This window comes from Lampetra planeri, chromosome 14 (genome assembly GCF_965212315.1).
Source record: "Lampetra planeri chromosome 14, kcLamPlan1.2.h2, whole genome shotgun sequence".
NCBI classification, from domain to species: Eukaryota; Metazoa; Chordata; class Hyperoartia; order Petromyzontiformes; family Petromyzontidae; genus Lampetra; species Lampetra planeri.
In genome coordinates this window covers 1,400,431-1,472,519 of record NC_136120.1, presented here as the reverse complement: position 1 = coordinate 1,472,519, position 72,089 = coordinate 1,400,431, and the positions used below count along the sequence as shown (strand labels likewise).

General features: G+C 43.7%; 1 long non-coding RNA gene across 1 annotated transcript; it reads left to right on the top strand.

The window, feature by feature from the left end:
* The first annotated feature begins 19,453 nt into the window (after nt 1-19,453).
* Nucleotides 19,454-54,347, top strand: LOC144722280 (uncharacterized). Its single transcript, XR_013586024.1, has 6 exons — nt 19,454-19,505; nt 20,708-20,816; nt 23,697-23,744; nt 49,476-49,573; nt 50,319-50,443; nt 51,709-54,347. It is a non-coding gene; the product is annotated as an uncharacterized LOC144722280 (long non-coding RNA).
* Nucleotides 54,348-72,089: the final 17,742 nt, after the last annotated feature.

Here is a 72,089-nt window from a genome sequence, read left to right as displayed (position 1 = left end):
GATCTTAACTGATTGTGTTCACGTTTACTGTGACTTTCAGACCACAGTCCACTCACTGGCATTGACTATATATCTTTTATTTTCCGCAGGGAATGGATTCTTTGCTCCGCTGCAAGTCTCCTACCATCACTCTCCCATTGACATATTCCGTTGCTTCCTCTTAGAACCTTTCACGCGACGGTCAATGGTATAGTGTATAGCAGATTGTATAATAATAAATAGTATAAAAGTGTAATGTTTAATATAATGTATAAGGTAATATATAGTATCGTAATTGTATAGTGAATATACAGCAATGTGGTATACAGTAGGGTGGGTAGAATAATACATAGTGTAATATTACAATGTATAGTCTAAGGTATAGGGTGGTGTATAGTAATGCAGTATATAATTTAATGTTGGGTTTGTCTATGGCAGTATATAGTACGGGGTAGACCCATGTGATGTAAGAGAAAAAAGTTTAGCTGGAAGCATATAACTCCCTTGCCTAGTATACACAAGCTCGAGGGTTCGATCCCGACCCAGCTAAACTGTCTAAGGTATAGGGTGGTGTATAGTAATACAGTATATAATTTAATGTTGGGTTTGTCTATGGCAGTATATAGTACGGGGTAGACCTGTGTGATGTAAGAGAAAAAAGTTTAGCTGGAGGCATATTATATTTTTTGCGACATATAATTGTAATGTATGACTTACTGTTAGTAGCTCAGCTTATTGGAGAGTATAATTAGTATATTGATGATACTGATGTAGTTTATATTTTAGTTTTTTACGAGGTGGTTTAGCTGCTGCAGCTCCTTACTATTAAAATTCCTTCCCTCTATTACTGCTAACCCTACTCCCTCCCTTTGATGCTGCTAATCCTGCATACTGCATAATGCACGGGCATAATATGACTTTGAAACTCCCCCCACCTCCTACGCATTCCACAAGTAGTGACTAATCCCATATCTGCATTTTCCATAAATATGCTAAATTCCTTTTGATATGAAAATTCCTTTGTCAAGGCGCCCCTTCCCCCCTCCAACCCAGCTTAAATATACGCTGCCAAGCATGGCGGTGCCCATTCAGACGCTGTCTTCCCGACAGACCTGTTCTTCACCTGAGGACGGCTGCTTGCGTTGTGGCCGAAACGTCGTGAGAATTCTTTTATTATGTTTCATTTTTATTATTTTATTATTTCCCTTCTACGTGACTTTACCGAAAGAACCAAGAAGACGTTCTACTTAATTAAATAGACTTCTTAATACATGTTTCACCTACAACAACAGAGTGCAGTGCCACATTAAAAACACACTACAATGACAATAGTTTAAAGCGATTTGAAGCATGTTTTTTTTGGGGGGATGGGGGCAGAGCTTTGTGACGTCATATTTGAGGGGAGGTCTGACTCTTTGTGACGCCGTGTGACGAAGGGGGGGGGGGGGACAAAAATTGTAAAAAATCGCGTGACGTCATTTATGGACGGCCCCTAACGCCATTTGCTACGACGGTCTAGCCATAATCAGCCTCGTGTGGTGGACTTGTACGTTGGTTGCAACAGGAATGCGCTTCGCTGGCAACGTGTGCGATAATATAGCGAACGATAAAACCGCGAGCTATTCTCGCCGGAAGGGAAAACACGGCAGTGTCAATGTGTGTGGTTTTTTTTTAGCCGACAGGCCTCATTAAGGCGTAGACCATTTCTTGAGACCGAGCCATCAGGTTCGTTGACGTAAAAAAAACTGCAGACCCCAATGAGTTCCGCAGCATCTCTGGCTGGCAGCGTACATACCACGGGCGTTTCACCACAGGTTTGTGCAATATTTCCAAACTTCGTTTTTTGCACAACGGCTTCTAAACTAACTCATCACATTCAGGGAGGTTTTGTGCGGATAGTGCCTTCGTTCGAGAATCATTTTTACCCAACCCGACAGGATTCGGTCATGTATAGCACTTGTAAATACCGTCAGTGAAGTCCATTGCATCGTTGTGTGTGGTTCGCCTTGTTTATAATGAGAGGGAATTAATTAAAATGCAGTGAGTACATTCCTCAGGCCAGGATCCTGCTGCGTATACAATTGGAAGCAAACTGACGCCGAACTTGAGTCCACCTAACACAAGACATGATAAATAACACCTCTTTGCTATATTAGTCCCTCCTCATAAAACAAAGTTTTTTTTAACACAACCAATCGGCCACATGGCCTTCTGGGACTTTTAGGAAAGCATCTTGTGAGCGGCATTGGTTCATTACAAAGCAAAACTCTGGACAAATTTAGACGTTCAAAGTCTCATGAGCAGAGTCAGACTTGCATGGACCAACGCTGGTGAACGGCCCAATGTCTATCGGGAAGGACCCTTTCAGGGGACGTGATGGGTATCCGTTTGACATAAACCGGTTGGTAACCTGTTGAGTAAAATATGTTTTTTTTCTAAATTGCCCTGAGGTGTCCACCTAAGGACATTGCAACAATGACGACATCTGCCACATTGAGGCCTCGGTAATGAACAATTTCTTTCGAGGACATCTAAGGCACCTTCTCTAGAAATTCTCGACCTCTCCAGATGGTGGAGAAATTGTGTATGGATGTTGAACTGCTTTCACACTGCATGTAGCCAACCATCCTAAGCGGAGGTGCGGGGAAAGGACAACACACTAAACACAAGAAGCAGTTCTAAAGAAATGAGTTTTCAATGTATATTTAAAAATGCATACACCTTGGTAACATAATTGAGCCTGCCACAGCAAGGGGGTGGGAAAACACTCAACATCTTGTGCAAATTTTCCCTGCAGCCAAACTTCAAGCAAATGCATTTAAACATGATCTAATATTTAAATTCGAACAACGTTAACGCACTTTCATACAAACATTGAACCCGGGAAGTTGGTACCTGTTCATTTGTATCTTCACTAATTTAGGAATGTATTCATATATTTTGCAATAAACATGTTCACTTGATTCAAGTGAAGGGATAGTGTTATACCATGAAGTTAAATAAGGGCAAGGCTGCGTTTACTTTATTTGTATTGATTGCAAGTGACAAGACTCAATCATTGTAATAACCTGTAAGTGGAATGCAATTTGTCATAATGGTGATTTTTTTCAGATCATTACGTTAAAGACAAATGTACGTGATTTGGGGCCAACAAAAATGGACCTCATATTAACCAAGAACAATGTAAACAACAATGATCAATACTTCCTTTCATTATGTGTCAGATTAAATAATGGCAAATTGTGTTGATACGCATTCAAGTTACTTAGATGTCAATTGCGACGTAATTAAGCATGATTTGTGTTGATTAAACACTAACAACACATCGAATGGCTTTTCTGAACGTTCTTTTTCATGAGTACACGACCCGACATCGCTTTGCAACACGCACTATCCGTCTAGTGTCGTCCTCGCCGCTGAGGATCGACGCTCACGATGGACGCCTCCCACGTTTTGCGACCTTCGGCCTCTCGCTCGTGGAGAGTTCCATCCAACTGCTGACGTCGGCGCACCGACTGATCCGTTTCCTCCTCTTCCCTTACATTTCCCCCCGTACATCATCATCCTTCTCTCCAGCAGAGACCTCTTTAGCATGTCCCACATATGCCACCCTCCTTCATGATTATACTTCTCAGTAATGTCTGCTTATAGCATTTAATCTCAGCCTCTTACAATATATACCTCACGTCTCATCAGACCAAGATCAATTTGGACATATACCAACGTAGTGGCCTGTAAACAACCCGCATGTCTACAAATGAAAAGTTTCGTGAGATTCCCTTTTCATAATTATTTATGGGACCTCACAATGTAATGGACTAGGAGTTCAGGTTATTAAAAAGCTTGCTCTTTATAGAAGTGACAGTGGGAATTAACTTTGACACAATGACTTTTAAGATAACACTTGCTGAGACTATTAAAATTGGAATGAATCATTTTGGACCATTCTTTTGAAAGATGAAGAATTACTGAAGTCCGTGTCATTCACCTGTGAAAGTTTTAGCATTGTAATATGCCCAGTAAAATAGAAAACGCAAAGTTCAAACAATGTTACCTGCGTTTACCTTCAGCTAAAATCAGAACATATACATTCTAGGCAACGTTGTAACGTTATGCACTACTGGATAGCTTTATAATGTAAAATTAATATAATAGGCCTAAATGGTTATTTCGGTAAAGTCACATAAAAGGGAAACAATAAAATAATACAAATATAAAACAATACAATTCTCACGACGTTTCGACTGCAACACAAGCAACCATCATCACAAAGCACATTTTCTTGCTGTGTTTTTCACACCTGATGATGGTTGCTTGTGTTGCAGTCGAAACGTCGTGAGAATTTTTTTGTTTTATATTTTTTTAATTTTATTGTTTCCCTTCTACGTGACTTTACCGAAAGAACCAAGACTATGAATCCCTGCAGTCACGAAAGCTTTAAATTAATATAATAGGCCTAAATGGCTTTGACAATAGCTTAAAAAATAGTTTTCCCTCTGAAATATTGTAATATTTAGTTCTGACAGCTGAGGCAAGAAATCGCAAATTCATAAATAAGTTGATTAAAAAAACCTTTTAGTTTGACAATTGAAAATAAATAAATGTATGTAAATTAACTGCATTTACATGTTCTTGACATCACCAGAATCATCAGCATCTAACAAAATATTGTCGATACACTCTCACCGTCACGAATCCATCAAGCCTCGTGGTTTTCTGATGTCCGTGTTTTATCGAACTTTCCACAATTTCCCCCAAAATATTTCTGACTGAACTAATAAATAAAGCTGCAGACTCACAATGATTTGCTCACACCACTGCTTGTGGAAGGGACCTCCAAGAGACGGAACTCTGGGGAGCCCCCCTCTAGATGTTATTTGGCCTACTCTTCCAAGGTGTTCAGACATCGAGGAAGGGGAAGGAGTATCCAACACTTTGCCCCACCGCACGCGGCCTGCCAATCGACTGACTGTCGTTGACCACACGTTCACAGCAGTGCATCTGCCACATGATCAATTTCTAATTTGTCATTTTTATTTGTCACTTAATTCCTGAGCAATTCTGCTGTTTTTCAGTCTTACGATAAGTATGATATAAAACTTAAGATTTAAACGAGAAGCGCGTATCTTAACCAGACGAGACAGTGAATGTGTCTCACTCCGAGGCTGGTTTAAATCAAATACTGAAACGACAATAAAGAGCATTACTGGGATGTTCTATCAAACACGATTTAAAAAGTTTAGCTACATATGCTCTTCCCTGTTTAGATAGAGAATGTTCTTCAGCTAATGAAAAAAATGTTTCATGTGGCTCATGGCCGTTGGACGGAAATGTTATTTTATTGCTACGTCTTTATCTTTTTTCTATTAATTACTATTTGCGTACACTTGCACTGTACTGCATACACACAGTATAACGAGTGTATGTGTGAGCACACTCCAGTGGGGAGCGGTGGTGTAGCGGTTAGCGCACTGCGCTACGAACCTGGCGACCCGAGTTCGTTTCCTGCTCATGGCCGACATCAGTGACGATTATCTGAACCGGTTCTGGGCCTCTCCTATATCGACTTAGCCTCAAATAAGTACCTGGCGCCACTGGGGAGACAAAGGCGGCCGGGTGTGGTACTGGCCACCCACCCCTTCGTGTGCCGTTCTGGCCTTCATAGGTGCTCGCTAACAGCACTTGCCCCAACAGCCTGTTAAGGCTATATGGAGGATCTTTGTTTTTGAGTACACAAATGAATTGGTCCTCTGGTCGCAGGGTCACTGAATATACTCCTGCAACTTATCCAAGCAGCCATCCAGACATACTTACTGAGATGTTTCTTCCTGTCGCCACTGTAGTAATGTTTAAATCAATACAATTGGGAAATGGCCAGAAGTGATGGCAGTAGCTGTGCAAGTCCCCTGCCTTGCAGGAAATCCAGACGCTGATGCAAACTGACTTTATGTCAGGACAGACAGTAATCCTTCAGACATAGAAATACTGAGAGGAGCTTAACTATTTTAAAAAACTAATGTTAAGATAACCTCAACGATTTGTGATCTTTGTAAATGTATCTTTTTTCTAATCCCCTTCACATAACCTTTAAACACAAAGATATTCACTCTAATGACAGGAATGTAATTTTGCAGAATGGTGTGAACGTGTTAATTGACACTTTCTAGAGGTATGTGGCATCAACTGAATATGCATTGCACTTGCCATAAAACTAACAAATTTGTGGCCAGTGGCTGAGAAATGTTATTCCAGCATTACTAACATCTGCATTATGAAAGTGTCCAATAGCAGACACGTACACAATGATCAATTGCCAAATTAACATATTTCATCATCATTGTATCGGTCATACAATTCACATCTGCTGTGCAGTCAATCTATTTATGGACCGACTTATGGGTCGTTTTGCATCCTCAATTTGTGTTGGGCACTCATAGATTGTTCACGTCTTGCAGTGTAACGCCGCTATGTGCAGAGAACATTGGGAGGGTATGCGCCGGAGGGAATTGCTCAAGTGTCACGCTTATAAATATGCTAAGGAGATCCCATCGATAACGCATTGCTCTGCTCCAAAGGTCTATGAAATGACCTTTGCTTTCTACTTGGCCGTAAGAAAGTATTTTTTTTTTAATAATTGCAATAGTAAGACAGAATGGCACCACGATGTTAAACTTCACTGTGCCATTTTCACATTTCAAGGTCATAACTTACGTCACGGATGGCCCCGTGTGGGAAACTGGGATTAGGGGATAGCGACACATTTGGGTTATACTCGTCGCTTGTGCAAGTGTGCTTCCCCAACACAGGCTTGGGTTTGAATGTTGTCATCGTGTCTAGGTAACACCTTGCAAACTTTGACCCAGCATAAACTGAATACTAATTGTCAAGAGGTTGAACACCGTTATCACCAATGTTCCCTGAGATTCTTGTGACATTTTATATGAGAAATGCCCTTAAAAGTAACACAATTTTCTCAATAACGTATTATTGATTATATATGTTATAGATATTCATGAATGAAAATGTAATGCCGAGAACATTGGTTAGCTACGTACAGTGCGAAAGAAGTTCAACATACATACATGCCATGTAAAATATGTTAATTTAGAAAAAGCTCTCCTTCAGCATGACAATGGCATCTCACACATGATCCTGAGAACATCAGATGCAAATGCATATTTTAAGTGGATTATGCTACCCCATCCCCTGTACAGCCCAGATCTGGGACCTCAGATTTTTATCTGCTCGGCCCTGTGAAGGATGGTTTACATTGGCAGGTTTTTTTTCATGTTCCTGCTTGTGAAAAAAAATTTTCTGGATGGAATGCTGACCCTGGTTCCATGTTGGCACAAGTGCTTAGATTAATGATGGAGATTACATTGAAAAATATACAACATTCTCTAAATTGTTATGTATTAATATCCAAAGTGTTGCATTGGTTAAATTCTTCAGGAACTGAATGCAATTCAGCACGTGATGTGAAATGTTGTAATCGAGCCAATAAACATTCAGTACAACTAGATAATAGATTGGACAACTATACACCACGACCGCGAAAACTTAAGTGGTGGTATGTCCTTAATAAAATAAATATACTCTTTGGTTATTTCGGTAAAGTCACGTAGGTAGAAAAATAAAATAAAACAAAAAATAATAAATCACGACGTTTCGATCGCAACACAAGCGGCCGTCCTCAGGCGGAAAAATATAATCCAGCAGTGGAACTGCTGAACCAGCGGTAAATAAATATGGCTCACGTAATACACCGCTGATATGCATGGCGGTATTATGCACATGGCCTCATGTAAGTTGTGACAGTTAATTACGTACAGTATAAACCGCGAAGTTCATTAGGTTTACAAGAAGAATAAGTGGATAATTTCAACGACAGACAGGTAAAACACAGAAATGCACTGAGCATCACAGTGGCCCATCTTTAAAAAATTGCATATTTATTTTAGACGGCTGCTTTGGTTCACCTGTCTGGCCTTGTGGTAAGCGATGCATCACTTTTCGTGCAGAAAAAAATCTACAATTTAAAGGTATAACCTGAAACCCAGTGACAGCTTCCTGCTCTGATATGACAACGGGTGCTCTAAGATTGCCACGCTCACCAACGACTTGTCGGTAGTGATGACTTCTGAATCGCTGCAGATAGGCATCACTGTCTGTTGATTTACCTCTGCAAGACATTTGGCATTTTTCCTATACAAAACAATACCACGATCTCAGTGGCTAAAGAGAATATAGTTCTACATTTATTACCCAACTTTGTTGAACAGGGTTAAGTACAAATGAGACTTTAAATGTTAATAAGGCACTTGAACATGATGTCCAGTTTCACAATGAATAGAATTGCTCTGCCAATTTGCTCACACTCTAGCGTGAGTGATAAGCCAGGGCATGGCCATGAAGCAAATGTAACAATACTCCTTAGCTTATTGTGACCCCGTAGAGCTTAAAGAGCCTCTCTTCATACGAATATGTCACGTTCTACTTCCTTTATGCGTACACAGTAAAAAAATAGACAACGCATTTCGATGGTATGGTTCAGTTGAGATGTACCCCGCACTGTTTACAAAAATAGACAACAAGTTTGCCTTCATCATTGTTGACAATTCGTTCATTGGCTCCATCTTACCGATTCAAATAATGACGGGGTTTAAATTAAGATCGTAATGTTATTTATTTTACATGTATGGCCAGCATCAGTCTATTCAAGATATTCATTGTCCTACTTAATTAAAATTGAAATTAAATTATACAGAAACAAACCACGAAAGAATCCGCATGAATACCCTACATTTAAGGGAACACGTAAACAAGTTTTCTGCAGCAAAATAAACTAATTTGTAAATTCGGTGAAACATATGTATATTTGATTAAATACATTAGTGCATATTTAGTATTTAAATGTAATAATGACATTATTTAAGAGACGATATCAGGTGTGGAGGCAGATGGCATGTGTTTATAATTGGATTGCCAAATGCTTCTGTAGCCTTCAGCCCAGCGGTAATGGGGGCCCAAACTGGCAACCCACTTAAAAATATATTCAACACGCTGCCACCACGACCCTCACCAGGACAAGCGGATTGAGAAACGAACAACGAACATTTACACGACAACCCTTTTGGTTTAACATACGAGTGACATCCGCAAAGTAAATACGTGTGCCTCTACTGAAATTACACGCGCGTGCACGTGCCTGAGTACAGCATAGGCCAGCGCACGACTCATGTGCTGCCCCGTCAACCGTGTACAGCTCAGATCCGGCACTCAAAAAAAAACTTTCATCCGCTCGGACCTTTGAAGGATGGCACATCGATGGGCAACAATTTGAAAATGTCGCCGCTGCAAGGGATGCTCTATGCAAACTCTTCCTGAATGCTAACCCTGGTTTCACGTTGGCGCAAATTGCATAGAAAAACAACGGAGATTATGTTGACAAAAATAAGATAAATGATTGCGGCGATTCCATGAGTACATTTTTAAATTTAGATTAACAAAAAGGTTATTGAGAAAACGCAATAAGCGTTATTTTTGCGGTATCACTCGTATTTGTTATGTTGCTGCTTTTAAACATAATATGAACGATGATTCAGCCCTCTGTCAAAACACTGCTGGATGAAGGCTTCCCCATGCTGTGCCAGGTACGGTCAAACAGCTATAAACATTTCTGGCATAAATTCTTAATAGACATCTGAACTTGAGCTCGTTATAACACTTTCTTTCTCTCAAAGTGATCGATAATTTAGTAAATTTGCAAAACATTCATACAATTGGAAGAAGCTGAAATGCATCCAGGGCTATTTTGGTAAAAAAAAAAAACCCAACTATAATGCATTGTGTATAATTCATGTGGAGATAGGCAGGTCAAACTCCTTCAGTCAAAAAAAATGCGTCATCTGCCTTTTCAAAAGCCAGCACAGAAGGCTTAACATATGCACACAGGTTTCTACAACACATTTTAGCCGTCCATGGGCTTTGTTCAGAGCATTTTGTCTTCGACAGCAGACGTGGAACACGTGGAGCTTTTTGGTGAAGAAAGAACCTCTGTGTTTTTTTGGACAACTCCACTCCGAGTTAGCGGCAGCCGGTGTCTTGGTGGGGCTTTGAAGCCAATGAAGGGGGGGGGGGGGAGGGGGGCGTTGGGGGAAGGGGGGGGTATACAGCACTGTAATGAGCAAGCAAGTGATTAAGGTTGTATATGTTGTCACAAGTGGGGCCTGGCACCAGCAGCAGCTGCCACTGCGTAGGGTGTTGACTTGTCAGGAGAAAGGCCCTCATCTGGCCACAGCAACTCTCTGTGCAGGCACATGCAGCACATGTACCCCTCTCAGCTGCCGTTGCCGAATGCAGGTTTTTATTTCAGTGGCTTCTCCCTTACGCTTTGTAAGATGTTGTTCCGCATTGTGGCAATTCCCCTTATCTCTCAAATAGCTCAACAATGGCTGTTGGCTTTATCTGTGTAAGCTCTTTTGTAGATTACATTGGTGTTCCTTGTTTGTAGTTATAGAGGGTTACTCCAAGGCCAGCACTTTGAAGGCGCAAAATGTCTGGATTCCTTTGGTCAGTGGGCTAGTCTACAAATGTCACATAAATGTATTTTTAAAACAAAATCCAACAGGTTTTCGAAGCTCCTTAAATGTGCTCAATTTCACCATATCTCTCAGGTGAAGCAGGGGTCAGTCTATTTAATTGGGCGCCATGGTGGCGATATGTTATCTGCCTCGCCTGGTATGCAGGAGATTGTGGGTTCGATCCCGACTGACGCCTGCTCTATATTTGGAGCTTGCATGTTCCGCCTGTAGATTTTTCTCCGAGTCCTCCGGTTTTTATTATTACAAGCTTTTATTTAACTCTGTCTGTTGTTGTATCCTCAAATCTTGTAACTCGATTTTAACCCACTTCCCAATGTGGTATCGATTGCAAACTTGGTATACTTATATCATACTGATGACAACACTATATTCTATCATAGAAAAAAAACAATTGAAACCATCTTTTTATATGTTATGTTTCGCCTTGGGTCTAATTGTCCACGTTCAACTGACGTTGGCTGTAAATCACAACGTTCCCTTACGTTATGGCAAGCATCGGGGCCACTTCCTGGAGTCGTGGAGTTCTGCCATTACTCGTACGCTACATTTCATTAAAGCGTGTTTTTTAAAAAGTATTTTTAAATATTACTTATTCTCTCCACATTTAAAAACACGAGTTTAGAGCATTTGCCTGCGTTACACTTTCACACGATGAGCCACTCTGTTGAGCTATAATTTTCTGCCAGGTCGCTTCTGAAAAAAAACATCTTAATAGCTCAGTGGGCCTTACCTGGTAAATAAAAATAAATTAGTCAAAAAAATAATTGTATGGTTGACCCCCACCAGGGCGTTATTTTTTCTCTGTTCCGTCCACGCTTCCATTGATGTTAACTACCTCGCCCGGTATACAGGAGGCGGTGAGTTCGATCCCGACCCTGGTGCCTGCTGTATATTTGGAAATTGCGTGTCTCTCTCCTCGTGGTCGTGCAGATTTTTCTCCGGGTCCTCTGATTTTCCCTCCACATTTAGAAACATGCGTTTGGAGTATCTCGCTGCTATAAAACGTGATAAGTCACTTCATTGGACTTTAATTTGCGACCAGGTCGCTTCTGAAAACGAAGCTATATAACTCAGTAGGCCCTACCTGGTAAAATAACATTAGTAAAAAATGTGATGTCAGATTTTTTTCTAAATATGGTGCACGTAAAAAAATCTTGGATTGCCCCCCCTTTCCTTCCCCCCTCCTTCTCCCGGTCCCCTTTACCCCCTCACTTAATTTCGTCCTCCCTTGCCTTCCCCTCCTCATATGAACGTCCATTTACCCAACTCGCAAGCCCCACCTGGTAGGGACCAGCGAGCCCAACGTCTCCCCTCCTCTAAACCCAGGAGCGCAGTTGGTGACTTCTGTCCGTGGAGTTTCCGTGCCCCCTTCCCCACGTCGCGGCTTGTGCTCTGTAACGGGCTCATGTTGAAATACATTAAAACATTTGATTCATTGATTGAGAGCCATTGTATGCGTGGGGCATCAGAATTACCGTGAGATGCCCGTGTTGAGTGTTACCCAATCTTCATATGTTTAAATTATCTCTGGATGTCTCCAGTTTCCTGCCACATAAAGCCATACGCTCATTTATGGTGTTGAACGGAACATCCCAATGCAATACGATTCTGGAAAATAACCTGGAGGCTTACCTGACGTGAGGCTTTTCCCGAATAAATAATTGTAATTGGTATTATCGTTTCAAGTTTAGATATGTTCTGTCTCAGATTAAAGTTTTTTGTTCATCAAGACATGAAATAATGGACTTTATTCGTACATTATTTCCAACGTATGCTGTCCATATATATAAGATAGCATTGGGCTGTGAGTGATCTCAGAGAATGTATTGCCCAGAAGATTTGTACGGATAAGACCTAAATAAAAAACGAATAAGACGAAGAAGGTTACAAAAATCAATACGAATTCTAAATATGAATGTTGCAGGAGTGTCGTCACTTTGTTGCACTTTAGATGACCCTCCAAACTCATCTGTCAGCAGGATATCTACTGCCAAGGCTCTGCTCTGGGATATATTTCAGTGTCTGAATGGACCACATGGTGACAGGTATTCTTGACATTTCTGAGAATTGGAAGCGTCTCTTTCCCGGTGATAAAAAATCGCGTAGTTTTTCACGAAACGAAATACAATCGAAACCTGAAAATTATGACAGTTGTTAGCAGTTGGCTTTTTCAAATAATTTCCAATGAGATGTGATTTTTCACGAGAAATTCACTTCTTTAACATTGCCTCGTTGGTTTCCCCTCCCCCCTCATACATATTACCCCACTTGCGCTATAATCATTGCGCAAGTTAGACACGGAAAATTGCATTCAGATGGCTTGCAGCGAGCATTGCACTACCCTATGTCAGAAAATTACCCGAGAATAAGATTCCACGTAAGGACAGTGCTTCTTTTGTGGTTCTTTCAGTACAGTGCACGTGACAAGGTCAAACGAAGATGTAATGTTGACAATCAATGTACCGTATGCTGTAGTACACGACGGTTATGTTTTTGCTCACGGTCGAATCGTGCATTTGAGAAATAAACTCGCATGCAAATGCTCCATTTAGGTTAAAGGAGCAAACAAGACATAATATTAACGGTACAATACGACGCAAAAAATAATTGATTCTTTACTGAAATTGGGACCCCGAAATTGTGACCATTCAATTCAAATTGTGGCTAGGAGAGATAATCCATTAATGCCAATTACAATGATAATTGTGGCCAGATAAAAGGGGAAAAACCTATTCTCATATTTTGGTACTGGCAAAGGAGGTCCCATGATGTAGCTGCTCACCCCGAGCTCTCATTACTCTGATAGTGCGTTGTCTTTGGGCTGTACGCCTTTTGGCGTCCTCTGGTCTAACACTGTTTGAGACGAGGCTCGAAAGAAAGCTGTCTCTGGTGTGGACCAATCAGTTTCAAAGACAATGCATATATTATCAGAATATGTTTTTTGTTTGCATTTTGACCACAAGTATTGTGGTTAATGCAGACATGATTCCTTGTAAAAGGTTTCAGTTTGGTGTTTTAACAACTTTACACCTGTTTTGTTGCAAGATAAAAGGGGAAAACCTATTCTCATACAGTGATAATTGTAAACACAGTGATTTTGTCAATCCACTGCTGATCGTGGGGTTGTGTGACCATGTATTTTTTTGCCGCACTAATCATTGCGGTTTGGTGGATGGGGGCAGAGGGAGGGGACTCATCACTGACATTAGCTCAGGCTGGGAAACCGAACTCAAGGCCCTGTCCTCAACACAGCGCCGACGGTCCTTACTAAATGTCACGTACAAAAACAGGGGGGAATCCTCTTATTTGTTGCCCTATTATCTGTGAGTCCCGGTCAAACAGCAACAACATCTCTATACTATCAGCAGTTGTATTCTTTGCCGTGTCTGCATCTTTAAGGGGATTAATGGGAGTCACCCAGAAGTGATGACAATGCAGTCCTAATTATCCACACGTATCCGTGAATAGGAGGAGCCAGCCACAAGTCGTGAACACCTCAGCTCATTAGCAGCAAATACCTGCAGATTGTCACCCAAAAGTGGTCTCATGGGAAGACTACATTCATCATATTATGTGTGTAGGTTTGTACCATAAAGGATAATTGCGTTCACATTTATGCGTGAATACTAATACAGTAGTTATTCTCATAGCTGCAGATAGTTGCATTTACCAATAGCAGTCCCCAAATTGATGCAGATTGTGTTTCACTGCACACAGAGTTCATATGAAACAAATTCATATAAAGGCAACTAATATAATCACGATAGTGTAATTTCTTTACATATCGATAAACACAGTTTGTATTTGAATGCACACACTGCCAACAATCAGATGGTCAGCTCATGTCATGTTACATCGTGATACCGTATCATTGCGCGTCATTCAATGTCCATTCTGCTGCGCACACGTGATGGATATTGAATGGCACGCGATGGCTCTCGATTACATGCCTCCACAGATGCCTAAAGATAGGCCACAAGCGATGACTAAGGCACACCCAGATTACTGCTATTTCGGTATGTAACATTTTAAAGTTAACGGCGTTCCGAAAAGGCACAGTGCTCTCTGCACTAACACATTTCTCGTCAGAGACAATCATTGCAATTTCATTCATAATTGTGCAATTACAGGTTTAAACATGTCATATTTAGAGACTTTAATATCTCCTTTGTGTATATATCATATTTACTGTGCATGTAACGATGTAATACCTATTAAGGCCGGCACGGCACACATGGGGGTGAGTTGCCAACACCACGCCTGGCTGCCTTTGTCTCCCCCAATGCTGATGTACACATTGAACGAACTACTCATGTGAGGGTGAGTTGACCCAAGGGGAGGCCCTATTATTGGTCGTGAGCGGTAATTGAACTCAGGTGGCCGGGTTTGTAGCGCAGTGGACTAATCACTACACTACCGCCATGCATGCATAGCATAGTATGCATGTACACACAAACATCCATGAAATGGTAGACATTACATTTGTAATGCGAGCAAGGACAGGGTCACGTGAGTGTGGGCGGAGTCAGGGTCACGTGCGGAGGAGGAGGAGTCAGGGTCACGTGAGAGGGAGGATATAAGGGGAGAACCGGAAGGGGATCGGGAGTAGAGACAGAATAGAGAAGGGAGAGGCCACGCGGAGTGCTGGCGAGGAGTGGCGCGATTGCCACGAGGCAGGAGTCATGGCACCGTCGGCCAGCGGTGTTCGTGGAGCAGCGGGGGTGTCTGCAGAGTGTGCGGGAGCACACGGAGCAGCAAGGTGGCTGCTGGGTGTGCGGAGTCACACGGAGCAGCAAGGGGGCTGCGGAGTGTGTGGAGCACACCAGCAGCGGGGTGGCTGCAGAGAGAGCGGGAGCGGAGGACTCAGACGACGTGCGGAGGCACGAGGCGGAGAAGGTGCGGGTCGGAGCGGAGATATCGCGGGGTGCGAGCAAGAACCCAATAAAGGACACAAAGAACAACATCGGCTGAGAGTCCTTTATTACACTGGGGTCAGAAGTGAGACATGTCGAAACAGCTCAGAAGAAAGGCCATACCTGCACCATCTTCTGCGCCATCTTCTGAAGAAGACGACGACCTTTCTCCGGTGGTGGCGCTACCAACAATGGAAGGCAGAGGCGAGACAGGGACGGGCGACGCGCCGAGAGTGCAGGATGTCGCCGGCGCAGCGGGACCGTCTCCGGGGGTGGGCGCCGAGGAAGGGTGGCGACACGTGGCGGCCCAACTCGAGTCGCTGAAGGCTGTTTTAACTCAGCTTTGCACCCTGGTGACGTCCACGACAAGTCCGGGGAGCCCGAGCAGAGGGCAGCCGAGTGGGGCCTTGTCGTCGCTTCCAGCCCTCTCCGCCACGCTGCACGGGGCCGCCATCTTGGGCGTGGTCGGAGACGAACGACGGGGAGCCGCCATTTTGAACACGTTGCAACGTGACGCCATCTTGTCGCTACCGAATGGGACATCTTCGGCGAATGAAGGCGGCTTGGGGACCCGCAGCCAGTGTCTGACGACTGTGAAAGAGTTCTCCATTGGTGGGGATTGGAGTGCATTCGTCTGCCGTTTTCAAGCGGCGGTACGATCCGCTAAATGGACTGATGCGGAGGCTTTGGAGGTCTTGCCAACGGTTCTTGACGACGAGTCCGTCCGGTTCTTTCGCTCCATCAAAGCCGCTAAGAAGACGACGCTACAGGGGGTCTTTGAGGAAATGGCGGAGGCGTACGAGCCCCCGGACGATGCACACCGCAGGTTCGTGCAGCGGCAACGGGCACCTGAAGAATCGCCGGTGGCATTCCGGGGCGCGGTGATAGAGTTAGCAATGGCCGCATATCCAGAGACTGAGCCCGATTTGTTGGAACCCTTGATACTGGGCAAAATGTTGGAGTTATCCCGGGATTTGGGCATCCCCATGCCCGTGTGCGGCCACGATAAGTTGACGTCCCGGACGGCGGCCAAGTGCCTGGATGCCCAATTCAATCTTCGCCGGTAGAAACAGGTGACGGCGTGGACAAGGAGCCCCACAGTCGACGGCGGTGCAACAGGAGGGGTCCCGAAGGAATCCGTCTACGTTCGGGACGAGAGGGGTCCTGAGGAGCTGACGGCGGCATCGACCCAGTGGCCGACTTGGGGGGGAGCGGGGTTGCGACCAGGGCCGCCGGCGCGGGAGCGACAAGACAGAGGGGGTGCTGCACGGCGAGCCAATCTGGCATGTTTCCGCTGCGGCCGTAAAGGCCACTTTGCCAGGGAATGCTGGGCTCGCGTTCGACAGCCGCCCCAGCAGGAGGCCTCGGTCACGGACGCGACAGGGAAGGACCACCCACGACAGACGGACCAGCCGTAATATGGACGGAGACGGTGAGTTCTGCTCCGGGTGGGCCTACCACGGCGATGGGGACACTTGGCCCCGCCGCCCCTCCAACCCCGCCGCGGACGCATTTGCTGGAGACCCCGGCGACGGGTCTCCCGGGGGTACGGGACTCTGACATTGGCGGGACTCCAACAGCGGCGGGCGGTTCCGATCCCGCCACTCCTAAAATCCTGTCGCGGTTACGGTCTATGTGGGGGCCGCCCCCTGTTCAGGACGGGCCGGCGACCCGCACGCGTTCCAAGTCCCTTTCTTTTCGTTAATTGTGCTATTTATTGTTGTTGTTGTTGTGTTGTTGTTGTTGTTATAATCTCCGTTGTCTTGTTATGTCTGTTGCTGGACTTTTGCTCGCATTATTTTTCTCTGTTGCAGCCGGGGACGGCTGGGGTTTTCTACACAGGGGAGGGTCATGTCATGCGAGCAAGGACAGGGTCACGTGAGTGTGGGCGGAGTCAAGGTCACGTGCGGAGGAGGAGGAGTCAGGGTCACGTGAGAGGGAGGATATAAGGGGAGAACCGGAAGGGGATCGGGAGTAGAGACAGAATAGAGAAGGGAGAGGCCACGCGGAGTGCTGGCGAGGAGTGGCGCGATTGTCACGAGGCAGGAGTCATGGCACCGTCGGCCAGCGGTGTTCGTGGAGCAGCGGGGGTGTCTGCAGAGTGTGCGGGAGCACACGGAGCAGCAGAGTGGCTGCTGAGTGTGCGGAGCACACGAGCAGCGAGGTGGCTGCAGAGAGAGAGAGCGGGAGCGGAGGACTCAGGCGACGTGCGGAGGCACGAGGCGGAGAAGGTGCGGGTCGGAGCGGAGACATCGCGGGGTGCGAGCAAGAACCCAATAAAGGACACGGAAAACAACATCGGCTCAGAGTCCTTTATTACACATTTATGCCAAAAGAATACATATCTATTTATCATGTTCTTCTTTTTTGTTTCATTAATGACAAATTACATGATCAAAGTGCAGTGTACATTATGTAATGGAAATAAACGAGTGGAAAAAAACATCGGCTCATGTTTTGTAATTTAAGAAATACATTGTTAAATAAATCACAACCTAATCAGCACTTTACCCTCTAGAAGCTGACATATAGATGACATCTGCACATGTTTCATTCAGATGCAACATGCGGTCATAACAGCAAGTATCTTATTACATGCGCACAGGATTTCCGATAACTGTAATACTTCATCAAATGCTTACAACTGTTTTTCAGAACATTAGTCAAATAGATTTGCTGCTTAAATTTGCTCTTCCGCTGTTTTCTACCCTGAGCTAGTGGTTGAAATCCACATTGCTGAGGTGGGGTCTATCGGAGGACAACCACTGTGGACTAATGGTTACTCATTGTATCGACCCCGGAGGAATGATGGGCTGGGTGAACCTCCCAGCAGGATTTGAACTCGCAACCTTCTGAATGCGAGCCTGCCCGCTCTACCGCTGAGCCAGTTCTAACGTTAACTCTCTGCTGAAAATGTTGATTTGAGACGGAAGGTCGTCTGCAGCTTGGCTTCACTCGAGAATTAACTTCACAAAAAAGTTGCAAACGTCAATTTTTACCCAAAGCCGCAATAATCTCTTGCTGTCACGAGGGGCGATTCGCCCGACTCGCGCGGTAGGCGTTCCTCTCTGAGGTCGCTTCGCACGTCGCTGCCACTCATGTTCCAGGAGCCGACTCCAGTCCCGGGTCGCCCCTTGAGGTGGCGAAGGGCAAGAAGGGGACCGTGGCCGATGAGCTGCCTGCCGTCAGCGGGACACTAATGGCCTGAAGGCTGCGGGATTGCGTGCGTGTTGGGCAAACGTCGCTTTTAAGTGACTTTGGCACAATTCTGACAACCATTTAATAGAGTAATTATTGTAAAATGTTACGATGTGGACTTGGGTCCATGTGGCTCTGTACCAAATGACTTACATTTATTGTATATACAAATATATAAAAAAAATACAAGACCCCCCCCCTAGGAATGCGAAATTCATATAAGATTTTATACAATACTTATGAGAGTCTCATAAAAAAGAATATTGGTTTCTTATTACACGCAAGCATATTGCTCCTTTTAATTGGAGGCTTTGTACATTAATTCAGGATGGCCTCAAAACAGCAATAACAAACGTAGGTTTATTTTTAATTCGGTTAGTTTTGTTGTCGTTCTTTCTCAATACATAAACAAAGTGGTATTTTAGAAATGTGATGCAAATTATACATGTAAAGAAATAAGATATCTTTTTTCATTTCTATGACATCAGTATAAATGCATAGCGCATTAAACATCTTAAACTGCTGTCACGAGCAATGTACAGTAAGTACGTATTCGTTGCCATGTAAATAATTTAGTTTTTTGGGTTTGTGTTTCTTTTTGCTGTTGTTTTGTATGCTGTTATTTATTTATTTCAGCCTCCTTTGAAAAATATACTTTTGGTCTCAATGGGCTCTCACCCGGGTCATAAGTGATGGGACTGCCTGTCTCTGTGTCTGTGCTTCATCACCGGCAATCTCTTTCCTCCCCGTTGTATTTCGCAGTGGCTATGTCAATCACCAACTCTCTGCAGCTCACAACACGTGGCATCAGGTCAGAATAGAGCACCGCCAACAACCCATATCCCCTTTGAAAAGTGATGCATAGTATACTGTAGTAGAGTGAGAAGCGGTGGTATGGCGGTTAATGCACCGCCATATCAGGCGCCACGGTGGCGAGATGTGAACTACCTCGTCTGTTATGCGGAAGGTCGTGGCTTCGTTCCCGACCCTGACGTCTGCTGTATACTGTATTTTGATTGAGCATTTTCTCACTCTCCATGGTCGCCGTTTTTCCCTTCACATTTAGAAACATGCATTTAGAGAATTTTCGCTGCTATAAATTGCCACTTCAATAGCAACTTCGTTGAGCTATTATTTGTGGCCAGGTCACTTCTAAAAAGGAGCTATATAGTTCAGTGGCCACAACCTGGTAAAAAAAGATAGATTGTTTCGTATAATATAAACCCGGTGACCCGAGTTTGATTCCTCGTCACGGCTGATGTCAGTGGCGAGTAACATCAGAACCTATCCTGCCCTCTCCCACTTCACCGACCAGCGTGATGAAGTATGGTCAAAACTAAAAAATATAAATCCATTATATGACATGCCTTGTGGAAGGCCTTCATCTCTTGGTGGATTTAAAATGGCTGGAAACATACAATAGCGATGTTACGAGAACAAATTAAAGCACGGGAGGAAAAACAATAATGTGTGTGACAATGTAAAATAAAACCTCGTCGTTAATACATTACACAACCTTGAGGTGTTCACCATTGATTACTATGCTACGGAGGCTGCCCCTTTTCCATCCGTCACTGAAAGTCCACCGAGGCCCAAGTGAGCGCCGTTACCCTCGGTGCTGTAAATAAAGCGCTCAAAATAATTGGATGACAGCCGTGCCTCTGATTTGACGCTTGGTACCAAGTTCCCCGAGATGGGATGAAGCTCTGTCTTTGTATGCGACTTAATAATGAAAATGAACGAATTGTTTCTCTCTCATGCAGTGCAAAGGTAACACTACATTGCCGAAGCTGCATTTACATAGCGCTAGTTATGTTAAATTACAATTGGATTGTTTTAAAGGGCCCCCTCTTGATTGAGCTATGAATAGAAGGGGGTCCAATTACATTTTCAATGAAACGGTGTATGTCTTACAATGTGTTATCCTGTAATGCAGTAAGAAGAATGTAATTTCTTCCCTCAAGTAACGTTTTTAAGAGGATCTTGCAGTGGGATGCTTCGTGTGAGGATCAGGTGTGACGGTCGCAGATTCCAGGACTCAGTTCTCTACTCATCTGAAGGGCCCAAGCACCATACTCGACCAGAACATGCCGTTTGATCACCATCTGCCAAATATAGCCAGGTCCTGCAATTTTCATATCGGGGCTCTGCGACACATTCGGTCACTATTTAGGAGTGACATTGCCAATACGGTGGCATGTAGCATAGTATTGACGAGGCTCGATTACTGCTGATCTCGTCAATGAGCATAAACCATTACACAAACTCCGGTCACCCTTGCAGCAGCTTTTGCCTAGTTATCGAACAAAGACCGTCACTGTATTGCACGCTATGCAATTTAACATCTAGATTTAAAACTCATATCCTTAGAACTGCTTTTTGTGTTTAGTTTGTTCAGATGCCCCACACCTACAGCCCTGGTATTCACTCATCCAAGCACTGGCTAGGATGAACCCTGCTCAACTTCTGAGACTGACGAGATCAGATGAATTCAGGGTGACGTGGTTACAGGTCAGATTCTGGGCGCCCCAACCTTAATTTCACAGAAGACAACACTGCTCATAAAAAAACCCGCAGAGGTGTACATACAACACGCGTCTCATATCATTACATACTGAAAACTCTTGCTCATGTAACTACAGTACTGACTGAAAGGCATCTGCTATAGGGAGCGCTAGAGAGCCCCATCCAGAGGGAACTTTAGCCTGCTCTTCCAAAACATTTCAATTCGTTACTAGTGAAGAGTCGGAGACTAGTTTACGCACTGGTTTATTCTTCAACCCACAGCCACACTCGTTCCTAAAACCAACCCCGAACATGCGTCTCGCAGCCCCTTTTAAACCCTCGATCTCCGCCCTCGTTCCCAATACACATCCTCGCCTCGCACGTTGGGTCCGTGTGACGTCAGTGCCCTTTGACCCTTGACCCCCGTCGAGTGTATTCCTGTGCGTTTGATTGGTGCGTGCTATGTTGAGTGCGGAGATTTCATGTCTGCGTGGTGCGAGTGCGTGAAGATGGCTTGCAGATCCCTGACACTAGTAACGAATTGTAATGTTTCGTTTACATGACAAACCTTATTAATTGGCTGTGTCGGGTGGTGGCGGATTTATCCAAACATTTATATTTACGCTATCTAACCGAAAAATACCTATATTATGGATGATATTGGTCGCCAAAGCCTACCACATGTTAAACTAATCTGGCAGTGTTTTCGAAACCTAAGCTCAGTCTCAGCAGAAATACCAGTATGATCAAATACCACCTGGACAAACGCACGTTAATTATTTATGAAAGTTAAAGGGTACATCATGTTTCTAATGATCACTGGGCTCAATTTTCTGGCAGAAGACTGAGAAATCAATATCCTTACATGAACAGGTTTCTTTATTTTATCTGCTATAGAGTTTCCAAACGTTAAAAGGTATCGTACCGTACGGTTTGAAATTACTCAAAGTTAAAGCAGCAAAGATAAAAAAAGTAGGCCTTGCAATTAGAAAGATTACAGCAGACTGCTGAAGGTTCATTAATACGTTTGACCTACCATTATACAAACAGCATTTACATGTATACTGGGCACTAAACATGCACTAAATATCAAATATTACATAGTAGCCACACTAAGATTAGTGAGAGGGGTATATTTATGAAGTATTATCACTTTTACAATTTGCTAAAACACACTGAGACAACGTTTGCAACGGTTACAGCTCGAGAACATTCTAATTGAACCAGCAATGAGCAGCATTTACTTATAAATAGTAATACTAATGTACTTATTTATCTATGAAAGCCAATTAATCGGAGCCTTTCTGCCAATCAATGACGAGTGGTTTATACGTGTGGTAGGAAACTAGAGCACTAGGAAAAAACGCACGAGCACGCAACCGGGCGACACCATATCGCCATACAGATGGAAACGGATGGAGACGTATCCACTCGCTGCACTGCCATCTCCTGGCGAGCCAGGGTATTGTGAACCACCAGCGCTGGATTCCAGGCGCGCTGCACCACCTTAGATGTCAACTTATCTACCGCCGGAGTTCACAACGCATTGCGTGAACCACTACGGCCACACATCGCCCCACCGCTTCTGTTACATGTGTACTGCATTATAAATACAATGCTGATTGTCAAGATGAATGATGTAGACACATGCAGCCATTCATACCACCAGCAACAATAATGGTTGCGTTAAAGAAATGACGCCATTGCAGGGAAACCGCGCTTCTCATAATTAAACGTAGAGCTTCCCCGATAGCGAGTTTCTTCTCGATCAATTTGCAATTTTACGGATCATTTAGCAGATGGTGGTGCAATGGCTGCAGAGAAAAAGTAGCAGCATCGTAAGCCCAAATAACCTCACTTCGACAACAAAAAGCGTTTACCAGGTCGGACGCTCACTCTATTTTTACTAACACTGTACGCGTAAAATAGTTATGCCTCACTGCTCTTGAAATATTGCTCTTGAAATACCGCTTATATTTCAACACTCATCGGGGGTGGCTGTTGTTGCCGCAATGCGTTTAGCCAGATGACTATGATCCTCAACACAAATGCGTCGTTGAAGCCGTTGAAAATGAGCAGTGGTAAGATTTTACAATGAGAGCTAGAGGACACTTCCCAATCCCCAACCTCATTGCCACCCATTGGCCTCAATTGCATTTCCACAGCTTTAGCGCTAGCCCTTAGCACACAAGCATAGAACCAATCTATACTATCCCGTAGGGATATCCTCAGACCACTCCACAACGCCAGTCATCCCGAAGGCGCTGCCACAATTAAACCGGTTACAAAAAGACCATAGATTTAGCAGATGGAAAATATCATACGCATGTCTATCTTTAGCGATGGATTGCTGGTTAATTATAAGACTTCTGAGTAATTTAAACTGTGGCAGTTATTTCAAGGGCACATCTGTGACTGAAGGGTGAAATATTTCGTAAGATGTAACACATGTAACATGAATAAACCACATGCAACTCCATTTCTAATGTCTTTGCAGGAGAATCTGGATATAAGCACACATACCCATCCCCCGCACAAGTGGAAGGTAAGCATGTGTTGCTTAAAACATAACTTTTTATATAAGGTGTGCTTATATCAAGCTTCCACTGATTTTCTTCTTCTGTAAAGCATGTGGGGAGTGATATCATGCAAACATATTCCAGACGATTAAAACATTGTGATAATGAGATGTTCAGCAAAAATGTTAAGATTGTGGAATTGCCACAATAACAAACAATTTTTTGTTAATATTTTTCACGTTTAATGCAGGGACATATTACAGAGCTTTACGTCTTCAGCAGAGGTTGAATGTGAAATAACGAGTACATGAGGCCCGGTCTTCGGTATTTTTTTTTGTTAAGCTTCAGGGTAGCTCCCACAGTAAATGTAACAAAAGAATGATGATAAAAATTCGATTGGAGTAGAAATACGGAGTGACCTGGCTCACCAACATGACAGAAGGGCCTCCACTGGAGAGACTTTCAGAGAGCCTTTCTAGGGGGTACTTGGCCTACTCTTCCACTCTGGCCAGACATCTTTGGAAGAGGTGAGAGTACCCACACCTTAACCCTCCACACGTGACCTACAAAATTACTGTGGTGTTAGTGATGCGTTACAATTGCAGTGCATTGAAATTTCACGTGGATTATATTTGCATTGCAATTGCACAAATAAATATATTGCAAATGATGCTTAATAATTTACAGTCTCAGGAAATCATTGTTTCAAGTCCTATAAAGCACAAGGAAATGATGTACCTTTGATCGCTAATGTCTTGGTCAGAACGATGTATGTAATGTATACAACCATGTGACCGAAACAGGAGGATTTCTCCACAAATCTGGATGTAGCCTTGATGATGCTGGTTGTAATTACCGGCAAAACGTCGTACTCGAATTGTAAATGTTGTGGGTTTACTGTCTAACACACTGGTGGGCTGAACTCGTAACGAATTGGCATGTTTTGTTTACGTGACGAACCTTACTAATTAGCAGTGTCGGGTGGTGGCGGGTTTAACGACACATTTATATTTACGCAATCTAACCCAAAAAAACTTCTATTATGGATAATATTGGTCACGAAAACGTACGTGTTCAACTAGCCATGTGTAGTTTTATCATTATAAACAAGGTACAGTAGTTTAAACAACCCATACTACTGATACAAATGCTGTTTCTGTGTTAATAGTCAAAACCCAGCAATGTGAAATTGCACATTTCAATATTAAGTGGCAATTTGAAATGTTAATTACCCCAGATTATCAAGTACCATGCCTGCATTAATATTTTAGCTTTGAACTACTCACAGTGACCTAGGCGGATGTCATCTGTTAAAAATGCAGCTTACAAATGATGAAATTAATTTCCTCTATGCAAGTGTAGTGGAATAACGCTCGCGTGCATTTACGAGCTGTGTGCACGCACGTGCGAGTTGCAGACAGTGAGGTCGCATCGGGACGAAACAGGTGCGGCGAGAGGGAGCAACGGAAAGGAGACGGTCAAGTAAGATGCATGGCGGTGATTGGCTGGCTGCAAATGCAGGCGGCCAATTAGGATGCATAGCGGTGATTGGCTGGCTGCAAATGCAGGCGGCACGGAACAGGCGCCAGGTTGGCGGGAGTTTGAGGTGATAGCGGCGGAAGTCATGGGGACGTCGCCAGCTTCATTAACGAGGAGAGAATGAGGAGGGGGATAAATACGGGAGCGTGAGAGAGAGGGAGTTGAGTTGGTCGGAGTAAGGAGGAAAGACGAGAGAAGTCCAAGGCCCCTCTCGCCCTGTCCAGCGGTGATGGCTTAACCCCCACTGGAGTCAAGAGCGAGGTTGGAGATAGCCCTCGGCAAGGTAAGGTAGAAATTAAACGGTAAAAAAAACAAGACTACCTTTACCTTACCTTTTACCTTACCACAATACAATCGCTCTACCCTACCTTTTACCCTTTAGCAGGTAAGGTAAAAGGTAAAAGGTAAAAAGCAACGAGCCTACATTTACCCTAACTTTTACCCTTACCCCATACAAATTACCCGATTACAGGGAAATTACTGGGGTACAACACATGAAAAAGGTTTATAACGATAACTGCTAGGTAGAGCGCTTTATTCATATAGAATACTCTCTAATTGGGTGTTGAGGCTGTCGACGACACCGTCCTCCATAACCTCCTAGTTCCAGTCGTCTTGGTCGATGGCGATCTCATCAACAACCTGATCAAGTTCGTCATTGCCATCGTCCTCAGACGAACAACAGGCAATAAGATCCTGCGCCGCTCCGGCCCAGTTAGACGGAACCTTCAGGCAGCCGACGCCGACGTCCCGACCTCGCTGCCTGGGGCGAGCACGTTGTGCTTCTTGAGGTGGGCTTTCCACCCCGACGCGTTCGTGTGGGTGTATAAACTACTTGCGGCAGTGCACGCTGTACATTGGGATCACCCTCCATCCAATCGTGCGTGTGCTCCCACGGGAACGCATGCCGCTGCCTCTTTCGATTGCTGTTCGCAGCAACCCCAAAAATGTCGTTGCTGGCATCCTCGACCTCGTCCTCTAGTACCTCTACCTCAAGAACGTGGACCGTCTCCATCTGGTCCGACATCAATTATCGCAATTTAAAATTGAGGCCACGGACTGCGCCACTGAGCTTTTAGCGGTAAACAAGGCACAGTATTTACCGGGTAATTATTCGTGCTACCTTTACCCTACCGGGCAATTCTTCTGAGCTACCTTTACCCTGCCCTTTACCTTACCCCTTGGCATGTCGAAACCTTTACCCTTTTACCCGGTAAGAAAGGTAATTTACCTTACCTTGCCGAGGCCTAGTTGGAGAGACGAGGGTAGAACAGGCTTGCAGTAGACAAGCTAGCGGAATCCTGAGTGTAAGAAGCTAGCAGAGAGTATAGCTAGCAGTGGAGCAGTTAGCAGAGCGTATAGTGGAAGGCTAGCAGTAGAGAAGCTAGCAGAGCATATAGCGGAAGGCTAGCAGTGTAGAGGCTAGCCGTGGAGAGGCTAGCAGTGTGTACAGTGGGAAGCTACCAGAGTGTGTAGTGGTAGGCCAGCAGTGGAGAGAGCGAAGCGAGCGAAGCGTGGCAGGCAGGCAGGCTAGCAGTAGAGAGGCTAGGAAAGAGAGCAGGCAAGCAGTGGCGAGGCTAGGAGAGTGAGATAACAGGCTAGCATTGGAGAGGCCAGCAGAGTGTACGGTAACAGGCTAGCAGTGAAGAGGCTGAGAGAGAGCGAAATGAGCGAAGTGGGCGAGCAGAGCAAGCGGGAGAGTTGCGACGGAGTCACGGGGTGTTGAACGCGAGGAGTTCTGTTCAATAAAAAGTGACACAGGAGAAAAATAAGTTGTCTGCGTGAAATAAAAACACTCCACATGCATAATTTAAATCTTGACTTAAAGCTTTTTTATAATTTTGTATTTGATCTATCTACGTGGCTTTACCGAAAGACCCAAAGAAAATGCATAATTGAATGATAATACGTCAATCATCATGTTAAGCTAGTACATTTTACAGAGACCAAAGCCTTATCTCTGCAACTACGCTCGTGTCTCAAGACAAAGAGCTGTTATAAATGCAGCACTCGTCTCTGGACACAGATGTATCGTGTTACGGCATGACTTTAATTTACCAATTACTGTAGCTCTACGCTTGCAATACAACACTCAAAATGAAAACGGAAATTAATTTGTTTTAAAACCACGTAACAATGATACTGAAACTAAACTTTTTTCATTTTACAATTTAAGGCCCACGAAGCTAATATAGCGCGTTTGCAGTAGTGACCTGGTACACAAATGAGAGCCCAAACGAAGTGGCTTATGTGGAAATGAATAACAGCCAAATATTCCAGATGCATGTTTCTAAATATGGAGGGAAAAACCGAAAGACCTGGAGACAAATCCATGCAACCATGGGAAAAACATGTAAACTCCAAATGTACAAGCGTCTGGGTTGGGATCGAACCCACAAATTCCTGGAATACCGTGGCACCTGATATGTTTGAATTTAAAGCCCACTAGCGGTAAGTACCCGGCGTTGCCCGGGCGAAAAAGACAGACACACACATCGACCGACACACACAGACATTGACCCACACACACAAAGACATCGACTTACACACACATACGTAGACTATCACACACACATCGACCTAAGCACATATTTACGAAGACACACACATAGGCTTACACACACATATGGACTCACATACACATACACATCGATGTACACACACACAGATCGACTGACACACAACAACAACAACCGCCATTCGCCACTAAGTGGCGGTGACGTCACCACGACGCTTGTGCCAGGCCATGTGCACCTTGAGGCCACGTGTCGAACGCCCGCTGGCAGGAGGTCACGGGGCAGACCCATGTGCCACGGGTCGACTGACCGAGATGACCGAGATGACTGGCTGATGCACCACCTGTGCCCCCTACTGTACCAACTTGCTGTGCTTTAGCCACCCGGCGCTCCGCTCGTTGTTGTGAGCGTCGCTCCTCCGCCCTCCGTTGTTGTTGGAGGGCGACTGCCTCCAACTGCCCAGTAGCGTCCTTCACGAGCCTCCTCCATTGAGGCCGATCTTGACACCGCTGGTACCAGTCATCGGCAAGTCCACTCAGCTCCACGTCCTCCTGTACCACATCACTCCATCTCTTCTCTAGCCCATGCTGCGCCCGTTTAGCCCCCTCAATCCGGCCGAACAAAAGCTGTTTAGGCATGCGGTGGCTGGGCATGCGGGCTACATGACCCAGCCAATGCAGCCTTGCCTGCCGGAGGAGCTCACTGATGGGACTTTGCCCAGATCTTTTAAGGACTTGTGAGCTCCTCACACAATCCAGCCTGGTTAAACCCAGGATGGATTGTAGGCAGGCCAGCCTAAATGTTTCCAACGGCGAAGATGCTCCACTAGGGGGGTCCACGTTTCGCAAGCGTAGAGAAGGGAGGGAATGACCGTGGCCGAGAAGGCCTGAAGCTTCGTGTGGAGCGACAGACTGACACACAGACACACACACACACACAGTGACTTACACACTGACATGGAGCCATCCACACACATCGACTAACACACACACACATCGACTAATACACACAAAGCGACTGAGACACACACAGATATCGACCGACACACACACATACGTAGACTCTCACACACACATCGACCTAAGCACACATATGGACTTACACACACACATATCAACTAAGAGACACACACATGGACTTACACACACACGGACCCACGGACACACATCGACTTATACACACACACATGGACTCACGCACATACATAAACTCACACACACATTGGCCTACATACACATATGGACACACAGACATGGACTTTAGATACACACACATGAAGTTTCACACGCAAATATCGACTCACACACACACACACATTGACTTACACACACACACATGGACTAACACACACACATATGGAGTCACACACACATCGACTGGCACACATAGACACACACACAGTGACTTACACTCACATGGAGCCATGCACACACATCGACTAACACACACACAGCGACTGACACACACATGGACTGACACGCACACATCTGGCATTGCCCAGGCAAAAAAATACACAGACACACATGGACTTACACACACACATGGACTTAAACGCACACACATATGGACTCAAACACACACACATCGACTGACACACACACATCAACTGACACAGCAATCCCCGATGATGCCACAGCAAGAGCAATTTTCTCTCTCTGGCGAGCGTTAGCGAGTAGCAGTTCGAAAAGAAAGGTCTTCCCAGTACTGCCAGGTGAATCAAGGGAAAAAAGACTCCATTTGTAGTCTCAATGTGTTTCAATATTTTCGTGTAGGCTTCAATTTGTGCATGCATGAGCTTTGGTTAATTTGCCTAAATAAGTATACGAAGCTGTCAAGCATAATAGCATATTTAACGTAGGATCTCTTGAGCAAGGGCATGCAGGTTGTCCGTGTAGGGCGTTGGTAGTCCCATAGACATGAGGTATTTAGCACCAATGGAGTGCAGTTTGTCCTGAAGGAGGATGAGGGCCTGTTTGAAAATGACATCAGACAATTTGACGTCGAGGTTTGTATTTTGTCATTGAGCTCCGTGGAGGATGTCCTCACTCATGCCCTCTTTGTATTTTTGGCAGAGTCGCATGGGGTTATATGGGCTGCGAACTTGAAGATGTATGCAGATTGTTTGCTTTAGAAATGATGAATGCATTCTCACTGGTTCGTGTTCATTTTCATTCAGCTAAGGGAAAATGGGTCTATACATGTCTTTTGGTGAACGTTGACTAAGCAGTGGTGAGCGTTTGAGTGTGCAGTGAGTAGCAGCTAATGCCTCAATAGTGTGAAGATTGTTTGTGAGCATCATCAGCCATCCTCTTTGGGTCTTTCGGTAAAGCCACGTAGATAGAAAAATAATCAAAATGAAGGACCCCTGACAAGGCGATCCAGTGCTCCTGCCACCCATCTCATTGCATGCACACGAACTGATCCGATCGCTCCATCTCCAGGGCGCTTATATTCTTGGACACTTTATCTGATTTGGCTGCAGTACTGCCACCGGTCTGCTTCCATCGGCTATCATTCCGTTTAGCAATGTCGCTTGCCCAATCTGCACTTACTTTTCCAACTGAAAAAACATATATCAATTGGTAGTAATTACAATTATAGCTAAATATTTTAATACTCGTACACATATTCGTGTGTCCTTCGCTAATTTGAAGTGGATTACAAAACAGTCAATTATTACACGCAATAAGAATTACAGCAGCATTTCTGATAGCCTGCACGCTGGTGATGGGTGATGTTAGACCCAACCGAATGTCACGAGATGGAGAAATGCCGCTGGCAATGACCACCCCTTCTCTGCGATTGTAAACCTTGTAATTTGCTTAGAAAAGCATAGCGTGTTTAAAGAACGGGATAAAAAAAAAACACCTGACTCAATTGCTCCTTCATTTTACTGCCTTAGGCTAGCATTGGCCCATTTGAAAGTGGCACATTTTTACTTGAAAGCGACTGCTTTTCAACATGTACAAATCGTTCAGCTGTTGTGCATTATGCAAAAAATCAAAATAACAACTCCCAAAGAAATGCATTGTTGTCCTCTTACCATAGATCACCATAAAAACATATTTGAGCAAATGTAAATGACTGACAGGCTGGAGTTAGACTTCTTCTTAGGTTTTTTCGGTAAAGTCACGTAGAAAGTAAAATAAAATAAAAACAAAAATCACGACGTTTCGGAGGCAACACAAGTCTCCGTCATCAGGTGGGACCGTCACAACCAGATTAGCACTTGATACAGCTAATCTGGCTGTGACGGTCCCACCTGATGACGGAGACTTGTGTTGCCTCCGAAACGTCGTGATTTTTGTTTTTATTTTATTTTACTTTCTACGTGACTTTACCGAAAAAACCTAAGAAGATGATTCCTTGCAGTCACGAAAGCTTCAAATCTGGAGTTAGACTGTGGACCAGTTTTGCGGCTATCCCTGTCTCATTGATGCCTGTCAGTAGGTGACATTTGCTGAAATTTGTTTGTTTGTTATAAATGCAGTTCTTCAGAACCACAATGCAGTTCTTCATAAACTGTTGATCTTTTTTTTTCATAATGCACAAAGGCTCCGTGCTTTTTTGCACGTTTCGGTGTGTTGTTTGAAACTTATGGTTTTCTGGTCTGTTTGGAACGTATGTTTTTCTGGCCTGCACTATTGCCCGAGTGTGATGATGGGGTTTCTTGTGGTTTATACATTTTTATTGATGCTTTTTAATGGTGGTGGAGGTCTGTTGGTGGTCTTTTTGTGATGACAATGTTTATTGGAACAAACATAACATGTGACATGCCCTGAAGATGCGCCAATGAATTCGCACGGTTTTACCCTTTTGACACCATTAAATGTGGATACAAAAATGCAATAGATTTAGACATTCCCTCTATATTTGCTGTATGCAAACACGTTTCTGCTTTTTTATTTAATGCCCTGTGATCTGGAAAAATACTGGAGCTGAAGTGTTGATCTCACAAGTGGATTTTAATTATACATACAGAGAAGTGAATGCAATATTAATTGCATTTGTATGAGACTTAATGATAAGGGCATGCAATCCATATGCATGTCGCCGCAGCCTCATATGAATAAAGCTGTTAAAATCTAAACTATGCAGGAGCTTAAGAGATGACGTAATATTGTCTTATATAAAACTAACAAGTAATGACTTGTACCGAAAAAAAAATATGTACCGTGAATCAAAAAATATAGAAATCCTCGCAAATGATAACCCTTGGTGTGATGATGAAGTGGTTAGCGTGCTGCGTTATGAATCGGGCAGGCTGTGTTTTGATTCCCGGCCACGGCTAACGTCAGTGACGAGTGAACGTTACATGTGCGCGATGCCTTCTTCAACCCGCAAAAAGCAATGTATTGAAGTATGTTAGAAACAAACCCTCATGACTGACATGGTATAGGGTGGCCCTCTCCCTTTCCCCGTACCTCCGATTAGCACGGTTGGCTACGTACGCTGCGAAAGAAGTTCAACATACATACATAGCAGTGGATTAAAAATCATTGTTTACGATTCCTCATAAACAACGATTACTCATTCACAATGCTTCAGTTGTCACACACTTCAAATAGGGAGCATGCAGCATCCACATCAGAATGTTTGACTCCAATCAGTTTAACGGTGTGTGCTTTATTGATGAAATCCAAAAATAAATTCAACACAAATAAAAGCTATGAAATAATTTTAATATGAAGCACATCACTGAACTTTATGGATCATGCAAAAAAACATGCCCTTAGAAATTATTCAAATTATTGATCCTGTATAACACACATCTACGATTCCTTTATTTTTCAATATAACTCAATAGACAATGCGTGAGCCTTGTCAGTGGCTGGCCCAAGATGCATCTTGCCCTGACTTTGCTCAGCTCACAAGCTTTTAGTTGAAAGGTTATGCTCCTGGGAGACAAGATTCGTCATCGTCATCATCAGCCATGATTAATCCACTGCTGGATAAAGGTCTCCCAAAGCCATCGCCAACTGTTATGAGCCTGTGATGTAAGGCAAAACTGGTGTTATTAAATTTGTAAAGAAGCTCCTTCGCAGGTTCCATTTTCTAGATATATTTTACAGGACCCTATTTACAAGGCGAGAGTACGAATAGCACGTTCACAAAGCCATGCCTCTCTGCAGCCCCGGTGGTTCCCACTAGATGAATCTCGAACAGTCCGTCTTGATGGTTTCCACCATATAGATCTCAGACAGTCTTTCTTGATGATTTCCACCATGGAGATCTCGGACAGCCTTTCTTGATGGTTTCCTCCATGGAGATCTCGGACAGTTGGCCCGATGGTTTCCACGATTTCGATCTCCAGCAAGTCAACCCTGATGTCGTCCACCTGCAGTCGTCCTTCAGTCCCCTTATATACCCGCCCGGCCATGCCCCGTGACTTTCCAGCACTTTCCTCCCGGTAGATTCTTCCAGCAGACTTCTTCTACTTCCCTTCTCGAACCTTCCCTGCACGTGTTTCCACCCATCTCCACTGACCCCACTATCACCCCTTGCCATGTACAGTCCCCTACAAATGTATATGTGGTGCTTTGATGACCGTGAGGACAAAGGTGGCATATAAAAAGAGCAATGAATAAAACATATACCAAATAAAGATATTGTATAGCTACATATAAAGGTGTTTTAAATAAATAATCCTGCAATATTGTTTAATTAATTGTGCTAATGAACATATTCACCTGGAACGCGTCCGATCCTGCCAGACCTCCGAAGCTAAGCAGGTCTGAGCCTGGATGATCACTGTGTGCAAAAGACACAAGCAATACGCGTTGTGGGCAGTAGAGGGCAGTGCGGAAGAATTGTACTTCACTCCTCCCAACGCTCACGAACCTCCACTGACCGGTGTGGTGAAGTATGGTCAAACATCCTCTCGTGACCCGCACAGGGTTGAGGAGCCCTCAGCCAGCGGTGAGTTACCTAACAGGCTGTACGTGTAGGGGACAACTTGAAAGGACTCTCGTAACATTGCGAGGCTCAACCATTCCACATGCAGTCCTCGTGTGCAAGTTGAAGTAGGTCACACATCCCGGAGAGTGTGGAGTGAGCGATGGAAAGAGTGTGAATGAATCATTTAAATCACCCAGAGAGGGGGGAAATTGCTTAAATTATTGAATTTCCCGAAGGAAGCAAGGGCACATTCTGCCATGAAGGGTTTCAGATGCATTTTCAACGCGCCCCATTTTAAGTTAGATTAATTCCCCTTGCAAGTGTTGAACACATAAGTAAACTCTTTGGCTAAGAAGGTTGTATTATTCTGGCCAATAGATGAGTGCAATCTTCAACATGCAGCTTCTTAGGTAATTTATTACCACGTGCAAACTATTCATCGTCAATTGCCCAACTCTCATTTTTTCAGCAGGAAAAATAGTCGTTTGATATCGAATGTGCATATTCACATATATAATCCAGGATTTTATGTTGACATAATTTAAACTGACTTTAGCCAGGCATTGCCCTATACGCTACCACTCCACCCCCATGCAATATGCGTGGGCATATACGGTAATTAAATTATGTTAATAAAATAATATACGCAGTAATAAATCCAAACAGGATACAGAGATGCATTTTTTTCATTAAATAAAAGCCACGAAGATATGAAAATCACGTTGAGAAGGAAAATGTCAGTTTAGTCAATATTTAAATCGGTTCAGTTTCATTTATTTGGTATAGCCCTGTAAGCCAATCGGCTCTTGACTCGGGTGCAACCGCAACAAACAAAAACATGAACAAGAAACATCTTAAAGTGACAACGCGCAAACAGAAAAATCCAGGACAAAACAGTAAAGCCTTCCAGAAAAAGCACCGCATATCAATGCTGTGTGCAAAAATCCAGTGGGATGCAAGTCAAATAATAACAACCATAAGACAATTTAGATTAAAGTTATCAGTCTAACTCTGTACTACAACAAACAAATATGGCTAAACCAAAACGTTTTCGAATCACCAAGATAAAGCTACAAAAGCAATGTAACAGTGATCATAGGAACTGTGATTGGAATTTTACAATAAACGATATACGGTGACACAAGGGAACGGAGAGATGTGGTGTTCAACCTGTACTCGAGCTCTTTAGCATTTACATTGCGCAACTGATGGTAACTCGAAGACGTAGGGTACGTTTGGCTAAACACTCAACGGGACGAGAGGCTGCTGTAAGCCCCAGAACGCATAATGACACGGACGAGAGTCATTGAGACAGACTCATCAGATAGACGCAGCCTCTCCCACATGGCCATCCGTTTTATTCGGAAGCCACTGGAGCTATGCACTTTCAAATCCCAATTGAAAACGTATTTCTTTAGAACTGTTTGTCTTGTATTAAGTTTGTTGTCATTTTCCCGCACCTCCGATTACGCTTGGCTACGTACGGTGCGAAAGAAGTTCAACGTACATATTACATGTAGGCATTTACTTACCCACCGTTCACCAGTAGGCTTAACATGCGCATTGGAGGAGAGTAATAATATTTAAGTCTCTTGATCTTAATGTCATTGCCAGGGTGATAAGTGATGTTTTTGAATACAATTTTAGTTCCACTTGAACTCGCACTGGTTTATTATTAAAACTCAACACAGATGCAGGTGACGTCAACCTGCGTACCTTATTCCTGTAAATGACGTGTCCTCCGCAAAGTAGCGGGTAGAGAGTACACACGGCACAAGTTGTTCTTAGGTATTTAACATTATGAATAAAACAGCATCTCGGGCCTGATTAATTGGTGCAATGGTTCACATGGCAATGTCCTGATGCGATACGCCTATAAATCATAACACACTGAGAGTGGTTTGTCTCCGCCGTATCTAGCTGTAATTAGCATACAAAGTACCTTGGGAATGCTGGTCCAACATGCTTCTGTGTTGTCGTCAACGCAAAGGCTAATGACTGCCCACACGCTTTTGACAAGGGTGACAATGTGAGACGCCATTCCAGCCTTTGCACAGATCATTTAAATCACGTCGCTATTCCCTTCGCGCAATCTGTTTAATTTATACAAAAATGAATGCACTGTGCCATTTTTTCCTATTCAATACCAACGCTGCATTATCATTTGGCAAAGAATGGCAATACATAAAAAAAGAAACAGGCTGAGAAAGCAAATTAAAGAGTACCTGTGTGGTATGGACCAATCAAATTATGCCGGAGTACTCAATACCTCTGGGACGTGGCACTTAATCTGGATGGCGGACAAACAGATGAGTGACCCGCACACGATGTTTCCATGGTGAATCTACTCCATCTCAGTACGGGTAAAAGTGCAGCCCTGCAATTACTTGCTCACATCACCGCTGGTGGAAGGTCCTCCACTAGAGGCAGCTATATATACAGAGCATTACGCCAACTGTTCTACGCTGACCATATCTATATCAGATCAGGTAGGAGTATCCATTCTTTACCCCACCACATGCAACCTGCCGATAAAAATGAACTCTGGTGAAACCCGTTGATTCCTGCTGGGTGAACAGGGGCAAGGGGAGGGGGGATTGAACGCACCTGCACCATTGATTCAACTGAAACCCGGAGATCGAACTGGTCGCTGCTGAAGCCCAGCGTGCTCACCCTTAGCACCGCGGCAGCATCTCCCCATCTCGGCGTGTTTTGTCTTGTTGTAAATGAGCACACACACTGCGGGGAATAAAAAAAACCGATGAATATATATCTCGTTTAGAAATGGAATGAACATTTTAAAGAACCATTGAATCACTTGAGAGGCTGGCCCCAAATTAGGTGGTGTGCTTTTGTGGTGTGTATGATCCCATCGGAGAATAAAAAGGTTCCCTCCTGCACTCAGGCTGCGCCGTGATTGTGCCATGCTGACAGTGGCTATGATTCGCCCCCCGCTCCCCGAAAAAATGAATCGCACTCAGCATCTAATTTTTCTCAAACACCTCTGCGGAAATAAACGGAATCTGTAATAGTTGCGATATTAAAGGCAAACGAGTTAAGGAATTTGATTGTCTTAACAGCTCATCATGATATGTATTTATTTTTATACCTCTAAATACGTGTTTTTTTATTGTGTTAATCCTCAAATATATATTTTATTTATGCAGCGATGCTGCACGAAGGCTCCCGCGGGGAGAGGTGAGACTGCATGTGCCATGTGCTCTCCTCGCCAAACCGTACTCACCAGAATCACAAAGTACGGTCAAACAACCGGCATAATTGCCCCACGCGAAACATGCCCCCCCCCCCAGTCTCAAGTTGCTTGGATCCATGAGCCTTGGGAAGGTGAACGAGTAGGGAGGTACTGGGTATCGCAGGGTACAATGAGGATGGCTTCTAAACTTGACCATTGCCAGATACAACACATACATTTGAAAATTCAAAGCCTGTCAACTGGAGATATCACTCTGGACAAACAAATTGGAACACATGTTTATGCTCAATATAGATCACAAACGTTGCTACTCATAAAGAAAATAGAAAAAAAGCATGGAGAGTTGCATGCTGGAGAATATACTGAGAGACAGAGAAATGTATGGATCAGAGAACAAATGCATGTGCGAGACACACATAGAGACGTCATGTTGACTGTTAAAGAGAAAGTGGCCATGTCCAAGGATGCACGGCCAGTCGATGGCGATGGCTAATGGACGAGACTGGTGATGGAATTGCAGCTAAATGGGTGCAAAAATAGAAATGAAAACGCTTGAGAGAACGGCCACTGCGGGGAGAGAGTGATGAATTTGGCTCATTGCACGGGAGCGAGACGAATAGTGGCATCACAGGTCCAGGTGGGGTGGTGACGGCAAGGGGAGACATTCAATTCAAGAATTGATTGACCATGGCTGGTGATGATACTGAATTTTGAGTCTATGTTGCTCAAACTTTGAGTAGTTATCAAGGTTAGAATAATTGGGCTTGTTTAAAATGTAAATCGCTTGTAGAGTAACGTAGATAAAAATGTAAAATTAAAAAAAGTAAAATTAAAAATAAATAAAAATCACGACGTTTCGGAGGCAACACAAGCTTCCGTCTTCAGGTGGAACCGTCACAGCACGATTGCTGTATCAAGTAAAGAGAAATTCCAAGAAAACCGTCCTTGTATATATACTGGTTGAGGGTGGGAGGAGCCAAGGCAGGCCCCTGGATATTATTATTATTATTGTGAAGTTGGTGCGGCTAAAGCCGCTGCTAGGAATGAGCCTTTGTTGTGTAGACTGGTTGAACTGGGAGGTTCCAAGAGTTGTTAAGGTGTGGCTGATGTAAAGGTGCGGCTGCTGTAAATGGGACTGAGCCTTTGTTATCTAGAGGTGGTGCGGCTGAAACCGCTGCTAGGAATGAGCCTTTGTTGTGTAGATGAAACAGCACTTTGCTACGTTGCTGGGATTAATTTTAGATTTGCCAAATATGTGTGGTAAAACTTAAAGCAGGAAACCAGTGTGTGAAAAAAGAAGAAGAAACTATACGGTAACTGAAGAATAGTGCCTTTCAAATAAGATGGTTCAAATATGTGTAGTTAAATCTTTTTTGCATGGTTAATAACATTTTTCCAATGATTACTAAGTTTGTACCCATCATCACGGTTGAAATTATGTCTGTGTTTGTATATTTGGATGGCTTCGTGTACAAACCTTTGATGGTAGCCAGGAGGTTTGCAGAGTACCTTGGTCTCGGAAAAGACAATGTCATGAGAACCCACAGCGTTGTAGCAATGATCGGCAATGGCGGAAGAATCAGTTTTGCCGTGTTTCAGATCTGACTTGTGCTCGCAGACACGATCAGAGATATGACGTTTCGTTTCTCTGATCGTGTCCGCGAGCACAAGTCAGATCTGAAACACGGCAAAACTGATTCTTCCATCGTTGCCGATCATTGCTACAATGCTGTGGGCTCTCATGAAATTGTCTTTTCCGAGACCAAGGTACTCTGCAAACCTCCTGGCTACCATCAAAGGTTTGTACACGAAGCCATCCAAATATACAAACACAGACATAATTTCAACCGTGATGATGGGTACAAACTTAATGATCATTGGAAAGATGTTATTAACGATGCAAAAAAGATTTAACTACGCATATTTGGACCATCTTATTTGACAGGCACTATTCTTCAGTTACCGTATAGTTTCTTCTTTTTTCACACACTGGTTTCCTGCTTTAAGTTTTACCACACATATTTGCCAATCTAGAATTAATCCCTGCAACGTAGCAAAGTGCTGTTTCATCTACATAACAAAGGCTCAGTCCCATTTACAGCAGCCGCACCTTTACATCAGCCGCACCTTAACAACTCTTGGAACCTCCCAGTTCAACCAGTCTACACAACAAAGGCTCATTCCTAGCAGCGGCTTTAGACGCACCAACTTCACAATAATAATAATATCCAGGGGCCTGCCTTGGCTCCTCCCACCCTCAACCAGTATATATACAAGGACGGTTTTCTTGGAATTTTTCTTACTTGATACAGCAATCGTGCTGTGACGGTTCCACCTGAAGACGGAAGCTTGTGTTGCCTCCGAAACGTCGTGATTTTTTTATTTTATTTTTATTTTACTTTTATTAATTTTAATTTATTTATTTTTGCCTACGTGACTTTACCGAAAAAACCCAAGAATATGAATCCTTGCAGTCACGAAAGCTTCAAATCTAGAATCGCTTGTAGAACTCACCCAGACGTGACAGAAAATAAGAACATAACATTTAATTTTTACATCGGTTTTATTACCTCTTCTGGAAAAGTCCAATTGTGTGCGCCACATATTTTCCACATTTTTGAAATATAATTTACAAGTACATTTATTAAGTAATGAAGCTAGAAATGTCATTGCCTCTGCTTCTGGCAGAATTTCAAAATACTCATGGCAGCATGTAACAAAAACACGTGGCTTACCAGGAAATGAACAACACCATCTGCTCCCCTGAGCCAATCTGCCAGACTGGGGTTTGTTGAGATTTGGATTCAGGTGTGACTAACATACAGCAATTGCATTGAGTATTCAACATGTTAGCCTAAAAACAAACAAGCGAGACATTCAACATGTTTATTTATGGTTGCAGTGAGTGGACTTTAGAAATTAGTAATGCTTCCTTAATTATTTGCACACAAGACACATCATAAATATCGTGAATAATAATGCTAATATACTGTACAGCCCTTTATCAACTATGGCTGCTTGAAGGGCTCCCGGTACTGTATCAGCCATGAGAGTTTGTTTGACCACCATGGTAGGCACCGCAGTTTGGTGAAGAGAGGGCCCAGGAATAGTTCAGATGTCACCCATCACTGATGTTAGCCACTGCCAGGAATCAAACTCAGATCTCTGGGTTCATAGTGTAGTGCGTGAACGTGCGCACTACCATTCCACTTCCCATATCCATTACACATCTAACAAAGTATTCTCATAAATATGGTGTTTCAGTATTGATCACATACATATTATCACATTAACGCTACTTGCATGCTAAAGTGTGAACAACACATTCACAAATCGGTTGCCTATGAATGAAAAAAACTAAACCCTTTTGTATCAGAATAGACATGCAAGCAAAAATTATGTTCGCAATGAATTATGACTCTCAGATTAGTTCACGTATTTATATGAAAGGACAGTGCATTATTTTTCATGGGCGACATACAATAACGGTGGCTAGTGCTGAACCTTGGCCCTGGTAAGCTGTCACACAACCTGGCGTTGGCTGATAGAGGGATACAGTCATATATCTGCCGATGCTGATACTGCCATAGCTATCATCCTCAATCAATCCATCAACCACAGCTTGCGAGCTGCCAGATTGGAGGTGAACATGACCTGACCTGCCTTACTGCTGGCTGTTTATTTATTTATTTGATTGCTCTAGGCTCTCCCATCATATTTGGGATGCACAATTTGGGATGCATTATGTGTAATTTCCAGCATGGTCTTGGTAATATATTAGAATGATAATTGCTTCCATCCGCACTAGTTAAATTTATTAGGCACCCTTAGGTTGTTTTAAATAATGAAAGTATGATATACAAGGATTTATGCGAATAATTAAGAAAAATATACCGTATAAATTTTACATTTCTTCCGAATAATAATTCCGAATGATTGTGGGTGCAAGTAAAATGTATGAGTGTGTTGTTTGCCCACTGGAAATATTCTGTTCCTTGCTTGACCTGAACCACATGCCGCTTCATGTTTTCAAGTCCATCAATTCATATATGTGCCCAATGAACAGCGTGCTACTTGTCTACATGCTGACTGAAGTATTCGCAGGCAGCTTATCTTTGTTCTTATTTGCAACATATAACTGCGACAGCAAGAAGGAAAGAACGTGCACTTAAAGAAAATATATATAGGCAATAGATAAAACCACCAAAATATACGTCCACATTTAATTTTGAAATACATCTCATTCATATTTTTTATAAAAAGTCACTCACAAATTGTATGTTAGCCAAGTTCGGTTACATCATATCTACGCTGAATTAATGGTATAACAAAAATACACATTTCACATTCACATTGTGATACTGTGTTTGTTTTGCGACTAATATATGAGCTCTTGTTCAGGTATTCTTGAACGTTATCCAAACAACATCTTCTTAGCAAGATGGCGCGACCACAACATGGAAAACGATAACATTGCTGGCCACAGCTTCAGTTTTCCTGTCCTCTCCAAACATAAAACACTGTCTGGACACAATGCAATATCTTTAAATGTCACGCAGCACCCAATGTATGTATTCACTTGTCACTTTCAAGGGTTTCTGGGTCACACAGGACAGTCATGTGCCTCTGGATAAAAGGGAACATTAATGATTTAAAGGGCACGTCTGCTGAGCTCGGAGGAAACCCGGTTAATCTGTGTGGCTGCCGAGACTTTATTACAAGTGAGAGATTATATGTCTAGGAAGAAGCTAATCCATTAACCGGTGGCTTCAATGAATGCAATGGGGGTTATGCAGTTTATTGCTGCATTTTTTGCGACCATTGCCAAGTGGGTTAGGCGGCCCAGGATTAATCAATTGTCATTCCAAGATCAACAGCGTGGCATGCATCTGTGTCGCCACACTTCATGAGACTCTACGGGCTCAGCCCCCCGCAGTCGATCCCACCCCTCCCCGTCCCCCATGACGTCTCGACTGGTTCCAAGGTCAGTCCATGTAGCAGCAGGCAAGCTTCTGAGTCTGTTTCTCAAGAACACTTCAACCTATTTTCTACTGTACAACCGAGACACACCTGTGCTGTGCCTAGGTACCAGGTGGTTTATCCACCACAGAACCTGAGCCATTCCGCCGAAGTTTCACGCAATGATGAAAATTGTTTACGTTGCCCATAGCCCTGCAGGGCCCCAAGTCAAACTCAAATGTCCTGTGAGGGGAGGCCATTGTATCACTGTTTGGTTCTGCAAATAGCACTCACACGTACGGTGAAGACAAGCCTGCTAACCTCGACACTAACTCCTAATGGTCACCTGGGGGTACAAATAAATCAGGGAGCAGAACAAACTGTTCACTGGTGGGAAGAAATATTAATTCCCCGCAGGGGAACAATTGTTTGGGGACCCAATATTATTTTCCATCGGCATTTTTCCCAGTAGTTGTTTCATCATGTTCGCAAGCCCATTGGGGTGGCTTGGTTGGCTTGTGGGACCACAATTTCTTGAAACAATGGTTCACTTACAAGAAGCCCTATGTAGACTCCCATGATTATACTCTGTGGGAATATTATGAGTAAGATAGCTATTTGGAGAGTAATATTTAGTCTGCAGTCCAATCTGTTGTTCCACAGTCATTAATGTCTCATGACTTTTTTTGCAAGTCTATGCCATCCTGTGCCCTTGTCTGAGCTAATTATGACTACAGCAGTTAAAGTGTAACATAGGGCTATGGAATTGATGAAGCAACATTTTAAGAAAAATTTCATTAATCGTAGAATACCATCACCATCAATTAATGACGCTTGGAAATGTAATAATCTTGGAAAAATTTTTTTAGAATTAGTAACAGGGAATTCAAAAAATAGATATGCAATGCTTTCTTGATGATTTGGGCAAATAAATAGACAAATTTCGTACTTTGAAACCGTGCAAAGATACCTTTTACTGTAGAATTCAAACTTCAGAATTTCTGTTAAAAGCTAAAATGGGTTGTATAAATGTGTTCAAAATATTATATATAAACGTCAGACAAGGGAAATGTAGATTTGAAGCTTTCGTGACTGCAGGAATCCATACTCTTTGGTTCTTTCGGTAAAGTCACGTAGGTAAAAAATAAATTAAATCACGACGTTTCTTTCTCACCTGATGATGGACGCTTGTGTTGCGCCCGAAACGTCGTGATTTATTTTATTTTATACCTATGTGACTTCACCGAAAGAACAAAAGAGTAAGAGAAATGTATTTTCCATAAATATGATTCTGTCAATAAGTTCAAGCATGCCATCATTATCTCCGTTACATTATCAGCAGCGATGGCTGTGCAAGTTATTTGGACCTTATGGTCCAAAGAGCTGCCCACAAATCTGGGTGATACACGACTACAAGTGTGGATGATAATGCATCTGGTCTGGCAGTGCAATATGAAGTCAATTTGTTTTGTAAAGCTGTACACAGTGTAGCACTGACAGCTTCTAAAGTGGAAGCAGAGAAGGAAAGGTGAAGGGGTCGGAGAGGAAAGGGGCAGTTGGAGTTCTAAAGGGAGGTAAATAGAGCTGGTGGGATGGCTCATTGGCATCATTTAGTAATAACACTGCAGAATAGTTATGACCCCACTGCTTGGACTTTAATAGGCTAGACCAGGGGTCGGCAACCTGCAGCTCCAGAGCCGCATGCGACTCTTTAAGGACGACATTGCTACTCTTGAAATATTGAGGTTTTTTTAAACTGAATTCGAACAAAAATGGCTCTTCCTGTTATTTTGGTTGCCGTACGTTTCATTTGTTATGTCACCTGTTTCAAGGAATGCAATGGCAAATATTGCAGATGGAAGAAGGAACGTATGGGTTAGTGGAACTTTCCAGGTTTCAAATACAGGACTGAATGAAATGCATTCTGGTGTGTCATCCAGGAAGGTTAACCTGACACTGATGCCGAGGAAAATGATCGCAGGTTGGAGTGGTTTTTGGAAAACTGAATTTGTAATAATGCTCCAGAATAGTTATGACCCCACTGCTCCATTTTCTATTTTTATCTCGTGTAGCGGCAACACTGCTCTAAGAACCCAACGAGGGGGGTGTGGGGGTCTTACTTTCACACAAAGCCAAGGGAGTTTGATTCGTGTCCACAGACATCGGGGCTACCTGATAAAAGTGTTCAAGTAGACCCTATTACCTGCTCTCTCACATGGATTGAAAATTTGGACACTGATATATATTCTTTTGAACAAAGCGTAAAAGTATGTGAAGAACCATGGAGAGATGCGTATTGGGAATTAGACCGAGAGACATAATAATAACGGCATCAGACACCATATTCTTTGGGTCTAATGGTAAAGCCACGTAGATAGAACAAATAATAGAAATAATAAAAATACATTTTTTTATTAATATTTTTATTTTATAATAATATTTTTTTTTATAATAAAAAATAATAATTTTATTATTTTTCATTACTATTTTTATTATTTGTTCTATCTACGTGGCTTTACCGAAAGTTTCCAAAGAATATGAATTCCTGCAGTCACGAAAGCTTTAAGTGGAGACAACATATTTGCTGTTAATGGAGGTGGGCTTGGGCAGGACACCGCTAGAAGGGATTATGATACTGTATGTGTGTATGTTGAACTTCTTTCGCACCGTGCATAGCCAACCGTGCTAATTGGTGGTGTAGGATGATGACGGGCCATCATCATCATTATCATCATCGGGCTGATGATGATGATGGCTCATCTTCATACTGCATCATCATGCTGATGATGGTGGGCGTGAGTGACGGATTGGTAGCCAAAAGAAAACACAGGCTCGAGGGGCGGCCACCGTAGAAATGAACGGCAGCAACGCAGGTGCATGTGGGATGGCAATGGCAAGGGCCTCTATCCAGCAGTGGATTGAGCATTGGATTGAAACAACCTGCATGACCGTGTCAGTCCCATATGTGGGTTGTTCGATCAAACTTCACGACATTGGTCAGTGCAGATTTGGAGTAGGGGAGGTCCCGTGACCAGTTTAGAAATCACTTGTGGCTGTTTTTAGCCATGGCCAGGAATTGAACTTAGGTTGCCAGGTTCATAGCAGAGTGATCTAACACATTGTGTCACTGCTGTAATCTGATATTTTTACACACACACACACATTAATACATTATATCTTACATATGTTTTAAAGCAGCAAGGACATTGCCACATAATTTTTAAGTCACATGAGGTCACTTGAGTTAATAAAAGCCACAAAGTCTGTGTTTTATTACTCATGTTTGCCCACGAAAGCCTCAATAAGTCTCACAGATCTTTTTCAGTGGTTGTCTTCTTTTTACGGGAGGAGGGTATGTTGCTATGTGTAATCCAATTGAGTAATTTGCAGGTGCATTTTCATTCTTGGGATGTTTGGCCATTACCAGTAAAAATATTTGTTTAGTTATGAGAGGGGAAACCCATGCAGAACACGCGGAGAGCATACAAACCCTACACAGAAAGACTTTCCATTTGGGAATCGAACCCATGTCTTTTTTATTCTGAGGCACACGTGTTATCACCCTACAACAACTACCTACCGATATGCTTAAATCCTCCCAAATGTTGCACTGTGTATTCTTTTTGCAACTGCACATTTTATTCTGCATTTGTTTACTAATATTTCACGTGAACACATATATCGAATGAATAATAGCTAGAGCGGTAAGCTTGATGCGCCATTTTCTAAAAACTTGCAACATTACATTTTCTGTTTATACATTCGTCAATATACAAGTTACTGAAGCGCGATATTGCTTCGGCGAGTTGGTTTCACATGTATTACGGCAGAAGGTCTTTCAAGAGGCTTGCAGAAAGCCATCCGTGTTTTGGTTTATCAAAAAGACATGAGGTCCATGCTCAAACTCAAGTTCTATTTTAAAACTGTCAATTTACTTGAAAAATTGGGATTTGTATTTTTTTTTTACCCTCCATGTTCTGAACCAGAATTTAAGCTACTTTCAGTTCGGATGCAATGGGTCAAAAGATGTTCATCTCTTACTGCAATACAACAGCATATCAGTGATTCTCCAGTTGCCCTAAAACTGTTAAACCTCCTTGCATAATTATCTTTTGTGCCTGAGGCAGCATATTAATAGCCAAACAGCATACATTTACGTGAATAATTCATTGTGTTTTGTGAAAATCATCTCTCCAAAGCCATTGTTTGGTACAATAAAGGCAAACTCCTCTTATCCGCGGTGGTGTGGGTGACACAGATCGCGGATCCTATTAATTCCCGATGTAATTCCACTTATCCAAGTAAAATAAATGTGTGTAATAGGAATAACATGGCCTCGAATAATACAATTGCTATGGATAACAAGAGTCATGGTTTAAAGGGTTGCCGATAAGAGGAGTTCTCCTGTGCCGCTGTGATATAAAGTTTGATGGGAAGTTTAACCTAGAGAAATGATATATTCTTGGGTCTTTCGGTAAAGTCACGTAGATAGGTTCAAAGAAAATAACAAAAAAATAATGAAAAACTACGACGTTTCGATCGCAACGCAAGCAGTCATCATCAGGAGAAAAAAAATAGCGGGAAAGCTGCTGAGGCAGGATGTTTTAAAGGTTTGAAATGTGTGTAGCCCAAGTGTCATGAGCAAGTTGGGCAGGGCTAGTAATGTTAAAGTGAGAAATGTGCATGTAAATGTAAGATAGGAGAGCTACCTCCACGACGACGAAGCTGCGGAGATGGCCATTGTATTGTGAAAGATCTTGCCACATCTGCAGTAATGTGTCCCAAATCCTTAAGGGCTACGTCGACCTGGGCAATGATATCATCAACTGGGATGCGTTTAGGGGTGACTGCGAAATTCAACCCTTTGGCTAGAACCGATTTTAGGCTGTCGGAAATTGCACTGTTACTTTTTGATGTGTCTGGCTTCTTCTTGGAAAGGAGGTTGAACTTGGAAACCAGGTTATCTTTGCATTTAGCTGACATTGAGGCGACTGAAGAGGCTGTCATGTTATCTACTGTACATGTTCCCAATCAAACGTAGACATTTTTTCCGTAAATGTTAAGTGTGATTTCAGGAGAGTCTTGTCTAAATTGTCTAGTTCAAATCGGAGCAATCTTATTCTCTCTGAGATCAGGGCTAGGCCAACCCTGAACAAGATCCGTTACGCATTGGGAGAAGTGACAGCAGCAGCAGTCAGTGTCAAGATGATCGGTGTTACCTTGGTGTCGCGGCATCTCTTCAGAAATGTGAGCGACTCGATCAGATGAGCCTTCTTGTCTCGAAGTTTGTTAAAAGATCTAATAGTTGTGTGGAAACCCTCCCAATCGAGGTGGTTAAATCTTGACCTAAAGCTTTCGTGACTGCAGGAATTCATATTCTTGAATCTTTCGCCCATATGCAAATATAACCTCGACAGATTGAACACGCGTAAACATGTGCCCCTTCAAAAACAATGTGGTCTGTACGCTGCTTTACATCAAACGTCAGATGTAATGATCTGATCCACGGTGCACAATTTCACATATTTGCTCCATGTTTGCTTAGCAACTGTGGTCCGTGCCATGTGCTCTGCTCTAAGGTAATGTATATATCGTCATTACTCCAACATAACCAAAGGCAATGTGCTAGCATATGCCTGATGCCATATAAAAAGAGATGTGTCACGTCGGGCCCACGGCTTCAAAGCATAAGAGCATTACGCAGATATGTTGCTCATTACGCCTGCTTCTTCACAAAAGGCGCTTGAACAGCCCCATATGACATGCCCTAATTTACGATGGTTACATCTCAGTAGTAATACAGTTTCTTAATGCTTCTTTTTTCAGTTATGCATGATTAACTTTCTTTATCTTTAATACTGCACGCCTCATATTGCATTCATACTAATTATCCACAGTTCCAAATGGGAATGCCACATGCAATTTCCAAAATAATCCATTATCCTGAAGTAATTCTGCAAGGAGGATGAACCAGCTCCTGTACAACCCCTGTTTCTATTAAATAATCCCACGGTTACTTACGAGCGACTGCACTCGATGATCTCATTTGGTGCTTACATTAAAAATTTAACCCCGTATTTTAACATGAATAATCTTTAAATGCATGTGTTACTCCACCATTTAAACAAATAGCATGCATGAGTTACATATCGCTGTTTAGTTATCCAAAAATCTGTAGAATTAAACAACACTTAAAATCTTGATTTGAAGCTTAAATGAAAATTTTTACTAATGCACGATAGGATATGCATGCTGAGTGAGTGTCGACTTCTTTCCGAATATAAATTGCATCTAAACATAATTGAAGAGCACCACAAAGGGAAAAAACAACAACATATTAAACCGTATTTTAAAAAGAAAACAATGAAATGAGAATAATCACACATTCTGTACAAGGATACAAAGCGGTGTCACATTTGTGACTAAATCCAACGTGTACCAAGGTTCACGTTTCTTCCAATGCATTTAATTGGAAGTAGCGACTTTCTCTCTCTCTGCAAGTCTCCCTCTTCACGTATTCATGTCCTTTCCCAACTATTTGTGAATAATGCATGCACGAAATAAGACTTTATTCTTTTTACGGCACTCCAGTTTGGAGCAAAACATAAAAAAGTGCAACTGCCGTTAAGCAAACTAACTCGGCATCTTACATGACCACATTATATGACAAGCTTGAAATCGTGAACACCATTTTTATTTTTATATTTATGTACAAAGTAAAACTTCTTTCCCACTCATTTGAATGAGACCAGGTCATGTCTATGTACAGCTCTGGTGCCAACAATGGAATTTTCCCCATTGCTATGGAGGAGGAGGTTCGCTGATTGTGTGTTTCCATTGGACAACCTCTGTTGACCCTGGAGGGATGAAGGGCTGAGTCGATCGCAGGCTACGCACGCTGCTGTTGTGCTACCGAGTGGGATGAGAGTGCATGTACACACCACAATTCCCCTGTTTGTACACACCACAATACCCCCTGATTGTGTGCCATATTTTGTATGCAGGTCCACTATTCAGGCACAATCTGTTATTTCAATGTTAGAGGTTACATTTTCCTAAAACGAAATGGGGGATTGTGACTACCATTTTTGCTATCATCATCGTCTATTTATAACCAGGCGATACTAAGGTGAGACCACAAAACTAAGAATCCTCGTTTTTCTCTGCTTTTTTGTTTTTTAAACACAAACCCAGAGTGTGCTCTCTGCGACGACGAGTTAATTCCTCTCTAATGGCTATTTTGTCTCTTGGCGGCAATATCCATGAAGAAACCCACACAAGTGAGATAATGGTCACATTTCTGCTAATATTTGCATACATGGACTGAATATGTAAAGGTTTAATAAACATATGTTTTTTTCTCATGATGTATGTTAAAGGTGCAGTCCTGAAATGGCTTGTTCATGCCACTGTCGGCCAAAGGGCTTGCACTCGAGGGAGCACTGATGAGCCCTCTCGACGGTTTTTAGCCTTTTCGCTGACATCTTCGAAGATGTCAGAGTACCCACATTTTACTCAACCAGACACCACATTTCCAATCGACTAACTGTGGCGCACCCATTCACTACTGCTGCGTGGGCAATGGTGGATGAGTTTATAAACTTTGCCATTTGTTTTTACTCCCACGCCAGGAGATTGAACCAATGCCCTCTGGGTTGTACGTGCAGTGTGTGAACCATTGCAATGTGACAGCATCCCAACAATTCAAGTGTTGTACCGAACTTCTAATGTGAGTACCGTAGCGTATGATGTCTAATGAAAGTTAAATGTTATCTGTACACTATTTTTTTGCCTTTGTATTAATTTCACGTGTCCGAAAGAGCTGTTGTGATTCCATTCAACTTTTTAGTAATCAGCTAATTTGTAAAAGCATGCAAATCGTAAAGGGAAAGTGTGAGTTGGGCCTTGCTGGAATATTATGTCTTCGCTCCATGCTGCATGGTGTTTCGTGGCCATGGGTTGACATTTGATTGACAAAATAAAACATTACATGAGTGTTGTATTTTTCTCACAGAATAATTACTTCCTGTAATTATTTCCCAAAACACAAACTGCGTTATAAAAGTTATATATCTGGTTAATGTGCTGCTATAATACAAACACGCATTAAAACCAATTATAGTAGATAAAATGCACATACTCCATGCAATATATATATAAAATTAATAATCTAAACAAACATACTAACTCTAATTTTTATTGTGGAATACTGTATAATTGCTTATGCAAAGACAAAACGGTGATTGGACATAATTATATAGCACCGCAATGCATTGTAAAGCAACTTCTGTTGTTTATAAACTACAAGGCGATAAATAATATTGCACATAATAGACACACACATCACTATTGCAATGAGCATTTGCACCAGACACCCCATCACACCGTTGACAGGTGAAGTGATTGTATGAAATACATTAACCCCCCTCTAGGGCTGTCGTCACTTGGCAATATTTGAAGTCGTTTCGTTGCAGGCAATAGCTTGCCCACTGCTCCAACACGGTGGGTGAAGTGAGTTACTCGGATTGCATGTCAGCAAGACTCTTCATAACGTGGACCGTGCTTGAGAACAACCGCTGCAATGAATGTTTACGCGCAGGTCAGATTCAAGGGTTAGCAACACTGGGCTTGCAATTAGACTTAATTTTTCCGACACGGCGGTTGAAACGATGGACGATTCCATAAAGCTTGCCACCTTTGCCCATCCAGCAGCATCGATGGGTACACCAGTTCGTCTCGAGGTGGGTCGCACGTGGTAGACTAACGTGCCGGTACTCCCACCTCTTACAAGATGGCTGGCCATTTTTGAAGAGTTACATCATGTACCCTGCAGAAGCTAGAGGGTTTCTATAGAGCTCACTCCTAGCATTTTGGTGTAGAAATTGCAGGGCTGCAAGCCTGACCTTTGCTTTGCTAGTTTCAAAAATCTCTCGATTTATTGAAAAAATTATTCCAATATTACACATTTATATAACAAAGGCAGAGATCCCCACCCCGTATAGCCTTAACAGATTGTTGGGGCAAGTGCTGTTCGCGAGTATCTATGCGAGCCAGCACGGTACAAGAGGGGGTGGTTGGACAGCACCATACACGGCCACCTTTGTCTCTCCCAGTGGCGATGATTTTAGACACCGCAGCAGGTACTAAATTTGAGGCCGAGTCGACCTAGACGAGGCCCAGAACCGGCTCAGATACTCTTCGCTGGTGTTGACCCTGAGCGGGAATCGAACTGGGATCGCCGGGTTCATAGCGCACAGCTCGCGCTAACCGCTGCACCACCGCTCCCCAAATAGATACAAAGACACTGAACCAGCCGCATGGAGATATCGGGAGAGAAAGACAGCACGGACACAAACGAATGGACTAAGGGGGGGGGGGGGACGTGCAAAGAGCCATACACAGAGAGACACACGGAGAGACAGAGGAAGATATTCAGCTGCGTACCGTTATTGCTGTAGAGGTAATGCACAAATAAAAGTGGAGGCGAGGTCACCTGGCCAAGGATAAAGCGAAGCCCCCCCCCCCACAACCGCCTGTCGTGTACACACTCATAGCAGTATGCAGGAAGTCACGGTCGCGTTCACATGCCGATGGCCGGTGTAGAGAGGCTGCCGTCTAACGACGAGTTTACCGTGTCTTTCAACGCAGGCTATAATCGTGCATCTTGTTAACTATACATATGACGATACAGTATTTAGGTTTATAGGCCTAGAAGCGTATAACATACCGAAGCCTATATATATAGGGCGCCATAGTGGCAAGATGTTAAATACCTTTCCTGGTGTACAGGAGGTCGTGGGTTCGATCCCAACCCTGACGCTTGTATATTCGGAGTTTGCACGTTCTCTCTCTCTCTCTCCCCAGGTCGTGTGGATTTTCCTCCGGGACCTCCGTTTTTTTACCCCTCCACATTTAGAATCAACGTGCGTTTAGAGTACTTGGCTTCTATACATTTCCCATGTGATAAGCCACTTTGTTGAGCTTATCATTCGTGGCCAGGTCGCTTCTGAAAAAAAGAGCTATACAACTCAGTGATAATTTTTTGTTTAATATATATAACCAAATCGCCTGGAATATGCCTGATCGTGTGGCAACAGCGATCGTTGTTCTGTATCTCGATGAATCCATGTCCGTGCTGCCTGCCTTCAAGTGAAGTCGATGAGCTAAACTCGGCGAGCCACTCAAGAAACCCTCATTTGCAAGAGTGACCTCGGCAACCCACTGTCCAGCGTAGTGAAGTAGAGCCACACGGCGCGGGGATAGCCTCACCCAGCATTGGATTGGCAGATGGCTCTACACGCGCAATCTTTCGGGAGGGAATATTTTCATGGATGCACGTTTTATTTTAGCACAGACGTGGAGATGTTTAAACTATTCTAAGGTTTTGATCAAACGTTGTATCCGCGATTGTTGCCATTCCCACGCACCTCCGATGAACACGGTTGGCTACGTACGGTGCTAGACCAACATACATACATGCAAAGCACTCAATTTGAAATACATCAATACAAATATCCTACGTGGGTCTGGTCTCGGCTCCACGGTTGATTTGTAAGAACACCAAGCAACTGCAACAATCTATACTTCATGACCTTTCACAGATTAAAATGGTGTCTCTACAAAGAACACATTAATGCCCTTATTCTAGTTTCTCAATATATGTCTCCACGTTATGTCAATGGAAAAACAGCTGCCCAGTGACCCGAGGCATGAGGAGTGCTCTACCTTTGTGAAGTGGACAGAGTGTGTGCGCGAGGCGGAGAAGAGGCAGGGCGCGGCGCGTCTGTTTATGGTCGGGTGAAGAAAATAAAACGTGCATTTTTTTTCCAAAAAAGCACAGCACGCCAATTAAATGAACTGAAAATAACATAATGCAGGTCGAATGCAACGTGGCCTAGCAGAAACGTGAGACGAAGCACCCTAGAGCTGATGGTGTCGTGGGGCTCCATCGATGAATGAGCTGAATCTACAAACGACTGTTCTAGAATGACACCTCCAGCAAAGGTACTGACCGGTGAGCGGTGCGTATTTAAATAAAGGCCTCATCTCCTCACCCCCATATGCGCTGATGTAAATACATATGAATAGGAATGTATGATAAGCCCGTTCAAGTGCCTATACATGGCTATTGATTGGTGACAGAGATGGCTTTTAGCTTTTTTCAATGTCAAAGCAACGATTTTTGTTTTGGCGCAGGAAATTTGATAAACATATTTGTTATGTTATATGATGTGCTGGCAAATGTGAAGGTTATTTGTCAGGTGTAGTAGGACAGGACCTGAGTCAGAGATGCCGAAACATACCAGACATTTCTATTCCGAGCATTACATTGCAGCGCGACAGATGGGCACAGGGTACACTGCACCGCAGGGTACGCTTGAAATGCCGTAAACCAGTTATTGCCATCCCAGTCCAACTGCTTGTACCAAAGCGATGTGCTCATTGTTAGTGTTGCACTGGTAATGGCCCAGACATGGGAACAAAAAATGAACGACGGTGAATTGGAATCCTTGTTCAGAACTCGGAATTTCACGGTCAGAGATACGAAACCACAGCCGGTTGTGTTAGCGAGACAACAATCGTAAAAGACGATGGGTCACGATGTCAAAAGGAGATTTTAAAGGTTTCCTTACTGCAGAGTGGTGGCTATCAACACGTGTGATATTGTGAATCTCCTCGGGCCATTTATAAAAGACCATAGTGAACCCTATATGCCGCATTACACAAATGCAAATTAATGGACAATGATGCAGCTGATTTTCTCTTGAATAGGTGTAGAGACATAAATAGCATCTCTGTGGCGTATAAGCCGATGATAACCACAACTGGTGAATGAGTGCACACGTACATCTCGATGGGGGCCGACGGAGACGTGGCGGGGAAGCAGGCCCTACTGAGTAGGGTCCCGTCGGAGAGAGAGAGAGAGGACATGCCGACATGGAGTGGTGAAGGGGGCCCGGAAACGGGGACCCGGAGGACATGTGATGCTGGCTCCGGTTCCATCGTGAGAGACCGAGGAAGGGGCGTGGCTGGGGGCGGAGCGAGGCCACGCTCGAGAGGATAAGAGGGACAGAGGCGGAGCGATCGGGTTGTCTGGCGGATGGAGCTTACCGTGCGGGGTTTCTTCGGGGGCCTTGGAGCGTTGGTCGTCGGGACTCCGTTATATAGAGACCTCCCTTTAGGGGTCTAGAATAACCCCGAGCATGGTTAACCCATAAGCCTGTTAAAGTGCTAATAAATCGTGGTGCCTCCAGACTTGTGTGTGCCTCGTGAGATACACACACTACATCTAGTGCCAGAAGTGAACATACTCTAGAGCTAGGGATAGCGTCGGATTAAAATGTACACGAGAAGAAGACAACCTACAAGGGCTGCTTCAGAGGAAGAAGATGAGGAGGGGGCGATCCCCCAGACGGCCCTGGGAGAGGCGGGCCTGGAGATGGACCGCGAGGGGTTTGGGCCTGCGGAGCCGTGCTAAGAACGCGGCCTCACCATGTCGCCGGCAGTGGGGAGAGACAGGCGGGCGTGTGGCCAGCGTTTGGCCAACCTACTTTCCGCTGTGGCAGTACTCGCCATGGTGATGGACCTGGATGAGCCGGCTGAACGAGTCGGAGGATGGGGTTCCCGCCTTCGCGGGCATCCAACCAAAAAGGCAAACTGAAGGGCCTGCTCTGAAGAGGCGCCTTCCCTTTGTAAAGGAGTTCGTCGCGGCAGGCGGAGATTGGGTGGCTTTCAGCTGCCGCTTCACTGCTACGTGCGAACTGGTGAAATTGAAGGAGGGGGAAGTGCAGCGTGCGCTCCAAACGGTGTTAGATGGCGCCGCCTTGAGAGCGTTCTACTCCATTCCAGCCGAGGATCGGGTGACTGGCACAAGCTCTTCAACAGATGGCGGGGATTTTTGACCCACCATCTAACATGAGCCATAAGTTTGCTGTGCGGCGATGAGAGGAAGTTGAGATGCCTCTTGTCTTCCGCAGCGCGCTTATCTTGCTGGCCCAGGCGGCGTATCCAAGAATGGACAAGGATGGCCTTGACGCATTGGTCTTGGATCGCATGCTGGGGTTGGCCCAAGAGCTCGACATTGTGCTGCCAGCCTCTGACGATGATGACTTGACGTCGCTGAGAGTTGCGAGGTGTCTCCAGGCCCACCTCAACATCAAGCGCCGCTCGAAGTTAGTGGCGTGTGCGGAACCTACTGCAGCTTCCGACGGGGTCGAGTCCTCTCAGGCCTTCGCGTCGCTCAACAACGGCAGGTGGAGGAAGACCGGGATCGGGCGGAGGGACGACCATGATCGACGGACGGGGGCCTCCTCCAGCCCCAGATCATCCCCCGTTATGTTTTTCAAGTGCAGCCTTCCAGGCCACATCTCCAATGGGTGCCGGACTGACTGTGGGGGAACATCCAGGACACCGTCATCCTTTGGCCGACTCTCTTCTGCTCTGCAGGGCCCCCAGGCGAATCGTGCTGCACCACACACCCGGCCCTCGCACTCACCTCATTCACCCGGTTCGTGCGTCAGCCTTGATTCGCAGGAGGGGCCGTCTGCTCGGGGTGTGGGGCGGGTAATTCGGGATTTGGCGGCCGACGGATGGCCATGGCGACCTGGGCAGTGGTCAGCGTTGGGCCAATGTATCGTGGCCGCGGCCGCAGCATCCTCGACCATCATCGGCACCATGCAAGGAATAGAGGTGCGGATGCTAATTAACATGGGAGCATCCGCTACCATCATATCTGAAGCGATTTTTGATTGCTTACCTGCTAAATTGGCTACCCTCCGTCCGGCTGATGTCCCGTGTTTTGCGCAAAATGGCGGTTCTTTGGGCATTATGGGGCAAATGTTGGCTACCGTGGCCATTGGCGATATTAAAAAACCAGCCCGATATTGGTTTCAAAATCGTTGGCCGTGCCTTGCATGCTCGGAACGGATTTTCTATGGAAAATGCCCCTCAAAATCCTCATTGACCAGGGGTGCCTGGAATTTCCGTCCGGCCGTAGAATGGACTTTTTGTCCTCCTCCACTCGACTGTGTAAAGTTAACGCCGCAATCCCAGCACTCATGTGGGAAACGGTTAAAATTCCCCCTGGAGTGCAAATGCTGGTGCCCTTGCGTCTCAGGAGGAAACTCGATGGGGATTCCACCAAGGGAGGTGTTCTTTTAACACCATCCAACAAAGTGACCCATGGCCTTAAGTTGGTAGGGGCCCAAACTATCATCAGAAATGACCAGCAGCTTTTCATTCAAATTCTAGACGCTGGTCTTGGGCCCACTTTCATACAGGCGGGCACGGTCCTAGCTCACGCATCGCGATGTGGGGAGCACGGACCCCATCGAGATGGTCGCAGTTGCGGAGTGGAGTGAGAGTTACGATGACGAGTGGGTGGACGCACTCTGTGCCCAAAGCCCTGACTTGTCGGAGGTGCAGAGATCCGCATTGCGTGTGCTCATTAAGGAATTCTTGGACGTCTTTAGCAAATCCAAATACGACATTGGCCGCACGTCGTTGGTACACCATCACATCGACACGGGCAATGCGGCCCCCATTCATCAGAACCCGTACAGACTGACTCCGACTGAGAAGGAGCATGTCCACCATGCAGTCGAGGAGATGCTAGCCACGGATATTATTTCCTCTTCCAGCAGTCCGTGGGGTCTCCAATTGTCCTGGTCAGAAAGCAGGATGGCACCTTGAGGTTTTGTGTAGATTTTCGAAAGTTAAGCAAGGTATCTGTTGCCGACGTGTACCCACTGCCGCGGATGGATGATTCCCTGGATGCCCTGTCTGGGGCGCGGTTCTTTCCTACCTTTGACTTGCTTTCCGGCTTTTGGCCGTTACCCTTAGACGATAGTTCCAAGCCTAAAACGGCATTTTGAACTCCCCAGGGCTTGTTTGAGTTTAATCGCCTTCCCATGGGACTCCATTCCAGCCCAGTCACATTCCAACGGCTTATGGAATTGGTTTTGGCAGGGCTTTTGAGGTGCGGTCGGATCACGCGGCTCTTCAGTAAGCGCTGCGGGTTGAACAACCATCCGGGCAGCTCTCAAGGTGGCTAGAGGTCCTTCAGGACTATATACCTTTAAAGTGTCATACAAAAAGGGTGTTTGCCATAATAACGCGGACGCTCTTTCAAGACTGCCACCTCGAGACACATGCGCGTGCCTCACGGGTGCGGGACGCTGCAAAACTCCTGCTGGGGAGTTGACTCAGGCTATGGCGGCATCTGCGGACGTTCTGCCTAAGGACACGGTACAGATGCGTGACAGAACGCTCTGCCTCACGCATGACGAATGGGGGCGACTCCAGATGGAGGACGCTTCCCTGCTCAAACTGCGGCACCGTGTCGGTAAGGCAGAGGGTCGGGGAAACAGACGAGGAGTATCGCCGGTGATCCTTGACGGGGGCGTGCTGATGAGATGGGACGAGGAACTCCATCAATATGCCATTGTGGTGCCATTTGTTCTGCGGGGAAAGGTTAAACTTGCAGAGCATGAGTGGTTAATGCACCTCGGTGTCCGAAAGACATTAGCTACTCTAAAGATTCACTTTTTCTGGCGGGCATGGCCGACGACGTTTATAACGTCCCAGTCAGACTGGGACTTGCATGTTCCGGGCGAGCTAGTTCCGCACCGTACACTTCTACCAGGTTTCCCCCATTCTTCTTAATGTATGGAAGGGAGCGTGACCCACCAGTTGATGCACAGCTCAAGCCGCTGCAAAATGGTGAAAAGATATTGAACCCCATACGTCTTACTCTACAGCGTCTGGCAGAAGCTAGGGAGGCGTCTCGGGGGAACTCAGCCTTACAGCAGGCGGCCAACGAACGGCTCGTCAAGCCCCACCAGTTCACAACCATATGGATGCCTGGGGATAAGTCGTGGCTCCACTGCCCCCATGTCCCGGTGGGTACCTCCTCGAAATTACACAAACCATGGCAGGGCCCGGTCAAAGTGGTGTGGTGGAGGTGAGGAGTCCGCAGTGCGTGCGGGTTCAGTGTGGTCGCCACCGCTGGTTTGTGTGCCCATCACGGCTAAAAGTTTTTTCCACCTGCTGTTAGTCTTTCATTTCTGCTTCCCGAGGGCCGAGTGTCTGGTCAGTCCAACGAGCTGGGGCGCGTGTCGGCTGATGTCCTTCTGCAGGACAGTTCTATGGTTCCGTGCACAGGATCCAAGTGCCTAACGCCCCCAACGTCGCCGGTAGTGCCGGCCCGGGGTGGACAGGGGAGTCCGGAGCCGCCATCGCCCGACCCCCCACTGTTTGATGGTTCTTCGCCTCGGGAGGTGCCGTGCTCATCGAGTCGTCTTCCAGCTGTTCCCGGAACTTCCAGGGGGCCCGCACCCCCCTCGCCTGATGGCCAGGCATCAAGGACTCGGGCAAAGACTGCTCGATTTAAATGACAATCCTCCGGCGTCTAAGTGCACCTACACCCGTGGTCCATGGGCGCTGCTTGTGCCAGATGGGTCAATGACTGATCCGGGCTCATCTCGTGCTCGGGCGCAGCGTCACATATGCGGGATGTAGTTGTGGGCTATCCGGGAGGTGGGTCGGCCATTGTAAATAGTTGCAACCTTATTTTTTTCTCTTTTCCTTTTCCCTCCAACTCTCCTTTCCCCTAGTCCTGTATATAGTGTACATATTGTTTTAATCCTCGTTCGGGATTATTTATTGTTGTTCTGTTGCGTTAAAAGTTGGAGGCTCACACGTTGTGTGGGTTATACATGTCAGTCAGCCGGGACGGCTGAGTTTCATAAAGGGGGCGGGGGTCACGTAGAGATATAAATTGCTTCTCTGCGGCGTATAAGCCGACTACAACCACAACTAGTGACTGAGTGCGAACGTACCTCTTGATGGGGGCCGACGGAGACATGGCGGGGAAGCAGGCCCTACTGAGTAGGGTCCCGTCGGAGAGAGAGAGGACGTGCCGACACGGAGTGGAGAAGGGGGCCTGGAAACAGGGGCCCGGAGGACATGTGACGCTGGCTCCGGTTCCATCGTGAGAGACTGAGGAAGGCGCGTGGCCGGGGGTGGAGCGAGGCCACGCTCGAGAGGATAAGAGGGACGGAGGCGGAGCGATCGGGTTGTCTGGCGGAAGGAGCTTACCGTGCGGGGTTGCTTCAGGGGACTTTGGAGCGTCGGTCGTCGGGACTCCGTTATATAGAGACCTCCCTTTAGGGGTCTAGAATAACCCCGAGCATGGTTAACCCGTAAGCCTGTTAAAGTGTTAATAAATCGTGGTGCCTCCAGATTTCAGTGTGTGCCTCGTGAGATACACACACTACATAGGTACACTACATATGTTCACAGCCTCTCTGGGAACTCTCTAGAAAACACTCAGACCTCTAATTGGCAAACACTAATTCAGACGGAGTCCTTTGTTGGCGGCGCTCATCCGTGCAAGTTCTGTTTGGCCATTGAGGATCAAATGCGACCGTATGATACTCGCTTTTGTAATCACGTGTTAATAATTATCAGCTGCGTAGCAAAAGCCTGTCAGCGTGCCTGGTCGGGTTACTCAAGGCCAGATGCAAACTTTTCAAGGAAATATAAAAAAAAATGTTCAAGCAGAATTAATTTTCTCGAGCATTGAAAACAGGACTCATGTTGAGAAAAAAAGTGGCGCAAGTGTAGAGAAGTATATTTTATGCGACACAAGACAGCGCACACTTTCAGTACACACACATTATCATTGGACATAATGAGATGAAATGCTTCACCGGTTATGTAAAGTAGAAAAATTACTCGTAATTGCACACATTAGTGATGCAATATCGCTGGTGTGAATGTCTGCAGATATGCAATAATCATGATTTACACCTCCTTTTATCAAACCGCTGTTGGATAGAGGTTTACCCGCACCGTGTCGGTCACGGCGAGGTGTGACCGTGTTCTCACCGAGCCTTCCGTCAAGCCGGTAGGCCGGGGACCATTCCGGATGTCACCGCTGACGTTATAGCCGCAGCCAGGAATCAAACTCGGATCACGGGGTTCGCAGTGCAATTCGTGAACGTTAGCGTCACTGCTCCAGGACAAAAGAACGAAAACGATAACATTCTATTATACTATCGTTTCACTGTGCATGCACTTATTCACGAAGTAAAGGAGAAAGCATCTTCCATGTTTTTTTTTATTTTCTAACCTTCATACTGTTGCAACTCTTTCACGTGATCTATGTGGATTTCTATGTTTCATGTCAGCGTTGTATTTATTCTCGTAATGCTCATGTGTGTGTTTTTTTAAAGCAACTGTTCAAGCAGGGGTTTGTCTAATTAACTCAGCAGCCAGCTGTGAAATTTGGCCGATTGTTTAGACCACACTGTTTTCACCTCAAAGCTAGAAAGTTTTTTTTGTTAGGGAAAAACGCCAATTAAAATGTATACAAACCCACAACCAAGTAACATTTATTTACCTTAACGAGTGCATTCATATGATGGTTTCTGCAATGGAAGACAATACCTAATGTTTTTTTTTCTGGCAGGAGCGTATTGATTGCACGCCGTGCGTAGACACTCTGCCATGCTTCAAATGGCCGCCTAACTATGTCGTTCTGTGGGAAAGCCAAGTTAGGGTATACAACTGGTAATTAATTTTCACATTCTGGCTGTGCCAAATCCCAAAGAGAGGCTATTAAAACAAGAAAGTACTTTTGTAACAACTGATATGTTACCAATTCCCATTTTAAAGGTTGCATAACCATCGTTTTATATAATACCGTACTACTTTATAATTGTTTTTGTTGGTTAATTCGATTCATCACAGCATAAGCATTGCTTATTTAATTACATAATTTACAACCCTTTGTGAATATGTTGTTGGGTCAAAGCCTCCCAATGCCTCACTGACGATTGGGGTTGTTTTACCATAATTTGTTGTCCTTCCCCCCGCACTTCCAATTAGCACGGTTGGCTACGTACGGTGCGAAAGAAGTTCAACATACATACATACAAGGTGGAAGGAGAGAGCAGGGGCTGAACCAGTTCAGATGATATTGCCAGGAATCAAACGCAGATGATATAGTTTATAGTGCAGTTTGCTAACCACTACCCAAGCATGATATTATTTATCTTTGATCAATTCGTTTGTTGACAATGTGAGCGATTGGATTTCTAGCATAAAGATTTCAGAGTAGAACCTTGTTCATTGAACTACACAGCCAGTGCCCAGAAAGAACCCTTGATTGCACCTACAATTGACATTTATTCTGCACCTGTAGAAAGGTATGTGCTATTAAGAGCTGAATATGACTACATTTGAATGCAAACAGCAATTTTGAGAGGTTTTCTTTGCATGCGCATTAATCAGTGATTGATTCGGATCATTATTTTTTCCATTTCATGGGGAAACTTTCTTCAATGGAAGCCGCTTTAATTTTTAAACTATCTAACATTCTAACCGAAGAGTTTTCATCTAAAATCTTAGAAGCAGTGGTTCAACGCCTTCACAGAAAATTATCCCTCAAAGCCACCCAGACAGACTTCTGCATCAGCTCTCTAATAAACACCTTGCATATGTTTCACGACACCATCTTCACGATCACTCTCCTTTAATTACACTCTAAAAAACACAGTGCTTTAACTGTTGAGAGAATAGCATTTTCACCCCACTTACAGACATTATTTATGTAACACTATATCATGTGGATGAATTTCACGACCATTTAAATTGGTCGTGAAATTCGTATATAGAGCATTTCCGAAATGAGGTTATCACGTGTGTATTGCACCGAGGTGTTTCATATTATATGTGCTCTGTAGGATACCTCTGCGGATAATGTGTCTCAAAAGGGCGGTGGCCTGGTTGCTCAGAGGTGAGAATGCGCAGCTCACATCGCCAAGAATCCCAGGTTTGAATGCAGGAGGCCGCCGCCCGTGCTTACATCGGATGGCAAGTGGATGGTCTCAACAAATGAATGCCTGCACCGAAACACTCCATCGAATTTTATTTCGATTTGTATCCAGGTCGGGAAAATTGTAGCTTTCAGAATAAATATATCGTAAGTAAGAGCATTTGTTATTGTGCACTCTCATGAGCCCAGTCCATCACGAATGCGCATTGATCACAAGTTAAAGTAAGCTCTCTTAAACAACGCTGTTTTTGAGTGTGAACTAGCTCACACTGAGCTGGCAGCGTGTTCCAGATCTTTGGGCCGGAGACCCCGAAGCTGCCGCTGGTCGTATCGCGAACAAGGTTTATACAAATATACAGGGTGCTTTAAAACAATGCTAACACTTACATGGGACTATCGTTTTTAATGGAAAAAGAACGGATATTACACTATAACATGATAACAAATGTGATATTAATAGCTTCAAAAAGTCAAAGAGTCTCCACTTGTTCGCCATCATTGTCAACGCGTGCCTGGAATCTTCTCCAGGTGGTCTCCAGAGCCTGGAGGCACATTTCTTGTGGCGTTGTTGCAATTTCTCGGAAGTGTTCACATTGTTTTGAAGCACCCTGTATATAATATATATTATGTTTACTTTCAAATGACAAACAGCACTCTGCAGCAGCGTAGATGGGAAAACGTTGCACCCCTTTGTGTCGATTAGAGGTCAATGGAAGGGATATCCAAACTAGTTTTGTAATAATATATATATCTTTCTGTCCACTTTTCTCTCACATGTGGTATTGCGCTGTTCTGTGTTGCAAATTAATCATTTGTCTCAAGACATTATAGCAACAGCACAATCAGGATAAAACTGTGGGGAGAAAGACAACACATGTAATTTAGTAACAACTGTATTTGTAATAATGTATTATGCTCTGCCTCAGAGGATCATGATATTCCACAATGGTACATACTGACTTAAGACAAATTAGCTTTTATTGTGCTGAAAGGGAACGACAGCTTGAGTGAAGTGCTCTTGCCAATAACACCTGGGGGTACTGGTCTATAATAATTATAATAATTATATTTATTAAAAACTATAATTATATACTGCTGATGACATCATAAAGGTTAACACTGCTCCAGAGTTTTCCTAATTAAACAAATTCTGCTTTTAAACATTTATTTGGAAGGTAAATGTTTAATGCAGGGCCGATATCTTTTTACATGCATTGCACAAACTCATACCCACATCTTTTATTTATTTGTTCATAAGCACAGTCAATGCATTGACTATAGCTTATGTTAGCAGCCACTTACGCAGTATCTAGTATCTTTATCTATGAGCAACTGTGCCACGTATTGCACAATGCAATATTCTGGCATCTTACATCATCATAAGCACATACAATTTTATTTTTCAGATTTCCATGTCACAGCTCTACCGAGTAAGGCAACTGTACCGAATAACTCAATACCAGCCTGAAGAATATTTGAGCTTCAGTCCTCCGTGTATATGCAAGTGCATTCCCGGAGGCAAGTGGAAATTCGGAGGCTTGGTTTAATGGTGAGGGACCTTGGGGCGAGGGGAAATTGTGAGGTTAAGCAAAAATGAGGAAACAAGACCACGCAGATTAACAGCTGCACGTGCGGAGAACACCATAAGTGGCCCAGGAGGTGTGCAGAAAGTAGATAAAAAAATGAGCCTAAAATGTGATGAATTGTATTAAATAACATTTAAATAATGTTTAAACAATACGTCATCATCGCAGTCGATTAAAATGCCATGCCATTAATGCAACACAACGAATTTAACAGCAATGTGCCAGATTAAGTCAGCTATTAAGCAAAATACATTTACATTTAGAAGCGTTCGTATTCGGCATACAATTTGCATAAACGGTGCACATTCAATTCAGTAGCATAATCTAGTTTCAGCATTAATTACCACTTCCTAAAGAACATAGAGTGCATTAAATAAGACTGCCTGTGTGACAACATCATTATAAATCTATAAGTTTTATTGTGCTTACAGCCAAAAATCGTACTTGATTTGAACATTTCAATGTTCAAGATATAAAGACAACAGCTGCGGTTCAGGACACTTTGCTTATTTCCATCCTTACAGCGAACCTATTTTGTAAGATAAACATTGAAGTGGTATTATTAAAAAAAGATATTCACAACAGACACAGCACACATAGATTAATATTCATTGATAGCACACAATAGGCTGACACCAATGCATTTGCCCGAGTGTAAACACTAATTACAGTTGAGATTTGCACTTTTGGAAACATCCAAGTTGAAACTGCTGGCTATCTTTGAGCTTGACGTGCTGAAAGTGGTATCTCTAAACTTTCGCTTGTTTGTGGCCATTCTTCATGGGCACGTTGCACATTTGTTCAGTGGAGGTGCTTTATACACGGGAGACGACGGGGTACCTATGATTTCCTTCGATACAATGCTCGAAACGCACCACTTTTGTGAACACGCACCGTGAAATCGGTGCTGCTGGGAGAAAACAAGATTTACTACTTGGACATTTCGTTTATATTATTTTATTTCTGGTTCTGTTTGATTACATTATCCCTCCCCCCCCCCCCTTTTTCCATTTCTTCCCGGTGGCGAGATGTTAACTACCTCGCCTGCTATACAGGAAGTTGTAGGTTCAATCCCGACCGTGACGCCTGCTGTATAATTGGAGTTTGCATGTCATTTTCCCTGTGGTCGCATAGATTGTTCTCTGGGTCCTCCAGTTTTCCCCTCCACATTTAAAAACGTGCGTTTAGAGTATTTGGCTGCTTTAAAGTTCCACATGATATGCCACTTTGTTGAGTTGACACTTGTCATGACGTTACCAGTAGTCGTAATCTGGGTTTTTGAATAACAATGACAATTTTTCTCGAAAAAATGTTAAATAATAATAATTCCCGAGTTGGCATATAGAAAGGAACAGATTTGAATTGAATAAATTATTTGGCGATGTTGCTTTGGCAGTAGTGCACAAGCGGAATCAACAAAACAAACTCAGCACATTCATCAATAACAGTCATAAAATAATAACATATACAGCAGTGAATGTGTTTATAGAGTGGCCCAACATTTCATGACGCACAGGGTTATTTAATTTAATTTAATAAATGTTCAAAGTAACTTCCGTTTACATTAATGCGTGCAGGAATTTTCGTATGAAATTAATTTATGAGTTTTTTTTTAAAGATTACAGGTTGTACAGGTGTCATCTTTGAACGTTCATCAATTATGTTTTGTGACTTTTGTCAATTTTCTTTCCACTCTTACATTTCATCTGAAAGAGAAGCAGAACATTTTACGTTAATAATGATAATAGATACAATATTTTTGTTTATTAAGGTATAAACAATAAAATATTTTAATTCCAGCAGTTAAATAAATAACTAACATCTATGTGTCCTGCCTTTTGGGCCACACCGTATACTTGACGACACCATGGAGAAAGAACTGTGCCCGAAACGTCGCCTTTATATCTTTTTTTTCTTCTTTTGAGCTGGCGTGTATCGTGACATTGGAATTTTAGAAGGTTGTCTCACCTCACCGATGGGAACATCACAACCTCACCATAGATAAAAAGGAACTCTGCCTGCACTTAGCAAAACATGTTAAGCGATGGTCTTCCCCTGGCTTCATCACGGATTGCCAAGCTTCCCTCCATTCCGTTCCCATCGAGGCGTGGCACCTCCAGAGTGACTAAGTCGTCGGTGTGAAGCGCCCACCAACGCTTATCAGCTGGGCACCCATCAATTTAATGTTACAGTGGCAGCGCGGTGTAAATTTCCTGAAAAACCTAAATCTAAAGCCAATGTCTGCCTTCAGAACCACAAACTGAGTGCATCGCTTTTTGGAATAGACCGTTCCGTTTTTTTTTTCAGGGTCGAACGGTGGTGCAGAGATGCCTGCAGAGTGCACTCTGACCCCGACGAACCTGAGTTCGATTTCCTGGCTACGACTAACCTCAGTTGTGAATGAGTGATATCGAAATAGGTCAAACCCAGTGTTGAGCGTGGTGAAGTATGGTCATACATATTCTTGTTTCTTTCGGTAAAGTCACGTAGAAGGGAAATAATAAATAATAAAAATCAAACAATTAAAAGGATTGGTAATCATATTTCGTTATTACTTTATTTGGTTTCCTTAACACTACATTCTGTTTCAACTCATGCTGTGTCATACACTACATTTCATATTAGTGCCGTGCTATGTAAATGAAGGACCTGGATGCATGGCAATGATTTAATAAGGCAATGCTGGCATCTGTTCCTTTAGCAGTGCTCCATGAACCCCAACTGTGTTTTTCCAGCTATTCCAATACAATACAACAGTTGCTGATTAATGTCCCTAATTGATAACATTACCAAGAAAAAAATAATATCGACTGTTCTACCTGTAATGCGAGCAAGGATTGAGGGGGGCGGAGTCTGGGTCACGTGAGGAGAGGGAGGAGTTAGGGTCACGTGGGGGAGAGGATTTAGGGAGAGAACCGAAAGGGGGAACGGGGAGTTGAGACGGAGTGAAACAGGAGGAGGCCACGCTGGGCAGTACGGAGAGAGTGGCGCAGTCGCCACGCGGTGGGAGACGTCGACACCGTCAGCCATCGGTGTCAGACGCAGAAAGCTAGCGGGCTGTGGGAGGCTAGCTGTATACGGGGCAGCAGTGAAGCTGGAGAGCGGAGCAGCGGTGTGGCTGCAAGGCGGAGCAGCAGTGAGGCTGCATAACGGAGCAGCAGGGAGACTGCATATCGGAGCAGCAGAGTGGCTGTGGAGTGATCGTCGGGAGAGACGCGGGCCTGAGCGAGGACGCCGTGTGAACGAGATTCTACGAACCCAATAAAGGACAACGGAGATCGACATATGAGAAAGAGTCCTTTATTACATACCTAATCAGTTGTCCTGGCTTGTTTACACGGCGAACATAAACACAAACCTGCTTTTTGATATCACACACTTAAATCATTTTCCTTTGTGAATTTATACAAATAAATTTTGAGATTCCACATATCCAGCATATTTCATTATATTTGGATACTTTCGAAATCTACATGGACTGTGTTGTGCAATGATGACGAAACCGGCTGCAAGGTACACGATTCTGTTTATTTTACAATTAAATGCACATTTAAATAAAGGAAAGAAAAGGTGCAGCGCTGTAATTTCCTGCTCGTGCCACTGCCGGTAGAAGGACCTCTACTAGAGGGAGCTATAGGGGGCTTTGTACAGCAGAGATCTCAAACTGGTGATCCCTGCATTTCATGTCCAGTGAGCTAACTATTAAACCACGGCAGCCAGCCCTGCACATGACTGACGTGACTTTTTTCAAGGGGTTGTTGACATGAAGTGGGATTATGTTGATCACACCTCAGTAAAATATCCAGAGGTCATTTTTCAAAAAATCTTTGGATGAACCAAGGGTATCAGATGGACATCTTCCCTTGGGCACTTTCGGGATGATTCACTATAAAATTGGAATTTCAAAACAGCTTTCAGTCTGACAAACGTCTGTGACAAGTTTGTTGACTGTTTTTTTTTAATATACCGGCGCTGTTGAAATATAATTGGTCGCATAATCAACCTAGGAGGGGTTTTAATGACATTACCAGCTTCGTCCACGACAAAGAATTGTGTTAAACACTTAGAAACGTGTATATATATGGCTACACAGGGCAACATAAAAAATACGAATTTTACTATGTTAGAAGTTACATTTGCTATCCATGCAAGTAGTAGTTGTTTAACTACACAAATTTAGTTCTTAATATGGTTTTGTTTAGAATGACCTGTGTAGGGTGTCACAATTGTCCTGTACAGCTCTCTGAGGTGTTTTTGGGTTGTCCCGTGCATTGTTCGGGTGTGAATGAACGTTCAGATCTGGTCCACGTATAGCATTGTAAGATGTATGTGGAGCAAAACGTCAGACATTGTGCCAAATAACACATAATATACAGCACACAGTATATTCCTTAATGTCCACTAGTGGTGGCTTGGTTCAAGGGTTGTCTTAAATATCATCACGTGGCCCGGACCCTATAAAACATTTGGTTATGTACAAAAGCAGATCTGATTCAAGAGTCAATGGAATCGATAAGGATTGGTCAGTCGATCGGAGCCAGGCCGGGTTTGTACATTATTTGGATGTATTTATCAATCGAGCTTCAATAGATTAATTAAGTCGAACTGATTTGATTGGAATATGCGTTCATGAGAATCGAGATTGAGGATTTGAACGATGCAAATTGTGTCACTATTACAATGGAGGCCAACGAAAAGAAGGAGCGAGAGACGCAAAATGATTGAACAAATAGGACGGCAAGAATGAGACAAAAGAGTTGATTCCAGAATTGACCGATGATTCTAAATGGTAAAAAAATAATTTTCTTGAGAGGAGTGCATCGTTAAATAATTACAGTCATTAAACACAAGACGCTTTTCTAGTAACAATGCTCTGCAAAATAGAACAATACTGTGATAACGTTTGTTGTTGTTCATGCCTTTTGTTTTCATGCCATTTCATGATTTGTTGATAAATATCAATTTTATGAGGGTTTATTTGCTGATAATTGCTACGTATAGGATTCAGCCGTCAAGTTAATTATTCATATAATAATTGTATAGCATTATAATATGCAATTGCCAGGAATAATACTTTATGAAAATTATTCTTTAAATACTGTTTGCTATTAAATATGTATTCAATATCTAGTCTTTACCCATTGAGCAGGGAATATCAAGTTTTGGAAAATATATGCGGTATATATCTTACGAAAAAATAAATCTGTGTAACAATCCATAATTCATTCCGGTCAATTCCAGTTACAGCTGTGATCTCCCCCAAACCGGCAGATCAGATGCGTCTGACCGGGAATGTGCAATTTTTGATCACGACCCGAATCGGAGGGGCACACTCTGCTCGTATCCACACTCTCCTCGTATCCACACTGCTGTGCAGGGAAACTGCAATGCCTTTAGGCATTTTTTGTTTCCTAATTTCAAAAAACCAAAAGGACACAGAGGACATGCTGTGCGCATACTGTAGCTTAATATGAAGTGCTCACTTCTCGTGGCGTACATATTGCCAATAACACTGTATACGTAATAATAACATCGCCGATGCAGCATGAGTCACCACACCAGTAATCCAGGCATTCCAAACATCTGTTACCAGTTGGAGTGCATTTTTTTTACATTCTGTTTCATGTTTTTTTCATTTCTCCAGGGGCCAAGCATGGCTCTGTAAAAAGTGCTTGGTAATTGGTAATTCTTTGGTTCACTGCATTAGTGCCCTCTAAATGAAGCAGTATCATATTGAATGGCTGCCTGTTTCATCATCTTGCAACAGGCCATGAAACAGTATAACATATGCACAATCACAAAGGGCCGCATACAGGTGCAATGACCGATAAATGACCCTAAGCCAGGTATACTGAATGTGGAAATGACATCCACAAGGCTGATCAATTGCACATATATACTGTGTGCATGGCTGTCATTGAGTAGAAGTGTCGGAAAGTGTTTGGATAATTTGTAAACATTTAAGATTGTTGGGGGGGAAATTGGGATGGTATGCAGATTGGGATCATATGCAAGCTCTCAATGGCCTAATGTAAATCATGCAGCCTTTAACTGTAAGTGTGCTTTATTAGGTGGCTGATGCAATGGCTGTGGGTAGGTGTGGGAAAAAATTGTCAATTTCATGAACATTGGCAAAGCCACCAATGAGACTATCGCATTGTTTAAACATACTCATGAAAATAACATACACAAGCAATATATATCCCAATGATTCTTGTAGACTCATAAGACAGGTTTGTAGACTAGTCTGGAGCGGTGCAAGTGGGAGGAGAGTGGTTGTGGTCATGCAATACCCATATCATGTCCTCAATTAAGGCTGCGTTGACCTAGAGGAGATCTAGAACATCTAGAATAATGTTACCACTGCTGTTATCCATTGCTAAAACAAAGATGGTCAGAATCAAGGTTGTCAGAATTGTATTTCAGCTGAACTTAATAATGTGAAGCAGCATTAGAATTCAGATGTTACATCGGTGCCTACTACCTGCATTGACATTAACAGAGACGAGGTAACAAAAGCAGAAAAAAGTGCACAATAAAGCGTAGAGAGGTGCATACATGAGAGAAAAAAAAACCGAATGGATAAGAGTATATGCAACTGAGATAATCTGTAAAACAATAAAGTAAATGGGCTTGGGCTGGTGGTTGAGGCGACCTATGGAGTGGCGGCCAAAGGATGGAAACTGCCTGAAATAATTCATACGACAGAAATGGAGTCATGAAATCAGCCGGTGTTGGTGCTAGATGAATTGTTGCATCAAAAGACCATGAAATAGTGACGGCTTAAGGCCATCGTCCGGCGCTAATTAGATGAGAAGGTTTATTTCTGTGAGACCCATTGAGCGAACAGTCTCTTTTTCAAAGGCAACCCATATGTCATTCCTGATACGATCATTGCTTTGCAGCACACGACAGCAAACGTGTAGGGAGGCATGCCGGTGATCCAGCATTTTATCACGTAGATTTGAGGTGACCAAGATATTTCAGTGCAGCAAATTGGTCCTTGAGCCTTTCAGTGTGAACCGTTTGAGTGGCGACCCCTTTTATGCTTGAGATTTCTCTGGGTGCTCTGGCTTACTCTCACATATAAACACTTCGTAGCATGGAATTGGCCAAACAACCGAAGCATATTGAGACTTGGTTAGGCTTTCCTGAATAAACGGTGATAATATAATCCCAGATTACTTCTGTGTGAAGGTTCACTCCGCACCACGTCAGTCACGGGGTCTGTTTGACCACCACACTGCTCAGTGTGGGTTAGTGAAGGGGGAGCCCGTGGCAGCTTCAGTGTTAACTCACCACTGATGTTATCCATGGCCAGGAGTCAAAACCAGTATCAGGGGGCAGAGCGCAATATGGTGGTTACTGCTCCACCCTCTTGAATGTCCAGTGGGGTAACCTCAAATCTGTCATTTACGAAACTCGACCAAGAATCCTGTGAATGAATTGAGACAAAACACAATTTATGAATGTTGAAACGTGACACCTGTAATCTTAAAAAAAAGTATTACATTAATTTCAAAAGATAATTCATACATGCATTAATGTTAATAGAAGTCAGTTTGAATATTTGTTCAAATAAATGAAATCGACCTTTGTGTTTTGTTCAAATAAATATAATAACCCTATATGTGCTGACTTTTGGGCAATCCTGTATATCCTTCACAGAAACACACACTCACTTAAATAAATTATGCCTTGGGTGTATATATCAAATATCACTTTTAATTTTAAGAGCGCTGGTTTTCAAATGTACGGAAATTAGTTAATCAGGGCTATGCTGTGACCTGTAAACAATTATGTATTTCCACTTTCAAGACGTAATGCGATTACCAGCCCTACATCACCAACCCACGTACATCAGCAGTGCAATGTTAAATAGCACGGCTCCTTTCGCTTAACAAGCCCTCGGCATCTCAAGACAGGGACATTTTTCAGGGCAATAGCTGCTGCAAACGTCGGTTACTTGTGAGAAGTGGCTTCAGACGTGGGTGGTTCTCACCAATTATCCCAAGGTCTTTAATTTGCTGTGCCTCTTAGTTTGTTCTCTGAATCTTATCATATGTCAATGTCAAATATGGTCAAGAACGTGTATTACGTGCTTGGGAAATTGAGCATGCTTGCTCTTGGACTTTGGGTAACCATCATGAAACGTATGTATGTTGCACTTCTTTTGCACCGTACGTAGCCAATTGCGCTAATTGGATGCGCGGGGAAGGACAATAAACTAAATACAAAAAGCTGTTCTAAAGAAACTAGTTTTTTTTCAACATAGATGATTTTAAAGTGCATAGCTGCAGTGGCTTCCTAATACCGGAAGAGCGTTCCAGACGGCCGGAGAAGTGCATCTGAAAGCGTGCGATGCGGCTGTATGAATCACATCACAATGCCCTCTATCATGGAGTACCGTGTACTGTGACAATACATAATATTTTGTAATACTGTCTGGATTGTGAATTTTAGGGCATGTTTGATATCATACCACATTAACGTAAAGCTTTGTTTCATTAAAAACAAAGATCTGAAAATGCATATAGATCGTTGGGGCAATTGCTGTTAATGGGCACCTATTAAGGTAATGCCCAATGACCTACATAGCTCTTTTGCAGAAGCGACCTGGTCACAAATGGTAGCTCAACGAAGTGGCTTATCATGTGGAAATTTACAGCTGCCAAATACGCTAAAGGCATGTTGCTAAATGTGGAGGGAAAAAAAGACTAGAGGCGCCGGAGAAAAATGAACGCGACCACGGGGAGAGAGAACTTGCAAACTCCAAATATTCAGGCGTCAGGATCGAACTCAAACCTCCTGTACAGGCG